The sequence below is a fragment of the Castanea sativa genome, chromosome 4, assembly GCF_040712315.1.
Source record: "Castanea sativa cultivar Marrone di Chiusa Pesio chromosome 4, ASM4071231v1".
NCBI classification, from domain to species: Eukaryota; Viridiplantae; Streptophyta; class Magnoliopsida; order Fagales; family Fagaceae; genus Castanea; species Castanea sativa.
The window spans coordinates 43,401,143-43,470,231 of NC_134016.1; the positions used below are offsets into that span (position 1 = coordinate 43,401,143).

The 69,089-nt window shown below is 33.4% G+C and overlaps 1 protein-coding gene across 1 annotated transcript; it reads left to right on the forward strand.

Annotated features, from left to right (window-relative positions):
• The first annotated feature begins 28,952 nt into the window (after positions 1-28,952).
• Positions 28,953-38,369, forward strand: LOC142632968 (uncharacterized). Its single transcript, XM_075807277.1, has 13 exons — positions 28,953-29,308; positions 29,788-29,935; positions 30,376-30,512; positions 30,832-31,033; positions 31,307-31,569; positions 32,056-32,170; positions 32,390-32,612; positions 32,843-32,985; positions 33,114-33,280; positions 35,467-35,730; positions 35,824-35,858; positions 36,109-36,440; positions 37,738-38,369. The coding sequence occupies exons 1-13, from the start codon at positions 29,069-29,071 to the stop codon at positions 38,367-38,369; spliced, it is 2,901 nt and encodes a 966-aa protein (XP_075663392.1). The 5' UTR covers positions 28,953-29,068.
• Positions 38,370-69,089: the final 30,720 nt, after the last annotated feature.

Here is a 69,089-nt window from a genome sequence, read left to right on the forward strand (position 1 = left end):
AGATTGGCATGGGTCACAGCAAGGTGGATTCCGATGGGTTTGGCAATGTCACGACGAGGTGGAATGTGACGAATCGTCGATTGGTCTCCTGGGCGAGCTTGGCTTTGCAAACAGGGCACGTGGGCAACAAACGAAGCGTCTTGTGGTCCTCGAACTCACTTAAGCAAATAGCGCACTCAAGGGCACTTGAGGAAGAGGAATGAATTTGGGCAACTGTCACGGCGGCCACGCGCTCTCAAGTGCACCTGTAGAGGTAGATCGAGAAGAAGCCCAAGAAAAAGAAGAAGCAAACGAGTATAACAGTGATAATCGCCGTCGACAGCTTGATCTCCCAATCCAAATCGAACGAGCTATTTGGTGTGTTTGTTGTGTTTGGTGTTTGTAGTGAAAATTTGGTGTTCACTTTAAAATTAAAAAAAGTAAAAATTTTGTTTGATTTTTATTTGGATTTCAAATAAAGGAAAATGTCGTTGCTGGGTTTGCTCTTTGATTTTGGGTTTGAAGTCGTTGTTGGGTTTGATGTCTTTGATATTCAATCTGGGCTTGCTCTTGATTCTGGGTTTGATGTTGTGTCGTTGCTGGGTTTATTTATTTATTTATTTTTGATTGGAAGCGGGTTAATTTCTTGATTTAAGAAGTACATTGAAGAACAAGTTCTATGTTCTTAGATCTGTAATTTTTTGTTTTTAATTTTTTTTATTTAATTAAAATTAATTTAAATGCTGATGTGGCAATTTTTTAATGCCAAAATAGATTTTTTAAATTATTATTTTACTGTGTTGTCAGCCACGTCAGCATTTTCCGTTGGTGGGCTAACGGAAAGGACCAAAATAGAATGCGTTAATTGAATTAGGGACTAAAAGTGCATTTACGCCTATTTTAAATTAGCAACATATGTGCACCTTGACAGCAAGTGTAAACTATAATATGGTGACATTTGCTGGCTGTGTTAATGGTTGAATGATGAAATTTAAGTGGTGAGAAACTAGAAATGATGAACAATGGAGTGGAGGATTTTTAAAAAAAAAATGTATTTGAACAATGGTAATTTGTACCAACTACTTAACGCATATTTTTCACAACTAGGACTTTTTTTTTCCTTTTGTACATGCCTGCTTTTTGTTTCCTTTTAAAGGTTGGATGGAATACCATGTTATCTTTGGCAAGATGCTATATGGGATGGATGTTGTCTACAAGAGTGAAGTAGAAGGATGTCTTCCTTTATTGTTTTGGGATGTTATTGGTCAAATATTTATAAATTTTACCATTTACCTAGAGATGGTGTTGTTAGGACATGTGTGATTGGATGTTAAGAACATATGTCAACATTTTATATATTGGCTAATCTTTTGACAAATCGTACTTTACTTGTATTTGGGTAAGTCTAGGATATGTTTAATGCTTCAAGAAACAATGGTTCAAGCCCAAGTGTTAAAACCATGCAAGTCTATCAAAGAAACAAGTGAAGAAGTGCTATTTATTAAAACTTGACAGCTAGCATTTATCGAGGTTTAAAAGAGCTGTTTCAGTCCGAAGCTAGACAGCTGCTTAACAGCTAGGGTATCTATCAAGGTTTAAGAAATTCAAATTTTCAGTTCTGATTTACATCTAATCCGTGATTATGTATTTGAGCTTTCTTTTCTCACAACCCTAAAAATATATAAGGATTATTTTAAGAGCTGTATTAGGTGGCACAGCCAAGAGCACAATTGCACAATTGCACAAGAGCATAATTCCTCAAGTGTGACCAAAAACCTAGTTTGCCCTAATTCTTGAGAAGCTGCTATGTTTGTACATCGTAGGGTTTTGTGACCAAGCAACTTTGTGATCTTTGAGTGTTGAAGAACAGATAAACTTTGTGATCTTTTGTGATTCGCGTAAACTGGGATTCGCGCATCTTTTGGTTAGTCACGTACTGGGAGCCGTGCAATACAAATGAGAGATTGTTACTATAGAACAAGTCCAATTGAGTATTGGGGTAAAGGTTCAACTGTAGGTTAGTATAAGGTACTGTGATTCTTTTACTTGTAATCGCTTGTTTTGATAACAGTGGATTCTTAAGAGTGGTGACCTTAAAATCACCCAGTGGGGTTTTTGCCGTGTAGGTTTTCCCCACTCGTAAAAAAATCACCGTGTCAAATTTAATTTCCGCTACATTTAGTTATTTGGTGATTTGTTTGTGCTGCCACGCTCATTGCATGTAATTGAACCTAATTAATTCACTTGGCTAATTAATTGGTTAATTCATCACAAGGGATCATTACATTTTTGGCCTATCAAGTTAGATTTATTTTGTAATACAACAAGTAGTTATGAGTTTAGTGATTGAAGACTTCTCTCATGATTATTTGTTTTGTTGTGGTTTTGTCATGGATTGCCAAAATTGGAGATTGTTAAGGACATATTTTATGTAATTGGTTAATCCTTTGACAAAATGCACTTTACTTGTAATTGGGTACATCTAAGATGGGTTTAGTAATTCAAGAAATAAGAGTTCAAGTCAAGTATTAAAGCCATGAAGATTGGATAAAGAAACAAGTGAAGAAAAGCTATTCATTAAAGCTCGACAGATACCTCGACGAAAATAGTATCTATCGAGATTTAAGAACGAAGCTCGACATAAGCTGAATCTATCGAGATCTACGAAATCAAAATTTTCAAATCTGATTTTTGGCTCATGCTAACATGTATGTGTAGGGCTTATTTTCTCACAACCCTAGACATATATAAGGTTTATTTTAAAGGCCGTTATACAAGGAGAACACATGCAGAAAGTGACCTAATTTCTTATTCTCTTTGCAAGAAGTTACTGTGTCTTTTCCATCTTAGGGTTTTGTAACCAAGTACTTCTTGATCTTCATTGTTGATGAAGTGAAAAACTTTGCAGCTAACAACCTTCTTCAAGTTGTTGGAGTTAGTCACGTACTGGGATCCATGCATCATTGGTTAGTCACGTACTGGGATTCGTGTAAAAGGATGGCGTTCATATATTAAAGAGTTCAAAGGTTTTAAAGTGGTAGAAGGTTTCTGCTGTAAGTTCATCTACGAGGATTGTAAAGTCTAGGGACAAAGGTTTTGTACTAGATCTAAAAATTCTCTTTACTATAGTGAATTGCTTTTCGGGAAGGTTTCCCGCCAGGTTTTTTATTGTGAAACTAGTTTGTTTTATTGATTTTCCTGGGTCATCATATCTTGTCTTATTTACTTTTTCATTATGCATGATATTGATGTTTGTTTGTTTTAACAAGATTTATTTATAATAAATCTAATTAATAACTTGGGTTTAAAACTTGTTAATTCTATCAACCAGGATATAAATTTCCCAACAAGTTTAGAGGTAAACAAATCATTAAATTTTTATTTATTTTCTAGAGGTCAAGATGGTCTCGTGACCACCTTACCTTCAACATGGAACCACCCTTGGCTATAATTGTTCCCTATCTTTAAAAAGCGTTGTTCATTTTCTAAAAATTTTGCTTTTTTGTATACAGCCTTGATAGTTGTAATAAAATAAAGTGGGTGTTTTGAAAAGTGAATTTGATGATGGTAAAAAAAAAAAAGTTTAGTTAAAGGAGAAAAAAAAAGCTTTTATTCTAAAATAGAGAAACAAATTTTAGGGAAGTTGCTACCAAATAGTTCTACCTAGTCAATACCAAAATTAGTCTTAGCAAGATAGTACATAAGATTCCTTTTCTTTTCCAAAAAAAAAAAAAAAAAAAAAAAAAACAAACAAACAAAAGGCAAACCACTACAAAAGATTGTTGGCTATACAATTATTGTTCTTTTACTTTTTGAAAATTCTAACCTTACAATGGGGGTCTTATCTCTTTTGAACTATTTTAATGGCCAATGCCAAATGGTGATACGTGGAATACGAGATGTTAGGGCATATGTGATTCATGTTAGGAACATATGTCAATATTTTATGTATTAGCTAATCCTTTGACAAAACGTACTTTGTTTGTAATTGGGTAGATTTAGGATGTGTTTAATACTTCAAGAAACAAGGTTTCAAGTTCAAGTATTAAAGCCATGCAAATCTATCCAAGAATCAAGTGAAGAAGTGTTGTTCATTAAATCTCGATAGCTAACTTGACAACTAGTATCTATCAAGGTTTAAAAGAGCTGTTTCAGCCCGAGGCTCGACAGCTAAGGTATTTGTCGAGATTTATGAAGTTTAGTTTTTCAGAGCTGATTTTCATCCAATTTGTGAATTTATGTTTGAGCTTTTTTTTTTTCTCACAACCCTAAACATATATAAGGATTATTTTAAGGGTTTTCTAGGGTTGCGTGAGTATTGAGCAAAGTCTTGTTCATGCAAATTGTGACTAGAGACAGAATTTTTCGTAGTTCATCTTGAAGAAGCTGCTGTGTTTTTACACCGTAAGATTTTGTGACCAAGCAACTTCATGATCTTTTTCGTGTGATGAATTGAAGAACTTTGCAATCAACATTCTTCTTAAGTTGCTGATTAAGTTGCGTATTGGGATTCGATCATCTATTGATTAGTCACGTACTGGGAGCCGTGCAATACAAGGAGATATTGTCACTACAGAACAAGTCTAATTGGGTATTGGGGTAAGGGTTCAACTGTAGGTTGGTATAAGGAACTGGGATTCCTTAACTTATAACCGTTTGTTTTGATAATAATGAATTCTTGGGAGTGGTGACCTTAAAATCACCTGGTGGAGTTTTTGTCTCAGAAGTTTTCCCCATTCGTAAACAAATCACCGTGTCAATTTATTTTCTGCTGCATATTTATTTAGTTGGTGATTTGTTTGTGCTGCCACGTACATTGCATGTTAAATTAATTAATTAATTAATTAAACTTGACTAATTAATCAACTAATCCATCACCAGGGGTCAATACGTTTTTGGCCTATCACAGGAGGAAGAAGAGACAAAACAAATGGGTACCAAATATAAAGATAACCAGATAAAAGTCACTTTGAACTGTTATTCTGTCATTTATTCTTGTCAAAATTAGATAGTGGACGCTAAATTATTGATTAAATTGACCTTGCCAAATTATTTAAAAATTATCAATGAAGATCACATGCTCCCTCTCTTGATAAACTTATTGATAAGGTGACAGGAGCATGAAAAATTTGGAACCAACTAGAATGCCTAGGATGAAAATGTGGAACCAATTCGTAGATTACAACTCTGTTTCATGCTTTTGAAAACTTTAGAAATCAATTGGAAATGTAAATAACAACAAACAATGGGTTGATATGTGAAATAGAGCTGGATGATTTTTTTTTTCTTTTCTATTTGACCCCTCAAGCGATATGAGTGAACATTTTATGTTTGGGAACAACATACCTAATTTTTTTGTCAAAAGTGCTATAGATAAAAGTTAAAAACTAAATAAAATATGTTGACTATTTATTTTTATTTTTTGGCTAAAAGTACTTAGCAAAAAAAATAATAATAATAGTAAAGCGGGACTTGTAGTAAGAAAACAAATGAGGAAAAACAAAAAGTGAGACCCGCAAACAATAGCTTTTGGACTAAAAATAGTAATTGAACCTAGCTTTTTGACACCCAAAAAAAAAAAAAAAACAGTATTTGGTCATGTGAAGGATAAGGTACAAATAAGATTCTTTGTTGCAAGACCAGTGTGAGACCTGTAAATAGTAAAAAATTTAATGAAAAAGCCATCTAATCATCAAAACTCAAACACACACTAACTCCAATGGTTTAGTTGACTCATAAAGCAAGTCAAATCAGTTGAGCCAGGAAGGTTCTTGAATTCACAGAGTAATTTTCCCATACTTGTAGTAAGAAGAAATGTGAGGAAAAACATAAAGTGAGACTTGCAAACAATAGCTTTTTGACTAAAAATAGTAATTGACCCTAGCTTTTTGACACAAAAAAAAAAAAAAAAAAAAACAGTATTTGGTCGTGTGAAGGATAAGGTACAAATAAGATTCTTTGTTGCAGGACCAATGTGAGACTTGTAAATAGTAAAATATTTAATGAGAAAGCCATCTAATCATCGAAACTCAAACACACACTAACTCCAATGGTTTAGTTGACTCATAAAGCGAGTCAAATCGGTTGAGCCAGGAAAGTTCTTGAATTAACAGAGTAATTTTCCCATACTTGTAGTAAGAAAAAATGTGAGGAAAAACATAATGCAAGACCCGCAAACAATAGCTTTTTGACTAGAAATAGTAATTGACCCTAGCTTTTTGACACACACACGCAAAATATATATATATATACATACTTGGTCATGTGAAGGATAAGGTACAAATAAGCTTCTTTGTTGCAGGACCAATGTGAGACTTGTAAATAGTAAAAATTTTAAGGAAAAAGCCATCTGATCATCGGAACCCAAACACACACTAACTCCAATGGTTTAGTTGACTCACAAAGCAAGTCAAATTGGTTGAACCAGGAAAGTTCTTGAATTCACAGAGTAATTTTCCCATTTACGGATATTTATATAATCTTGATAAGAGTTTGACTATTCAAAATCCAAAATCTTTTGACTCTTTTATTTTGTAGCACTAGTTTGGCTACACATACAAGGCACGTGGTTGGTATTACTAAATTAGCAATTACGATTAGATTTAGAATTGATTTATAACAAACAAAAAATATAATCATTTGATTTTTGAAGTGCTTAAAAATTATACCGTTAAAAGAGTCATAAATTTGACTACATAAGAAAGAAGCACAAAAAAAATATTAAAAGAACCAGAAGAAAAAAAGTAAATTGATCTCAATAGCAGGCACATAGTAGATTAAAAAAAGAGGCCATTTGCTTGCCAATATTGAATAACAAAGAAATACACAATATAGTAACAATGTATCAATTTATCTTGCTGGATAGGCTGATACATTAACTGAGATGTTACTAGACTTTTCGAAGACCTTGGATTGAGATCCTTTCTCTACCCAGATCCCTCTCATAACATTTTTTCACATTTTCACTTTATAATCTTTACTTTTTTTTTTAGTTTCTCTTTAACTTTTTTTTTTCCTTCAAAGATTTAAAGTTACCTTTTATTTTTTTCAACTCTCAATCTCAACCATTGAAAGATATCTTCATCCGAAGACCTTGACACACTCATGTTGTTATATTTTTATCTAACTTCTAGTTGTCTTTCTATTGTTTTTGGATGATCTAATGATGTCTATAATTTAAATGATGTCAGTTTTCTGACATTGTAGCCCGGACCTAATAATTTTCCAATGAAAAAGGAAAACATGGCTCTACTATGATTGGAAACTGTCCATGGCGTGCAAGTGGAAATATTTCTTCTATCAAATATGAGAAAAAGAGGTCTTTTTATAATCAGTACTGAGGATAGTGGAGGCAAAATTAGCTTTCTCTTCCCTGGCCAAATTCTTCACGGCATTGGATAGTGGAGGCAAAATTATTGAGTTTAAAAATTATTAATGACGATCACATGGTCCATCTCTTGATAAACTTATTGACAAGGTGGCTGGAGCATGAAAAATGCGGAACCAATTATAATGCCGCGTGACTATAGGATGAAAATGAGCCCATGTTCTCAATTAGCAAATTTCAATTCTACTCCATGGTTTTGAAAACTTGAGAAATTAATTGGAAATGTAAATAACAACAAACAAAGCAAACAATGGATCGATATGTGAAATAGAGCCTGAAGATTTTTTTTTTTTTTTTTTGACTCCTCAAGTAATATGTGTAAGCATTTTTTGTTTGGGAACATCTTATCTAGTCTTTTTTATTTATTATTATTGAAATATTACAGATAAAAGGTAAAAGATAAATAAAATAATAAACTGTAGACAAGTTGATAAAAGTGACCTGTTGGACTCTATCCTTGAGCATGTCGCAACTTGCATAGGTAAAAAATATCTTCTTCATCTGCCACATGTCTATTTTGTGGCCTAGCATACATCTTGTACGTGCCACTTCATCTTCACAGCACTTTGATTAGGGCTTAAGTACTTCTACCCAATTACAAATATTCCCCAAAGAAATCAAACATAAATTACAAGAAAATTTGGCATGGAATTAAGCCAATAAAAAACAATGACTTAACAATATGTTATTAGCTTATTTTGTTCTTTTTTTCTTCTTTTTTTTTTTTTTTGAAGATTGGAAATGGCGTTAATTGATTTACTCTCTTTACATGAATGAGACAATACTGTGTCTGTCTCTACGTACAAGATCCTCCTTATTATAGGTAAACTTCTAGATGACAAGTCTTCCGATAACATTCTTAAGATTTTCAAAGTATAACGAACCCGAGACACCTAAGGATATGTTTGGAACAAAGGAAATTTTGAGAAGAAGAGAGTAGAAAGAAATGTGACCAAAATGTACTTAATTACAGTTCAAGTGATTTTCTTTTATCCTTTGTTTGTTTTTTTATATTTCTGAGAAGTAAATGTTTTGTGCTCTTTGGAATTATTTTGCATATCAATACGCAAAGCTCAAAGCTTCAATATAATAGTTAGGACTTCAAGATTTAGGTCATATTAAAAACCAAAATTGAAGGAAAGATTGATGCTAGTCATAATATGAAACTAAATCATTATGTAAACAAGATTTTTTTTTTTTTTTTTTTTTGCACTAGAGCTTTTTATTTGATAAATCAGTAAGAATTACACAAGAGCAGCTGCTGTGTTTTTTGGCATTATACAAAAGAAAGTTCTGTGTCCCAAAGTTATTTGATAAATCAAGATTTTGTTCTTTTATTTCTCACTTTATTTTTCTAAACGTATCGGAAAACAACTAGTTAGGCCGCTATGTTGACTAAAACATTACTAGACTTTTCAAAGACGGATGGAGATCAAGTGCAATATTCCTGATGTAATAGTATTGGATAATTGAGATTGAGAATTAAAAAATTTACTTTCAATCTCAACTTTTGAATAAAAAATTTTATGTATAAAAAAAAGTTGAAAAAAAAGTTAAAAAATAGAAGTGGTGAAAAATTAATGTGAGAGAAAGTGGGGTAATTGCATCCTGCACTGGATCCAAATACTTCAAAGACCTTAACATCCTTGAGCATTACCCCAAAGGGAAATGTTTTGCTGCATACTTATATGCAGCAATCATTAAATACAAAGGTATGTGGCAAAAAAAAAAAAAAAAACATTCTAAGGTTCATATGAACATGCGTAATATAGGAATATTTTTAGATGCCCGGATGCCAATGTTTTAGGGGTTACTATTGTTGATCTAGACAATTTTAATGATGTCACCGTTTTATTCCGCTTGTTGTTGTGTTTTTATTGGTCTGAACTACCTAATGATGTCAACAAGCTGACGTTGTAGACCGGGCCTAATAATTTTCCAACGAGAAAGGAAAATGCGTGGGTCTGTTTAATCAGTGAGGGTCCAAACTCCGAACTTGGGGCTTTAGGTTATTTATTGTTTTCAAAGAAAAAAAAACTCGGGGTTTTATCATTAAATTTTTGGAAAATGTTAGGGACACAAAATAAACTTCATAATTTTTGTCACAACTCAATATATGGTGAGTTGTAAGTGTTGAAGGTGTGAACTTAGGGCTATCCACGGGTCGATCTAGGTCAGATTTGGCCTCAACCCGAACTCGACCCGCTAAAATTAAGTGGAACAAAAACACACTTGCAACCGACCACCGACCACCGACCACCACGGGTCGAGTTGGCCAGGCTCAGGGGAGCGAATGATCGGTTCGGTCAAGTCCGATGATGAGCGAAGGTGGGCGGAGGAGAAGTTATATATTCACCGATTTGAGTTGAATGCGTCAGATCTAACTGAATATCGCCGGATTCGATTAGATCGAATCCTAATCTAACTAAGAATAACCAGATTTAACCAAATACCTGAGCCTATCTTCGCTAATCTGAGCCTATCTTTGCCGATCTGAGTAAGATCTAACTATATATCGCTAGATTTAAGCAAATTTGACGAAGGAGGAGAGTAGATCTTGGCCGGATTTGAGTGAATCTGAGCAAATACCACCAGATCTAAAAAAAAGGAAGACCAAGGGTGGCCGGATCGGAGTTAAGGAACACTAGAAAGTCGCCGGATCTAGGAAATTTTGGCATTTTTTTTAGCATTTGTCAGTCAGATCGGGTGGCTTGGGTTTTAGAGACCAAAACCCACCACTCGACCTACCGGAGTCGGGTTTTAGAGGATATGAACCGTCACCGACCGGCGGAGGTATCGGATTTGGCCGTGACGGGTGAGATTCAGTCGGTTTGGTTGTTTTGGTTGGGTCTCCGGGTTGCTTGGACAACCCTACATGAACCTACCATTTTACCTCCACTACTCACAATTTGCCAAGTAGTGAGTTATGGCAAAAATTATGAAATTTTTAGCGTCCCTAGCGTTGTTCTTAGTGACACAAACAAAAGGAAAACTAAAAAAACAAAAAACAAAGAAAGTTTCTTACATGCCCTTTTATCTATTATCACTTTTTAATGCTTACTTAATGATATTATTTAATACTTCTAGCTAGAGAATAATATATTGCTAAAAAGGAAAAGTTAACAAATACCTTAAGGGCATTTGTTTATAAAATATTTTTATAAATTTTATATAGGAAAAAAAAGTAAGCAAATCTTTTCACAACTTTATATATTCTCATGCATGCATCTTCCTAGTTTAGCGTCCCTAGTGACACAAACAAAAGGAAAACTAAAAAAGCAAAAAACAAAGAAAGTTTCTTACATGCCCTTTTATCTATTATCACTTTTTAATTCTTACTTAATGATATTATTTATTACGTCTAGCTAGAGAATAATATATTGCTAAAAAGGAAAAGTTAACAGATGCCTTGAAGGCATTTGTTTATAAAATATTTTATATAGGAAAAAAAAGTAAGCAAATCTTTTCACAACTTTATATATTCTCATGCATGCATCTTCCTAGTTTAGCATTTGGATAAAAACTACTGCACATACTCTATCATAAACACATTTTTTAAATTGAAATCATGTTTTCAACTCACGATTTCAATTTAAAAAATGGGTGTGTATCTGTGTGTGTAACATGGTGTATAATAAATATTACCCTTTATCTTTTGAGCGATGTTTATTACACACATTTTAATCCACACAGTTTTGCATGCATGCCCCAAATAACAGAACTCGTATTGCAGTGGAGGAGATCATTTTTTCACAGCTTTGCAGCAGAGGAGGTCCCTTTATCACAGTGGCTTGTAGTGATGGCCATGCTAGTTGTAGACGGCAGAGGAAACGACACTCACGGGCTATGGCTTGCTAGTGATTTCCATAGATTTAAAGAGAGAGAAATTGGTTGATCAACAACAAAATAGAAAGAAGGGAGTATTGAGATAGGTAGGGTAGGTCGGAAAATTAATTGGGATGACACGTTCTACTTTGCTACTAGCTAAGATTTAAAAAAAAAAAATCAATAGATTGATAAATTGCCACGTTGTGGCCAAGCAACCATTTTTTTTTACAATCAAATATAAGCACGAAACAGTGAAACACTATCTAATAGATGACCAACCAAATTAATATTTGCATTTTTTTTTAGAAGGAAATATATATAGTTAAATATATAATTATAAACTATTAAATTAGTAAATAACTATTTTAATGTTATCTGTTCGATCATCAGTTCGATTCGATTAAACTAAGAAACTAGGAATCACTCATTTTTTTTGCATTTTTTGATCGACCAATCTGATTGATAGAAGTACAGAAAGACTTAAGAGAAAATAATGAGGTATCTTTTAAAACTTTTGATTAGATAATAAGTTTAATATATATTAAAACGGTGTACCAGTATAAACGATTACCCAAATATTCCATTCCATTAGTCAACTTCACTGGAACACAATTCCAAACCTTTTGGTTAATATTGTTTGTTCAGCTTTTGTATATGTGTGTGACTTTGTATATAAACTATCAAAATTATCTTAATTTTGTACTAAGTTTATTAGTGCTTCTCTTGTTTGTTTTTGTTTGGGGGATGATTTTGAGAGAGAGTGAGTGAGCAGGGAAATGATAGTGTTTTCGAGGTTGTCGAAATGAGGGTTTGTTTTTATTTTTACCTACAACCTAAGCTACTACTATATGTGAGATTCATATCATACATGTGAACAAGTCTACTTCCAATTTAAGCATGCAAAGTATTGTCCCATGATCTTATCAAAATATATATTTTTGGTATATTAAAGGCCAAGGTCAAGTTTAATTACGCATGGCCTCATCTATTATGGGTTAGAGCATGATTAACTAAAATAAAGTAATGGGCGAATAAAGGTAACCAAAACAAAAACAAAAAGAAATAAAAACAAAAATTCAAAAACCTATTGCATGCTTACCCATTTCCCTCCTAAGATGAGTTTTAGCTATAGTTATTCTCTATCTTTAGGGAGCATAGTGTAGGGAATTACCACGAATTCCTAAACATGGTTCGGCAATTTGCCTACGTCTACGGAGTTGTAGGGATTTTACTATTATCAGGAAAAAATACAAAGTGCGGCTACAATCTTTTTTCTCTCTCACAAAATCGACAACAAAAAACCCTAATCACAAAAACTGCATTTTTTACATCCTGCGCACAAGATTCACAATGAGCTACAAAACTGCATTGTCCATGAGCACTTCGGCTTGGGCCTGTCGGCCCAAGCCTCCGCTCCATGGACGAAACCTCAGAAAATATCTCATTAAAAACCACGTAACATTATTCGGGTCGGGTCGAGTTGTCAACTGGATTAAACACAACTAGGCTCCACAAAGCCCAACACACAGTTCATTTTCTAAACATTTTGTTTATTGTATACATTCTTGGTAACTGTAATAGAGTAAAATGAGAAAACTAATAAAAATAAAGGGTAAACTATGTATTTGTCCTTATATTTTATACTACATATCAATTTGTCTCTAACTTTTCAATTGCAATTTGGTTCTTAACCATTCAGTGTCATGTCAAGTTAGTCCATGCTATTATCTCTTTGATGGAAATTCCTGACGTGACTAATGGCTGAAATAAAAATTAGTTTTTGGTGAAGTGACAATAAACTAATTTTATATTTTGGTTATTTGCCACGTCAGCAATTTTCATCCAAGAGATAACAGTAGTGACTAAATTAACAAGATACTAAAAAGTTAGGGATCAAATTGATACAAATGAAAAGTTAGGAACCAAATTAAAATATGTTGTAAAAAATAGGGGCTAAATATGTAGTTTGCTCAAAAATAAACAAAAAAAAAAAAAATTCAAAACCCTAATGTATCAGCTTACCCATTTCCCTCCTAGGATGAGTTTTAGCTATAGTTATTCTCAATCTTTAGGGAGCATAGTTCATTCCCTAAACATTTTGTTTATTGTATACAATCTTGGTAACTGTAATAGAGTAAAATGAGAAAAATAATAGAAATCAAAGGGTAAACTACGTATCTGATCCTTATTCTTTACACTATATTTCAATTTGGTCTTTAATTTTTTAATTGTATCAATTTGGTCTCTAACCATTCAGTGTCATATCAATTTAGTCCATGCTATTATCTCTTAAATGGAAATTCTTGATGTGACTAATGGCCGAAATAAAAATTAGTTTTTGTTGATGTGACAATAAACTAATTTTATATTTTGGTTATTTGTCATGTCAGTAATTTCATCCAAAAGATAATGGCAGTGACTAAATTGACAAGATACTAAAAAGTTAGGGACCAAATTGATATACATAAAAAGTTAGGAACCAAATTAAAATATAGTGTAAAAGATAGGGACTAAATACATATTTTGCCTGAAAATAAATAAAAATAATAATATTTAAATTAAATATGGTTTAAAATAAGAAATTTGATCTTAGTGAAAAAATAAAAATAATAGAGAAACAAATTTTAGGGAAGTTGGTACCAATAGTCTTATCAAGTTTTTTTTTTTTGGCGAAACTACGCTATTAGTCTCTAAAGTTTACACATTTTTCACTATTAGTCCTTGAAATTTGAAATGAGCACTATTAATCTCTTAAGTTTTAGAAATGTGTGATATTGATTCATTTATTAACTTTTGTTAGTTTTATTACCTAATTGTCTAATAGAATATGAGGTGATATTTTTTAAATGATGTGGCATCTTATTTTATATTAAAAAAAATGACACATAACTAAAAGTTGACCCAAACCCATTTTAAATGGTGGGTTAAACTAGAACACCCAAATCAAAACACACCAGACCCGATAGATGGAGAGGAAGAATAGATCTGAGTTGTAATCTCCAGGCTCCTCCTCCCTCCGGAATTTAGACAGAGCTCCGACTATGTAATTGATCGACTTGAGCACTTGCCAAGAGACCCTTTGGTAGGTTCGTTCCTTGAGAACTTGGATAATACCTTGAGAAAGCAATGTGTTCTGAGCGTTTTAAGTTTTCCCAAATAACTAGGCTAAGTGCTGGTTTGGATCCAGCTTATAAGTGCGCGTCTGCGTTTTGTTTTGTTTTTTTTTTTTTTTCTTCTGCTGCGGGGGGACAAGCGCGCAGTGCGCGTACTGTGCGCGCACTGTTCATGTACGTTTTTAGCAATTTTTTATTAAAAATGGGCCCGCAGCACTATTTACACATTTAAAAATTATTTTGCTACAGTGTTTTCAGTTTTCAGTTTTCAGCAATAAGTTCTATCCAAACGGACCCTTAAGAATCATGGCATATTTGGGAATGGATTTTTTGTGCCAGACGCAAGTTTCTGCCGATCTTTTGGGTTAGGCCCCTGTGACAAATACATTCCCAAGCATCCTCGGTGGAGAAATTGCCATTGACGGAGACATTTAGAAGGAACTCTGTCACGAACTAGAGGCCTATGTCCTAAGTTTCCCAAGCTTTCTCTAGGCCCAGGAACATTCACCCGAAATTATCACTTCCATACATTTCTACCTTTTATGAGATAAATTTGATCCAACCAGACCATACCAAGCTACCATCGTCGATGCAAAGGTGTCAAAGATGCTTCAAGGATTTTTACATGCTCTTTAATCAATTGTGACATGGTGTTTAGTTTGTCGGAACTCAAAACTCTTTAGGCCGGAGGTGTGTTTTAATTTGATTATGCTAGTACCACATAATTGGGCGTAACTTTGTGATTGTGCCCCAACTTGCCATATAGTGTGTTGTGATTAATAAAAGTATCCCTACATAACCTACTAATTTACCGATTATAACTCACTGTGTGACGAATTGTGACATAAAATTGTGCCCAATTATGTGATACTAGCATAATTTTTTCAATTGAGGTGGGTTTGGGTTAAAATTTTTACTTAATTTTTATTTTTTAATATAAAATAAGATTAAGTCATTTAAAAAGTGACACCTCATTATTCTGTTAAATGCATAATTAAAAAACTAGTAGAAGTTAACAGGGAGATTAATAACATTTATTTTTTAAACTTTAGTGACTAATATTCCTCATTTCAAATTTAAGGAATCAATAGAACTTAACTTGTAAACTTTAAAAATTAATATTGTAGTTTCACTTTTTTTTTTTTTTTTTGGTTAGGGGGGGGGGTGAAAAATAGACTTATCAAGTCAATACCAATAGTCGTAAGATAAGGATAACGTGGGCTCCTGTGTACTGTGTGGTGGATCTTAAGATTAGATTCAATTTGAAAATGTGCGGATGAGAATTAAAGAGAAATGAGGCAGTAATAAAAAGTAAGTAAAAAACAAAAAGATAAAGTTTTTTTTGATAATCAACAAAAAGATAAAGTTGACCAGACAAGACGTTGGAGGAAAATAAAATAGAAAAAAATGAATTGGAAAAAGGGACTGGGCTTTTATTTTATTATTATTTTTTATACAAGATAAAATTTTACTTTGGCCTAATCTAAGTATATATGTGTATAAAACTCTTTTCTGGAGATTTAAACCTCGGCTCTTGCCTCTCACACCTCACAAACACTTATAGTTATGGAGTGATCATCGCATTAAGAGTGTGCGGTGGCTTAATTTTTTGAAGACAAAGGGATTGGGCATTTATTTTTTAATAATAAAAAGGGATTGAGATTGAGTTAATGAAGACGATTATGGTATTGAAAACATTGCAACATAATTGTACACATTGACCCAATAATTATTTAAAGACTATTAAATTTATTTGTTTTAAATGTTAATAAAAATTATTATTATTACTATTATTATTATTATTATTATTATTATTATTAGCAGTAATTTCAAAATGGTACACCAGTATTAATTGGTATCGAAATATATTATTTTTATAAATAAACCGAAACAGTCTCAAGTATGGTATTGACTCTCTTGGTATTTTTGCAACTCAATACATAAGATTCCTTTTGTTTTTGGTAAACCAGTATACTTTACAATTATTGTTCTTTTGCTTTTTGAAAATTCTAAAGTTTCTAACCTTATAATGTGGGTCTTTTCTCTTTTCAATTATTAGTGACAAATGCCAAATGGTGATATGGGGACTACATGAAGAGGACTAGACAAAACGATGGCTACCAAATATAATTTAATATAAAAAAAAGGGTACCAAATATAAAGATAACTAGATAAAAGCCACTTTTAACTGTTTTTCTATCATTTTTTCCTGCAAAATTGGATAGTGGAGGCAAAGTTATTAATTGAAGTGACCTTACAGGTCATCTGCCCATTGCCAAATTATTAAAAATTATCAATGAATAAGATCACATGGTCCCTCTCCTGATAAACTTATCGACAAGATGGCTGGAGCCTAAAGGAACCAATTAGAATGCCCACTAGGATGAAAAGGAGCCTATTTTCTTTGCAGATTACAACTCTGCTACATGGTTTTCAAAACTTGAAAAATTAATTGGAAATGTAAACACCAACAACAAAACAAACATTGGATTGATATGTGAAATAGGGCTGGAAGATTTTTCTGTTTAATTTTTTCCTTTTGACCACTCCAGCAATATGTGTAAATATTTTTTGTTTGGGAACAACTTATCTAACATTTTGATAAAAAATACTATAGATAAAAGATAAAATATTAAGAAAAAAAGAAAAGTAAAGTGGGACTCGCAACGAGAAAGAATATGAAAAAAAAAACATAGAATGAAACAATCAAAAAATAGTTTTTTGACCAAAAACAGTACTTGGCCCTAGTTTTTATTTTATTTTATTTTATAATTTTATACCAAAAACACTACCCAGTCTCGTGAAATGCATCTTGCAGGCGTGACTTCGTCTTCACAGCACTTTGATTATGGCTTAAGCACTTCTACCCAATTACAAATAATCCACAAAATTATATAAAAATTGAATAGAAATTACAAGCAAATTTGCATGGAACTAAGCCAACAAAAAAACAACAATCTAACAACATGTTATTTTGTTCTCATATTTGTTGAGATTGGAAAGGACATTGGTCTACTCTCTTTACATGTTCCCACGTATAAGACCCTCCTTATAGGCCAACTTCTAGATAAAAAGTCTTCCAATAACACTTTAAAATTTTCGAAGTATAAAGAACCCAAGAAACCTAAGGATATATTTGGATTGGAGGTAAATGTGAGGAGAGGAGAGTAGAAGGAATAAATGTAACCAAAATTTACTTGATTAGAGTTCAAATGATTTTCTTTTATCTTTTGTTTGTTATTTATATATATTTTTGAGAATGAAGTAAATTTGTTCTCTTTGGAATTATTGACTTGTTGCCAAGTAGTTATGTACTAACTTTCTATACTTAAATTTCCAAACAATGGTTTTAGAGCAGTGGCGGATCATCAATAGGACCAAGGGGGGCCTTGGTCCCCCCATTATTTTTCAAAAAAAATTAAGGATTTTTTTTTTTTTTGGAATTATCCTAAATGATTTGAAATTTTTTAAAAGAACCTTATTATTTTGGCCCCCAATACCCAATAATATGCATATATATTTAAGAAAGTTTTAAAATAAACATAACTTTCATTTAAATAGAAGAATAATACTAGAGATACAAACTATTTTACAAAAATATTACAAACTGTCGATTTGGTGAGTGATTATTGATAAATGAAAAAGTAATATTAATAGTGGGCTTAGATGAAAACCAATAAAAGGTTGGCCACATCAACATTTTGTAAAAATATTGTAAAATAAAATACAATCCATAAATATATAGGTCAAAAAATTACAATAATTAAACATTCAGCATCTTTAAAATGAACACATAGGTATTTTAACAATTACCTCAACAAATAAAAGGGGAAAAAAAATTCTAAACACCTATAGAAAAATTGAAAGGTCAACAGATTTGTTGATTCGTCGCACCACCAACTCTCCACACAGTTATAGAAAATTTTGCTTACAATGCTCTCATAGGTGACTCTCTCTCTCTTGCTCTCTCTGTCTTTATTGGCATTTGCCTTCTTCTTCTATTTCATCAGTTTTGTGTCTACAATATAAAAGTAAAAGTTTTGTGACTAGATTAGACAAGAAAGAATGAAAGACAAAATTGAAGCTTCTGTAGGCCCTTCAACCTTGTACAGTGCACCTATGTTACTTTACTTTTCATTTGCTTTCTTTTAATATTATTACTTTACTTTTCATTTTCTTTCTTTTTTATTTTCCTTATAATATATTATTTGTTATTATAATAATCAATATATTATATACCATATGGCATTATAATTTATAAATATACTTGATTAGTTTGATTAAAATATATAGTATATACTACTATATTAATATGTATTTAGCACTTCAAAAAAAGATTTAACATGTATTTAGTTGTTGTTTATAGCACATGTTAAGTTATGAAATAATGTACATTACTATTTTAGATTTTATATACAAAAAAAAAAGTTTATATATTGCACTCTAAAGATAAATTCTTGGCTCCGCCACTAATTGAGAATAACGATTGGGCTTGGGGGACGAGACAAAACAATGACTAACAAATATATGATAAAAGTAGCTTTCACTTCTCTGGCCAAATATTTCACCTCATTGGATAGTGGAGGCAAAATTATTGAGTTGATTTAAGTTTAAAAATTATCAATGACGATCACATGGTCCATCTCCTGATAAACTTATTGACAAGGTGGCTGGAGCATGAAAAATGTGGAACCAATTAGAATGCCGATTAGGATGAAAATGAGCCAATAAGAAACAATGACTTAACAAAAAAATTATTTTGTTCTGTCCTTTTTTTTTTTTTTTGGGAGATTGGAAAGGGCATTAATTGGTTTACTCTCTTTACATGAATGAGACAATGCCTTGTGTCTGTCTCTAAGCTAGTACAATTAAAATCCTCCTTATAGGTCAACTTCTAGATGAAAAGTCTTCCAATAAAATTCTTAAGATTTTCAAAGTATAATGAGCCCGAGACACCTAAGGATATGTTTGGAACAAAGGAAATTTTGAGAAGAAGTGACTAGAAAGTAGAAGGAAATGTGACCAAAATGTGCTTAATTACAGTTCAAATGATTTTCTTTTATCTTTTGTTTGTTTTTTATATTTCTGAGAAGTAAATTTTTTATGCTCTTTGGAAGTATTTTGCATACCAATATACAATCATTTACGCAAATCTCAAAGCTCCAATATATATAATACTTAGGACTTCAAGATTTAGGTCCTATTACAAACCAAAATTGAAGGAAAGATTGATGCTAGTCATAATATGAAACTAAATCATTATATGAACAAGATTTTATTATTATTTTTTTTTTTGCACTATAGCTTTTTATTTGATAAATCAATAAGAATTACACTAGAGCAGCTGTTGTGTTTTTTGGCATTATACAAAAGAAAAGTTCTTTGTTCCAAAGTTATTTTATAAATCAAGATTTTTTTTTCTTTTATTTCTCACTTGATTTTTCTAAAATTATCGGAAAACAATTGGCTAGGCCGATATGTTAACTAAGACATTACTAGTCTTTTCCAAGACAGATTGAGATCAAGTACAATATCCTTGATGTAATAGCATTGGATGGTTAAGATTGCGAATTAAAAAAAAAAAAAAAATACTTTCAATCTCAACTATCAAATATAAAATTTTTCTTTTCAAAAAAGTTGAAAAAAAGTTAAAAAATAGAAGTGGTGAAAAATTAATGTGTGAAGAAGTGGGGTAATTCCACCTACACCGAATCCAAATCCTTCGAACTTCGAAGACCTTAACATGCTTGAGCATTACCTCAAAGAGAAAGGTTTTGCTGCATACTTATATGTAACAATTGCTAAATACAAAAGTATATGACAACAAAAAGAATTGAACAAATGTTTAAGGTTCACCTGAGCATGCGTAATATAGAAATATTTTTAGATGCCTGGATGCCATTGTTTTAGGTGTTAAGAATTTTCAAAAAGCAAAAGAACAATAATTGTAAAGCAAAAGAACAATATTTTTAGATGCCTGGATGCCAATGTTTTAGGTGTTATATTTTTAGATGCCTGGATGCCATTGTTTGGATGCCATTGTTTTAGGTGTTAAGAATTTTCAAAAAGCAAAAGAAAAATAACTGTAAAGCAAAAGAACAATATTGGCATCCAGGCATCCAAGCATCTAAAACATTGGCATCCAGGCATCTAAAAATGTTGTTCTTTTGCTTTACAATTATTGTTCTTCTGCTTTTTGAAAATTCTAACCTTATAATGTGGGTCTGTTCCCTTTTCAATTATTAGTGGCAAATGCCAAATGGGGATATGGGGACTACAATAGGAGGACTAGATAAAAAAATGGCTACTAAATATAATTTAATTTTTAAAAATGGGTACCATATATAAAGATAACTGGATAAAAGCCACTTTTAGCTGTTTTTTTGCCATTTGTTCCTCGCAAAATTGGATTGTGGAGGCATAATTATTAATTTAAGTGACCTTACAGGCCTAAGACCCGCGTGTTTTGTAGTTAACGTGGAACCAATTGGAAATTTAGAATGCCTATTAGGATGAAAAGGAGCCTATGTTCTTTGCATATTACAACTCTGCTACATGGTTTTCAAAACTTTAGAAACTAATTGGAAACAAACAAGACTTTAGAAATCAAAAAGCAAAACAAACAATGGATCGATATGTGAAATAGAGCTGGAATTTTTTTTTTTTACCCCTCAAGTGATGTGTGTAAGCATTATTTTTTTATGGGAATATTTATTTAGTTTTTTTGTTGAAAGTACTATAAATAAAAAATAAAACTTAAATAAAATAAATTAATTTTTTTAAAAATTATTGCTGAAAATAAATAGCAAAAGATTTTACATAAAAAAAGTAAAGTTGGACTCGCAATTAGAAAAAATGTGAAAAAAAAAAAAACAAAACAGATAAGACATGCAAACAATAGTTTTTTTGACCAAAAACAATACTAGGCCCTAGCCTTTTTTTTTTTTTTTTTTTAAATACCGAAAACAGTATCCAGTCCCGTGAAGAATAAGGTAAAAAATAAGGTTCTTTGACGTGGGTTGACAATGACATGCATCTTGCAGGTGCAACTTTCTCTTCACAACACTTTGAGTAAGGCTCAAGTACTTCTACCCAATTACAAGTAATCTCCAAAATTATATGAAAATTGAATATAAATTACAATCAAATTCACATCAAATTAAGCCAACAAAAAAACAACAATCGAACAACATGTTATTTTGTTCTCATATTTGTTGAGATTGGAAAGTACATTGGTTTACTCCAAGGTTTTTAGACCCGAACCGTTTATTGAACCGTAAAAGAAAGAGGTTTAAGGTTTTTGAGGTTGAACTGAGGTCAAACCGGGGTCGAACCATGATGACGTCATAATTAATTTAATAATTAATTAAAGTCTAAATATAGATATTGAATTTATAAAACTAGCAAAATTGACTAATATATCTATATATGTGAGGAAAATTAAATGATTTTCAAAAATATATTTAATAATTAAATAAGAAAGTTAATAAAATAAAATAATAACCATGAAAACATTAAAATTTATGATTAGTTTTTGAAGTAAAGTTGAATATTTTTTAAGGATTTTAATCATTCTTTTTTTTCTTTTTTTTTTATTCCTTGTAAGAGATAGATAATTTAATTAAGTAAAATCAAATTATGTTAAGTTGTTTTTATTAAAAAAAAATTGCTAAGGGGTTGGACCGCATGGTTCTTGCCATCGGTTCTTGTGGTCCAACCTCGGTTTTAGGGTTCACGGAATTGTCATATATGCCCAGTTCTCTATGCTTAAAAAACCGAATTTTCATCCAGTTCCCGGTTTTCATGATCCAACCTCCCGGTCCGGTCTGGGTCTGAAAACCTTGGTTTACTCTCTTACATGACTGAGACAGTGCCTCATGTTTTGACATATAAGACCCTCTTTATAGGCCGGCTTCAAACAAACCCACGAAGTATAACAAACCCAAGAAACTTAATGGTTTGTTTGGATTGAGGGAGAGGAAAGGAGAGTAGAGTAGAATTTGCGCAAATTTTTTTTTTTTTTAGTCAATTCTACTGTACTTCCCTCCGTTCTCCCCCCTTCTCCTCTTAATCTAAACAGACCCTAAGGATATATTTGGATTGGAAGGAAATGTGAGGAGAGGAGAACAGAAAAGAAGGCCATGAAACCAAAATTTATTTAATTAGAGCTCAAATAATTTTCTTTTATCTTTCGTTTGTTATTTATATTTTTGAGAATGAAGTAAATTTGTTCTCTTTGGAATTATTGACTTGTTGCCAAGTAGTTATGTATTAACTTTCTATACTTAAGTTTCCAAACAATGGTTTTAGAGTCGAACATAATTCAAATTCGTTTTTGCATGAGAAGCCTAAGAAATCCTGCACCATTACAGATTTATCAATATATGGACTCCATTTACGTAAGGCTCCAAGCTCCAATATAAATGGTTGGACTTCAAGATTTAGGTTATATTAAAAATCGAAATTGAATGGAATATTGATTAATCATAATGATACTAAATCATTATGTGAACAAGATTTTTTTTTCTTTTTTTTCACGGGAGCTTTTTATTTGGGAAATTAGTAAGAATCACACCAGAGCAGTAGCTGGTATTTTTTCTAGCAGCTTTTCTTTTTCTTTTTTTTAAGGGAACCTTAAAGACTTACATTTGTCATATTTGAGAACAACTGGCTAGGCTGCTACTTTTTGGATTGAGATCCTCTCTTTTTTCTCACATCGTTTTTCTTTTCACTTTTTCATAATTATTTTATTTTTATACTTTAAAAAAAAAATTATTCTGAGATTGAAATTTGCTTTTTTTTCAACTCTCAAATCTCAAAACCATTGAACGGTATAGGCATCAAATGCAATACCTCTTATCTCAGTTAGGGGTTATTGCTGACCTGGTCAGTCTGTATTTTTATCTAACTTCTTGTTGTCTTTCTATTATTTTGGACTGATATCTAATGACGTCAGCATGATGATGTCAGCAAGCTGCCGTTGTAGTCCGGACCTAATAATTTTTCCAATGAATAAAGAAAACAGGGCTCTACTAGATTGGATGTTGTCAATGGCATGCACGTGGAAATGTTTCTTCTATCAAATGTAAAAAAGAGGTGTAAAAAAAAAAGTTTTTGGGAGAGTAGTTTGAGTTATGTTGTTTAAGTGTTTTTGATATACGTATGGGTAAAAAATTATGTGAAAATATATGTAATATTGTTTAAAATGTGTAGAAATGTGTTATAACTATGCTGCCAAACAGACCCAAAAACACTCAGAGCTTTATTATTAATTTTCAAGGCCAGAAACGTGCAAAATAAAAGGGATAGTGACGCTAATGACATTCATATATTAGTATGTGTATAATAAAAAAAAATATGTAAAATATACTTAGAATAATACATAATTGTCAAAATTTACAAGTTTATTATAATAACCATGTAAATTTATACGGATACTATTTATTTTGCATTTAGTTGTTTATTTTTTTTTCTTTACTTTATCTTGACGATGAAAGAAAAGTGCAAATTCTAGTTGTTATGTGTGAAAAAGAAAAACAATTAAAAACAAAAAAAGAAGAAAAATTGATATTTTAATGAAATGTAGTATAAAATAGATAATCTAATATGAGGTGTTTTAAAAAAGTGAGTGTGTAAAATAGAAAAAGTAGATTCTTATACTAAAATAGATTGAATTTTTCACATGAATTAATGCGAATGCTCTAACAACCAAGGGAAACCTAAAAAACAAAAAACGAAGAAAGTTTCTTATATGCCCTACCTGAGTTGGAATTGTGTCCAGTGCATTAGCTATACTGAACACATTAAGATACAGACACGTGTCCAAAATCTGTATCCCATCATTTTCATTGCACTGCCCTTTATCTATATCACTTTTTAATTCTTATTTAATATTATCATTTAATATGTGTAGCTAGACAATAATATGATGCTAAAAAGTAAAAACACAAGCTTGGAAGAAGTAATGAAACTATGGACCATTAATATGTCCTTGGCAATTAAAAACATAATAAAGATATCATTTTTTTTTTCTTCCTTGATACCAATAATCTAAGTAGATAGTACTTAGATGCTGTTCCTTAGATTCGCCTCTTAAAATTTAGTCATATGACTTTTTTCTCATAGGATGAAAGTGTATTTTTAGTTAAGTACTATCAGGATTGGCCTAAGGCCCTACCACAAAAACAAAAAACAAAAAAATACCCTTAGAGAAATCCTCCTGCACTGTCAAAGGCCCAAAATCATATATATATTAGTGCTTGTGCACTTAAAACAAATAGTGATGCAAAGAATACCACAAATTTTACTATAAGCTTACAAATTGGCATGTTTCAGATCACAAAAAAAAGTAATTTAAACATAGTTATTGTCACATCATATTGTGAACATTTTGTAATACTTTTATTGCATTTTTTCTTTTCATTTCTATCAAGACTCCCAAAATATGAGGCCAATAGAAACCTAACTCAATTGAAAGCCTAAAATGTTCCAAGAAAATGTTGAAAATGTGTTAAATCATCAATTATATATTAATCTCCCATATTAGGTTGAGACTTTAATTTTTGTGAACTTATCCTACAAAGACACACACCAAATAACATCTATCTCTCTCTCTCTTAAAAACAAGATATAAAATTTAGATTACAACTTTACTTAACTATGCATCGTTATATATCCAAAATAAAATATCTTTTTTAATCATAATATTTTTTTATTAAAATTTATGGTTCAACTATGATATTCAATTCTCTATATGAAATTAACATTAGTTTAATTGGTATTATTCATCAATATGTATTGAATTAACCTTGATTTAATTAGTATTAAACATTTTTGTTTAATTAATAATTACATATAATATGCCCCACATAAATTTTTCTCCTTAAGTCCCAAATTATGTGGGGCCGCCTCTGAGTACTGTCACATGGCTGAATTTTGCCTAAGTTTATTTATTTATTTTGAGAAAGAATTGTTAATCCAAATTCCAAATGCACCATTCATATTGGCATATACCTTATGCTTTCGGAAATTGTTGAAAATATTTCTTGCTCTTTACTTTTTGTCTCAAATTTTGTTTGCCAATAATTTTTTTTATCGTTAAATAAACTATTTTTTTCTAACATGTTTAACATATCATGTTATGCTTACTTCTTTTGGCAATATAAAATTAACTCAGTAAGTGAATCAAGCAGGCACACCTTTTTTGGAGCTCAGTAATATGTTTGCAATCCTGCCCACCATTCAAGAGGATGTACCTAGCGGAAATTATATAAGCTTGATCAAATTTTACAATCCCAAGACAAGTTTTTGATAATCACAATCCCAAGAAATTTAATTGAACTTCTAGTGATTGGTTTTATATTTAAATGTTCTAAGAGCAACCACATCAGTAGTTGCAAATTTTCCTTCTATTTTGCACAAAAAAACCTACTTTTTCTATTTTACGCATCCAATTTTACAAAACACCTACATCAGTTTATCTATTCTACACATTTATTTAATAAAATATTTATTTTTTTACAATCTTTTTATTATTCTCTCCTTCACTGCCTTCTCTCTCACAGACCCAACACTCTCTCAAAAACCCAACACACAAAGGAAAGCAGCAGTTGTTTTCGTCGGTGTGCGTGCTCCGTTGTTTTCGTTGGCGTCCGGTTTCGGCAGTTCGATGATCGAAACAGAGAGAAAACTGGATTGGTCTTCTTATGCTCCTCTTAGTACTGAAGATCCAAGTCCTTCAAGCCTTTTTTGTTGTTAATTTTCTTTATTTCTTGTTTGGTTGGTGAGAAAGTGGTGGAAAAGAGTAGAAATAGAAGGAAAGACGATTGGCAACCAAAAATCTGTTGATATTCTCTGTGTTTGGTTAATTTTCTTTATTTCTTGTTTTCTTTGTGTTTTTCTCGGCAGCCAATCAAATCTTGTGTAATACTAATTTCTTGTTTTACTTGATTTTGGAAGAAATTTTTTGATGTGATGTTCATTGTTGATGCATGGTGTGGCATTCTCTGATGATCGGTGGCAATGAGAGTGAGGTGAGAGTGAGAGCAACTAGAAAGACAGAGAGAAGGAGAGAGAAAAAACTAATAAAATAATAAATGCAAGTACTACAGTAACCGTGCATATATGCACTGTTACTGGAGCAATTGTGCATAAATGCACAATTTTACACCTACTGATGTAGGTTTTTTTTTTTGGCTCAAAATGTGTAAAATGAGCACCTTTTTCCATTTTGCACAACTTTGCATCAATTGATGCAATTGCTCTAAGCATGTTATGTCATGTAGAGTTAATCCACTAATCAATCTTATCTCATTATCTTTTTCTTTTTTTTTTTGCCCAAAAAAAAAAAGGGTCTTATCTCATTTTCAAGTTTCAACACTGTGTTGGTGGGAATACGAATTAAGCTGGATACTGCCTTGAGCCCCTTAAGTAATAGGAAGTGTTTGTTGCACACGTGTTTACTAATTGTCTATAGCCAAGAACGCCACTAAATGCTTCTTTCCTATCTTTTACATGTCTGTTTAGAAAAATTTGCTAAATAGCACATGGTCAAACTTATTTAGTTATGTAGCATGTTTTTTGAAACTCGAGTTTGTCAAACTTGAGTTCCAATGAAACTCAAGTTTGCGAAACTCAAGTTCCAAGTATTATAACATAATTAAGCACACACCCATTAAACTTAAGCCTTTTGGGTTAAAGTGTATCTCTATATATTATATTAATTACTCAAGAAAGCTCCCCAAAGGTGTTTATTTCCCCAATAATTGGAACTCGAGTTTGACAAACTTAAGTTCCAAAAAACATGTTAACATAACTAAATAAGTTTGACTTAGTGCCTTTTTCAAATTTTTTCATAAAATTATACTATTTGGCAAAAAATGCTTGTCTGTCTTCCCTCTTCATTTTATATTGAGTCTACTAACAAATCCTCTCTCTCTCTCTCTCTCTCTCTCTCTCTCTCTCTCTCTCTCTCTCTCTCTCTCTCTATATATATATATATATATATATATATATATATATATATATATGAAAGCCTTTAACTTGTAGTTGTATTAGCTCATACAAAAATTGTATTAGCTTGTACAAAAATTAATGCCTAAGTTAGTGAAAGCTTGGATTTGTGTTAAAAACACAAGAGCTGTTTAGACCCTAAAATTAAAAAATACAGCTCGGTTGATTTTACTCTAACTTAAACTAAGTGCGGAATAGAGTAAATGAATGCGGAATAAAGTAAATGCGAGCGAACAAACCATACAACTACTCTAAGCCATATTCAACAAATTACAGTAGTAAAATGAAAGCTAAAAAAGTAAGGAAGAGAGATGCAAACACAAGATAACACGCCAATGTGTTATCGAAGAGGAAATTGAAGAACTCGGCGAAAAACCTCTCCGCCGCCCTCTAAACGGTAAATCGATCCACTAGACAATAAGTTGGGATACACGAATAGTAAAAGACCCTCCAAGCTTAATCTATCCAATGCACCTAAGCCCTCCAAGCTCCTACTCCAACAAGGCTTCACAGAACTGTGTCTTGTCTAGTTTTTTAGATCCCGCAATGCGTTTGATTGCATCCGCCAAAACTTGACTTCTTCCAATACTTCCCAGTAGCACCAAAAACTCATTAGACACTCAGTATGGGTGTGGTAAGTATTTGGACTATCAACCTCTCAAGGATTTAGAATTGAAGAGGTAGGAGTAGAGAAAAACCACAATAGATGGTGTATAGAATTGTGGATATGACAATCTCACACTCTCAAGGGTTTGAGGTTAGGGTTTTCTCTTCTGAAAAGCTCTCTACTCAATATGTGAGTAATGATGGTATATATAGTGTGCATGAGGATGTAGTGGAGCAGATAGGACAAAATAGCAAAACAGACTGTTTTTTGGGTATCTCGCAAGAAGGCCTTACCCGCGAGACACTCGTGAAAACCAGTTGTTACCATCTGTCATGACTCTTCGCATTCCAGTCATGTGCAAGGAACATGCATCACTTTGCAGGATGCTTAGCCGCGAGCTACCCGCGAAAACTCTTCTGTCTTCAAATGCTTGAGTCTTCACACTCTCTCTCTATCACACAACCCTTACAATTTAATCCCACAATAAATACAGGGTATAAAAGATTGAATAAAATTACAATCAAATTTGGCACGGAATTAAAGCCAACACAAAATAGTTGTAAATCACAACTTTACAGTTAGTATAACAACCTATTTTTTCTTATTTTACATATTTACTTTTCAAAATACCTTACATTATATTATATATATATACACTATATTTCATTGCAATATCATTTTTCTTATTTTTTAAAATGATTTCTCTTTTTTCACATGCAATAACAACCATCCACTCTTTTTCTTCATTCTTAGAATATGTAAAGAAAGAATTAAAAACTAAATACAAAATAAGTAGTATCAATGTAAATTTATTAGCAATTATGTATTTTCCTCAACTTTGCGTGGCCAAAAGTGGGTTAATTAGTTGGCTTAAATATGGTCGTTTTTACATTATATAAGCGTTGATGCAAGTGCTGTTAGTCTCATATGCACTATCCTTAAGTCATCTTCTTATGTCACTCTCTTACCTCAGCAACCACTAAGTCAATCCTTAACTCTACTAGTCATTGTATAATCTATTTTCTATCCAACTAATCTCATTTACAACACTCTTTCCATACAATTACCTGCTCTCACTATTCAAATTTGTTTTCACAAGCCCCACAAATGTGTTTCTTTTGGTTATAAATTGTTGGCCTTTGCATGTCTCAGACTTCAATTATGGTTTACTCCCAAATGGGCTTGCTCAAGCTTCCATTGGTGGTTTTACTTTGCTCAGTTTTTTCTCTTTTGAGTTTCATAGCACTCTGTGATACCTCAGAGCTCACTGTGAAGTTCTTGGAGACTCCCCATGCATTCTCAAATCTCAGCTCAACCAAATTCGTCTTTGAAGTTCTTGTGGGTGGGAGTGGCACTTGCATCAATTGTAATATCACTTGCAAGGTACGTTAAACTCTGGTAATAATTTGAGCTAGTTTTACTAGGCTTTTGTTTTGGGTACTCTGCTCTCTCTCTTTCTCCCTCACCAGTTTATATGTTTCATGGATCTTAAGTTAATGTAAGGGAGTTGATTGATCTAAAAAAGTAATTAGCACGTCTTTCCATTCTATAAGGATGTAATGAGCTTGAATTTTCTTTTAGAGTTTAGACTAATCAAGAAAACCATTTGGAATTCAGTTTATTCATTTGTACATATTTTTGTATTTTTCTTTAGTTGATAAGATTATTATTATAATGAATTATTACTCATATTCATCCTGGTGCCAAGCTAAATTATTGGAATTTTTTTTTGCTTTGTGTATGTGTTTTGCTTTCCAACTCAATGGTAAGTGGGAAGTCAAGAAGCTGCATCATGGTTTTATTTATTGGGAAAACTTTGGCTTGTTCCACAAAATAATATGTTAATAAACTTGTTGTTGCAGTTAGATGATGGCTTTGGCCGCATTAATGCTTCTCAATGTGAAAATGGGACGGTTTTGTGTGAAGGATTGCAGGATGGAAATCATAAATTTGAGGTTTGCCCCAACGGGACTCAAGGAGTTGGCTGCAGTAGCTATTACTGGACTGTTGGTTAAGATCCTTCCTTTTACTCTTTTTCTAATTGCTATTATATTTTCTTCAATTACCACTCAACTTCAAATAAGACCTTCTTGCTTGAAAGTCTTCAACAGCTATGTATATGAGGAAATGTTTTGCCTCCCATGAGCTTATATTGTGTTCTTTAGTACCCAATTTCTAATGTGTTCAATTATTCTGAAAATGGGCTCTACAAAACCCATCTACTCAAATTTCAAATTTCTATGAAATGCATAGATTTTACCTTACTATTCTTATTTTTGAAGACTTAAACACACCCCACATTGAAGGTTAGTTTGACACTTTATCAAGCTTGCTGAAACCAAACCGAGTCTATGATGTTAACAATCCAATTTAGATTTTCTGGCAATCAAGTTGACTTATATTTTGTCTATACCCATAGCTGATTCATATTATATACCTTAATTTTGCAGATACTGTCCCGCCAACGGCAAATATCTCAGCCTCTACACCTTTCACAAATGCTCTGAATGTTTCTATAAATATATCTTTCAGTGAACCCTGTACTGGTGGAGGAGGCTTTGCATGTTCGTCTGTGAATGCCTGCAATGTGAGTAGGAGGCTAACAAACACGTAAAAAGCCTCTAAATTGATTTTATGCTCTCTCCTTGGTTCTTGCATTATTATAGTGTTTCAGAATTGTGGTTTTTTGGTAAATTTTTTCTCAACCTTGCTATTATTGAAGAATGGCTTTAGTTGAATGACTGAAAAATGTCTTGGAATTCCTCATATGGAATTGTCCACCATGTTAATTAAGTAGATATGTAAATTGAATTCCATAATCTAGGTTCTCTGACTACTTATGCTGTCTAGACTGAATAATAAACCGAATTCTAACATTTTCATCTCTTTTGGAAAACTCTTTACAGCTTTTGGTCTATGATGCTGGCCAAGTCATACCAACCTCGCTCAAAACTCTACAGCCAAACCTCCAATATTCTGTCCTTGTGGATTTATCATCCCCTGCTCAGTATGGGCGAGTGACTTTGGTAATGGATAAGAATTTTTGTACTGACAGTGCAGGGAACAAATTTGAAAGAAACAAGAATTCTAATTTCACTCTGCATTTCGGTGAGTCTAGTTTTTATTGCCATAGGATTTTTTTTTCCCAATAGGAAATATGTATCATTATTTTCAGGAAGAGTTGTAAGTGCAATGTCCTTTCATTGCTATTCTTGTTTTTATCTAACTAATGCCTTGAGCTTTACTTATTGGCAATTTGTATCATATTTAAATTGAATAATCTGGACTGTTTATGTGACTGTCCTTGTCTGATTTGATTGATTAGTTGATTGTTGTTGTTGTCAATGTGTTATTTACATGCTCTGTTCATTAATTCTACAGATAGACGAAGTCTCAACTTAACTACTCACGTTCCTAAAAGGCAACTTCAACTTAATGGTGAAACTATACTGGTGCGAGCAACCAATAACTATAAGAAACTAAGGGTCTGTTTAACCTTTCCAGAGCCTGTTCTCAACACATCTGAAGAAATTAAAAATTCTCTCAAAGCGGAAATTTTATATTCTCTCCGAATGAGTCAGGGCTCAATTCTTGATCTCGTTGACACTAAAAAATATGAAGGGCCTAGCAGATTTGAATTTAAGGTCAGATGGTTCTCACAATCTAATTTTATTTTTTCAGCCATGAGAGTAGAAGTTGGTTCATAGGTTAGGAGCCTGTTTAGTTGTCCTCTGAATTTGGAATGGCTCATTTATATTTTGTCCTATGTAATGCACAACATCTTGAATTGGGTCACTTAGAAACATTGGAACCATTAATTGTACTGAGAAAATAAATCATCTTCAAAAAAATTTCATGGTTGCACATCTTGAACTTCCCCCTAATATAAAATGCAAAAGTGTATTGATTATCACAGTCATTATTGTACATCAACCATACATACTACTAGTTTCACGTTTTAAATGTGGACATCCTTAACAAATATGCTATCGCATGTGAAATTGTGGATGTAGTGTATACAGAGTGTACATTAATGTGTGTGTGAGAACATTTACTGCTATTTATATCTCTAGGACCTATGTTTCTCATATACCTTTTATTTTTTACTCATTTATACTCTCTCCTTTCAGGTTGCTACATATATAAATGACACGATTGTTGTCTATGTAAGCATTGATACAAACTCTATAATAAACAGACAAGGGACTTCAATTTCCCCAGTTGAACCATTTGCTTTCATATATGGTACGATTGATAATAGTTTACAAGCATTACAAAGAGAAAATAAATAATTTGTTTGTGGAATCAAAATTCCGTTTCAATATATATATATATATATATATATATATATATATATATGCAATTAGGAGTATGAAAAAAAGATTATATGCAATTAGGAAACTTTATATTTAAATATCTATTTGTTGGGTGTTTCCTCCTGATAGTTATAAATGTGACTTTCAGATTTTGTGAAGCCTGCTGTAACGTTGAGTATGCTACCTTCCGAATCTTTGAGGCCTACTGTAACATTGAGTACACTACCTTCTGAATCTTTGAGGCCTGTTGTAAATACATCATCCTGTAATTGGACAAGAGAAGGCGACATTTTTGTGTTGATAAAATTCGTGAAGCCTGTATTTGGCTTTAGCTATTCTAATATATCAATCACAGGAGGGAAATTACAGTGGCAAGTCATTTCTGGTTATCTTCGTGTTTGTATCTATACATATTAACCCTTACATGAACAAGACATCACATAAATAATTCACCCACACACAAATAAGAAACCATGACGATGACCTTTCTACTCACCATTTGGGTTCTTGATGGAAATAATATTTCAATTAGTATGTCATATTTACTCTTTAACAATTTTCATTTTTGTTCCTTTCTAATGATAATCATTAACATTTTCAGCTTTATAGAAGTACGTAATCACAAATATATTGTAGTGATAAAAGCAGACCAAGAAATTGTATCTGTCAATGTTCCCGCAAACATAACTGGGGATGCTGCTGGAAACAAAAATCAGCCTTCCAATGTTCTACAAGTAATGCACCGTAAGGATTCTTACTCGTTTCTCTTGTTGTCAGCTCAATTGTAGTCTAACATCTAAGCTCTAAATGGCATTTCTTATCCCATTGATTTTCTCATTTATTTAATGATGTAAGGTTTAAAAAATATACAGGTTCTGTGCCGAAAATATCTCCTGTGTTTTATGGATCTACAACTGGCTCATTTGTGGTGATGGTTACTGCTGCTGGGCTGCTTACGGTTTCGATAGCAAGCCTTAACTCCATTGGGGCATTTTCAAGTCCTTTTCCTTCTCTATCTCAGTCTCAGAGTAATCTTTTTGTATGATATCTACTTCATTTTCTCATTAATTGATTATTTAGTTATAGCATGATAATGATCTATACGGACAATTTTACACCGTGTTAGAAACACAACAGTAAATAAACTGACTTTTTTATTTTATTTTTTATAATCATAAATTGACATTAATTCTGTGGCTGGATGTTATAAAAAGGGAAGAGAAAAATCTTACAAATCTTTGAAGTTGAAGCATGTAAAGTTGTGATTTTCAATTCATGTCCATTGGCTTTAATTTGGTGTCAAATTTGATTGTAATTTATTCAATCATTTACCTTTATTTTTTGGGATTAAATGGAATGGCTCCATGTGCAAATTGGTGAAGAACTATGAAACAGAGGATTTCGTGATTGACTCATGATTGGTGCAACTTGCAAAAGGTCACGTGAGAAGCATATGTTGGAGGTTCAAATGACTCTAGTGTCAAAGGCATTTTGCGAGTGGCTTTTGACTTGGTTAACTTGTGACTTGACTCACGAGATGCACGAACAACTGTTTATGTTTGTTTCCATCATTTCTTTACCCACACTTATGAAATTGTAAGAAGAGTTTCAGAGAAAAAAAACCCTAAAATCCATTTGAGAGTTAGAGATGGTAACCTAACAATCATTTATACATTTCTCTTAGTTTTCTTCAATCTCTTCTCTCTCTAATTCTATATCCCTTGAGAGGTTCTTAGCCAAAACACAAACTACACCTATTCAAAGTGTTGTGAGTTGATTTGGAGCAATTGGGAAGCATTAGGTTTGTGCCAATCTTTGATGGATGCAATTGGTGACAATTGCAGGATTTGGAAAGTTAGTGAAGATAAGGCTTGGCGAAACCTATTGGTAGCTAGGACTTGGAAGGTCAAAGTACAAAAGGTAGTCTAGGTTTGTGGGGTCTATTTGTTATCCTTGTACTCCAACTAATTTACTAATGGATCAATTTAGCTTGTTGGGCCGTAGAGGTTTTTGCGCCGGGTTCTCTAGCTTTGTTCTTTGATTGTAAATCATGGTATTATCTTGTGTTTGTTTCTCTCTTCTGTTACTACTTAAACTTTTTACTTAATTGGTAATTATGTATGCCCATGCACTATTAGTAGTCCCAGTGATTGCACATTTATTACTCTTATTTTGCATTGTTTAGAGTAGATTAAAAGTAATCTAGCTGTAATTTAAAAATTGGGATCTAAACTACCTCTAGTATTTATATTGGTGAGCTTTCAAAACAAAATTTTTGAATGATGAAAAACAATCGTGACCTCAAAAAAAGTTCTGATAGCATGTCGATGTGCAGCTTTCTTAACTTTCTTGGGACACCTTAGTGTCTCTGCAAAGCATTTCATTTATGGTAAAACAAGATCTTTCTTATGTACAATTTAATTTGCTTATTTTTTCTTTGTGGCTGATCCAGTGTTTTCCAAGGTTTGAACCAGAAGTCAATCAAACTGTACCTAGCAGGTCATTTATATGTAGCCTCTAGACAATTAGTCAAATAATTAAAAATAATTAGAAATACTGTGAAACAAATTAACCCTCTTCCTCTGGATCCGATAGAAATTAATACACCTAGAATAATTTTCCTTGATTTTTATACATATAGAGGACATTTGGATTGCGCATTTGCGCGTCCACGTCTAAGTTTTTTTTTTTTTTTTTTTTTTTCACTCGCGTCTATCACTGTTCATTGGCCGTGAACAATAATTTTAGGCCAATGAACCGTAATTTTTGGCATAAACAGTGTTTTTTACACATTTAAAAATTATTTTACTACAGTATTTTCAGTTTTTAATTTTTAACAATAAGTTCTATCTAAACAGACTCATATTTTAATATATAACTGAACTCTCTAAAATTTTGGATGGTTTTGAGCCTTTTGAGTTTTGACCATGTTGTCTGACTTCTTGAACCAATGGCCTAACTGTGAAGCCTGTGGAGCCTATTGGCACTTCTTCCAAAGATGGAAAACTAGGATTGACCTCTTCAGAGTGGGATTTTGTGGGCTGGGGTTTTATTACATTATTGGCATAAAGTGTAGAACTTATCAAACCTTATATATGGTTCTTGGCAGACAGATTAGAGTAACCTACTATCACTTAAAGTATCTGATACATAACTTATCAAACCTTATGAACTGCATCATTCTAGTAGAACTAACTAGCATTTTTCCTTTTCTCTTTCATACAGAGAATTGCATGCCATCTTCAGGTTATTGCATTATCTGGATGGTTGGCAGTGAGACTGCCAGTGGAGTATTATGAATTGACAAGGGGTTTGCGATGGAGCATTCCCTACTTAAGTCTTCCATGGGAAAGGGAAACTGGGCACACCCGTTTGGTCATGGGGAACTCGAGCCTCCCTGTCAACATACACACGTCTAAAAATTCAAAATCGGATTTCATGAAGATCATGTCTGCGCTGGTTGGAAAGGATTATGAATCACCAGCTGAGGTCTGAAACCTCTACTTTTTCTATGACTTGTTTTTGAATTCTTTAATCTTAAAATGAGTAAATTTGTTGATAGAATGCATTGTACACCTGCAGACAGAACATCTTGAATCTGCTCTTGATCCAAATGGGTAAGTTACGAGGACTCTTACTTCTATTTATTACATGAACTTGCATATGGATTTTAGAGACAAAACAAATGGAGAAAATATTCAATACAGATTTATTTTATTTTATTTTTGGGCTTGAAAATATTCAATATAAAGCGGAAAAACTATGAAAGCCACAATTTTTTTATAAGACTAAAAAAAAACTGTTGAATTTAATTTAAATATTTGCAAGTTATCAGTGTAATATCTTACTAGATTTTGTCTCATGTAGGTGGAGTGCTTTTGGTAGAAACATGTTCTGGTTAGCCATAATTGGTGGCAGTTTCATAAACGTGCATGCTTTACTCCTCCTCATCCTAAATTTGAAGAAGAAAAATCCTAAAGAGCAGAGGGATGATGGAGTACAAAAGAAAAATTCTGAAGGGCAGAGGGATGGTGGAGTACTGAAGAAAAATTCTGAAGAGCAGAGGGATGATGTAGAACTGAAGAAAAATTCTGAAGAGCAGAGTGATGATGGAGTACTCACATCCACAAGATTTGAAATAATCATTGTAAATCTTGGGATAACTAGTATTTGTCAGGCCTCTGCTGCTATAATTAGAGGTAACTTGACAGTTTGTTTCCTTCCCCACAAATGAATCCATATCTATGCATTTATCATGCCAAATCTGCTTTTCAAAAGATAATTATGCTGCTTTCCCTTTCTCTCTCACCTTTTTCTTTTTTAATTGCAAACCCCATATTAGTATCTTTCAGCTCTCTACTTATATTGAATTCTTTAATCAACGAATTTTCTAATTCTCTCTCTTTTTTTTCTTTTTTCTTTTTTACAAAAAAGATAGATAATTCTCATTATGATAGGCCATAGAATGAGCTTTTTTTTTTTTTTTTTTAAATGAAATCTTTTCTACTCTACTTTCCAAATATGCAGTGGAATTGTGACTATGTTCCTGTGGTTTTCATATATGTCTTATGGACTTAATAATTATCATATAGCTGGGCACCAGAGCTAGTCTACACTGTCTTATCTCCTCACATATTTAAGAATTGCAATGAAGTTGATGTTTCACACTGTTTGGACATTAACTCAATTCACTTCTCTATGCATGTCAACCATTATAGCATAGTTATCTAACTGCACCATATCAGAGTTATGAGTGTATCTAGAACCAAGATTCACAATTTTTTGCACGTTTACATGCTCTTCGACTGGCGGCTCCCCTTGTATGTCAGGTGGTCCCAGGACCACCCTCACTTGCCAATTTTTTTTTTTATAAAAATTTATATAAATAATTAGTTTAAACTAATTTGTTCTGTGGCCACCCTAACTTGAAAAAAAATGCATATATATACTTTAAAAAATTATATACTAAATTAACCTATTTTGACCATCTTAATAAAATGTTAAACACCTAATTTGAGAATCACAAAAATTTGAGTTCAACAAAAATAATAGTAATGTTATATCTATAATATTTTCACAATAAATATTATGTGGCAAGTTGTTACTAATTTTAATATGAACTCAACATTGACATGTTTTACCTACCAATAACATCTTGTTGCATAAGATTTGTTATGAAATTATTGTAATCACTTTATTATTCTCATTTAAGTATTTTCAATTTTCAATTTCCACTTTATTTCTTATTAGTTTTTTTTTTTTCTTTCACTTTGTCAATACAAAAAAATTGTAATATTTCTTGTATTCGTGTGTGTGTGTGTTTTTTTTTTTTTTTTGATATTCAAGTTGTCTTGTTATTAGATTTTGTATAATTTAAATTTCTTATTGATCCTCTTAACAAAATTTCTAGAGAATCTTTGTCATTGGTTTTAATGCTAAGAACTTCAAGCACAGAACTATATGTGGCTTAATCATTTCTCACTTTTGTGAATTAAGGAGGAACGGCATTGGGGATTGCTGTTGGCGTTCTGCTTCTGGGTGTTGTGTCTTTTCTACTGCTGGCCTTGCTCTTGTTCCTCTCTATAGGTATTACATTTGCAAGGCTACTTAAATACGAGGAAGTTCATCAAAAGGGTCAGGGTTTTCACTGGTGTCAAAAAATATTCCGAGTATTTTTGGTTTCTGTTGAGGAAGACAAGTGGACACGGAAAAAAAAATATGTAACCATTTTAGGGTCTCTATATGAAGATTATAGAGGCCCTCCAAAGTCCAAGCTCTCACAGAATTCTGGGGGCAGTTCCCATACACAAGCTGAAGCGCCTTTGTCTGTTATCCAAAAGCCAACGTCCAAGCTCTCACAGAATTCTGGGGGCAGTTCCCATACACAAGCTGAAGCGCCTTTGTCTGTTATCCAAAAGCCAACGTCCAAGCTCTGCGTCCACCTGCAGGGGGCAGCCCCCATACACAAGCCGAAGCGCTTTGTCCGTTATCCAAAAGCCAACGTCCATGCTCTCGCTGCACTCAGGGGGCGGGGCTCTCTATACACGAAGTGCGCCTTGTCCGTTATCCAAAAGCCAACGTCCAAGCTCTCAAGCTGTACCCGGGGGCAGCTCCCATACACAAGCTGAAGCGCCTTTGTCTGTTATCCAAAAGCCAACGTCCAAGCTCTCACAATCTCATAAGCCGAAGCGCCTTTGTCTCCAACGTCCATGCTTGCTCAGCCAAGCGCCTTTGTCCGTTATCCAAAAGCCAACGTCCAAGCTCTGCAGACTTTCCGCCGCCCATACACAAGCTGAAGCGCCTTTGTCTGTTATCCAAAAGCTATGTGGAGAACTCAGAATATACTACCCATTGCTTGAGTCCGTGAGACGTGTTTTGCTAGCGACTATGGCTGGTTTCTATAAGGACAACTCGTCTTCTAAGATTCCTCCCACATTCTCTTTATGCATCAATTGTTTTCATCTCTTCTTCCTTGTTCTCGAGAAGCCATTTACTAAGAAAAACATTCAGTTGCTTGAGATCACGGCAGTTTCCAGTGAAGCATGTATATCGGCTATTATATTTGTTCTTGCAAAGAAGGAATTGTCAGACAAGGATGAGAAAAAATTTGGAATTCTCATGCTTATACTTGTCCTAGTGGGAATTTTACCACAGATAATGAATGAATTGTATGATTTGTACAAACAGATAAAGCAGCTGGACTTTGAGAACAATTTCTTACCCGGTTTGAAAAGAGCTTTAACTGGATTAACTTGGTTTTTCAGCAGGCGCAGGCCCCTAGTTCTAGCTCTACCTCTACCTCTACCTCTACCTCTAAAGGATAATACAGCTGCCTCTACCTCTACCTCTAATCAAGTCAAATCTCCAAATCAAGATTGAACAAAAATTCACCAGTCCTTCGGCTGAAAGTAACAGGAACTCTAGGAGTAGGAACAGGAAGAAGAATTCTTGGAGTAGGAACTTGAACAACTGTTCCAGAAAAATCATGGTTGAACCAACACCACTCTTTGATTTATTAGGTGCTATCTTTAGTTGCTTAGTTGTTACATATTAGGATAGACTTTATCCTTTTATCCTTAGCATTGTCTTAGCTTATCATTTGTTTTAGTTCACCTCAGCTTTATCTCATTGTTGAGTTACGTTTTTAAGCATGTAAGGCGTCTGTAAAAGCCTATGAACAATTATAATAGATTATTATCAGAATGTATATGAGAAAAATCAAGCTTATGGAATTTCTTCTTTGACGTTTACTTGCTTTCCATATTTCTCTCTTTTGTCACCACCTCCCCACGTGGGAAAAACAGTGCAGCTTGCGGCAGAGGGGGTTGTAACAAATGCTAGCTTTGTAGCTTTAGCAAGGATGAAAGTGGGAGCCCTATTTTAAATACATCTTCTGATTTCAAGTCAAAACCAAACGGCTTGTCCAAAGATTTAGAAGCCATTTATGCATTCAAGCGAAAGTTAATGATTCACAGAATACGTTATTTAGATTACTGGTTTCATTACAGTTACTTTACTCATCTTCCAACAGCTGATGCAGTGCTAGCTCCACTACTTTTTGAGAAGTAATGAGACATGGGTGATTGCTTAGGACTCTGGAGATGGGGTTGTAATCCTTTTATTTCTAAGCTGTGACCCATTTGTAATTTGTTGGGCCCATAGTAGTAAAATTTTGTCTCTTTTGAATAGCCATGAAAGTTAGAATTATAAAAAAATTATTTGAAGTAAAATTGGAACTTGTTTGTGTTTAGTTGTACGTGCATATGTGCAAGCATCAAATGTTTTTAGCTGTGAGAACTGCAAATTAACATGTATTATCTAGGGAAATCAACTTTGCTTCAAATCAGATCTAAAAGCTTTTTTTTTTTTGGATTGACCAATTGTAGCTTGATTATCATTCTTGTTTTTTCTGGTTAGATCTAGGGTCCGTTTGGATAGAGCTTATTGCTGAAAACTGAAAACTAAAAACTGAAAACACTGTAGCAAAATAATTTTTAAATATGTGAATAGTATCGAGGAACCCATTTTTAATAAAAAAAATTCTGTAAAGTGAAGTTTGTGGGTCCCATGAATAGTACATGGGACCCACAAATGTGCTGAAAGTCAACAAAATGCGGCTACTGTTCATGCACAATAACATGAACAGTAGCCTTGTCCCCCCTGACCCGTGCTGCAGCAGCAGAAGAAGAAAAAAAAAAAAAAAAAAACAGAAAACTCAGACGCAGACGCAGCAAACGCTGTATCCAAACCAAGCCCTAGTTGGAAGTTTTCTTTACTTTTCTTTTTTTTTTTTTTTGGGAAGAATTTGAAGGGGAGGGGAGAAGAGGGTTTCTACTTATAATAATAATAATAATAATAATAATAATAATAATAATAATAAATTTTCAAATTTGTTCTTATGAATTATGATGTCAAATTATATATTTATTTAAATTAAACAAAAACTTATAATTTGTTAATTTATATTATGTCTTATCATTATCCTATTACCATTTTATTTTCTAAAAAAACTAAACTTAATGAAGGGATACCTATTCCCTTTTAAAATGATGTAGAATAGACATGTCACACCCCAAACCTAGAAGGGTTCAAAGTATGAAAAATCAAGCCTTCAAGAGGGACTGTAGGAGATTTTTTTTTCTTTCCACTTGATAAAGTAAATAAATATATTAATCTATCCACAATATCAGTCAGAGCTCTATAACACATTCACAAACAATTCAAACTACAAATCAAGTGTCTCCAAATATACATAAAAATCCAAAGCTCCAAATAAATAAACACAAAGTCATGATCCTCTCTATAAGATACATAACCTCAATAGAAAATCTAAGCCTACCACGCCCAAGGCTAACAAACCCCAAGAGCCCAACCTCTAGGAGAATTAGCTATGGCCTTGATAAATTTTGTAAGTTGAGTCACCAACAATTTATAGCACAAATCTCCCACTTAGCATAGTACTCCAATCACCACCGATAAACTAAGCTCCATGTCCAACTTATAGTTAATTTATCTGTAAAATTGTTAGAGAGTGGGATGACCTGAAACCCAGTAAGTAGCATAATTAAGGAGGATGACAGTAATGCAAGTCTCGTGATAATTAGCACATCTAGCTAATTAAGTGGAAATTCCCAAAGTAATCACCGGCTAATTATCATGAGACTTGCATTTCCCTCACTCTCATTAATTATGCTACTTACTAGGCTTTAGGTCATCCCACATCATGGCACAATGGTAAAACATAAAAAGCTCACAGATTACATGAAATCAAAACATAGTTTATTTCCAAGTAGTTTCACAAAACCTTTTAATATCAAAAGATATTCACAAGCTTCTCAAAGCCTTCAAAATCATTTCTTGTTAAGAACATTTTATATCAATTTTCCCAATTGTCAAAGCATCTTTAAATTTTGCAAATAGTGCAATAAATCCATAAAATCCATTCTCAAGAATTTAATCAAAGATGTTAGTCTTTTCCATGCTAACAAATCATGCATTTCTCCATATGCAATAAGAAATATGATTCACTTTTAAATGCTTCATGCGTTTTCCATAAATGATTAACAATAATAGTACACATAGTACGTTTTAGGAAAACCATAAATAATATTCCAAAATGGGTTTAACCATAAAATACTTTAGTGCAATAATGATTCTTTTTTTAAAATCTCATTAAGAAACCACTTACCTCAGTAGTCCAATCCAAATTTTACCTCAACCGGGCACCGTATTCAACCAATCAAGTTACTAAGTCCATCACCAAGTACCTTGGAACCTAGAAACACAAGTATCAAGCCTATTAATAACAAGGCCTACTTCAAATTACACTATCATATTTGTCTCTGTAATAGGAAATGATTCCCTCAAAAATCAAACTTAAGGCCCTAAAGCCTAACTTGACCATCCTAAGACAAGTACCCCTACCCAAACGGGAACCAAGCAAGCATACAAGAAACTCATAAGGCTATAACACAACCAAAACCTTTTATTTCCCTACCACAACCACAAGTCAAGCAAATGCAACCTCATAACTCATTGAGGTCATTCGTCAAACACTTGACATGCCTACGTCATTTAAACAATTCTATAGTTACATTTTCATCTACTATCCACATAGCGACAATCATTTTTGCATGTCACAAAACCACTCAAAGACGAAAAGAAACCCACTTTTAAAATCAACTAAATTTTTAAATTTAAGTTTATCACAAAAAAAATTTTTAAAAATTTAGAATCACAAGAACAACAAAAACCATATGGTCTTTCAAGAAAACCCAACCCTCAAATTTAGTTTTCAAAACCTCCTTATCATTCATCAAAATAAATGGCTAAGCATCAAACTAATGTTATGAAAATATCACACAAAACCCAAACCCATAGATGCCATGAATTAAAACTCACAACACATAACTTGAGATTTTCGGCCATCCATCCAAGACCACCTTCCATGTTAAATTAAACAAAACTCGAAGTAGTACTATTAACTAAAAATTACTTGGATCCACCATTAATAACAAACATGCATATTTAAACTAAACTATCAAAAGAACATGAAAATTACTGTTGTTTTTATGATGGCCAAGTAAACAGGGAAAAATATAGAGCCTTCATATGAGATTGCAAGGAGGAAACCACCAAGAGAGAAAGGTGGAGATGGCTATGGAGTGTGTCGGCTACTAAAGGAGGAAGGGAAAGAGAAAATTAAGAGCTGGAGAAAGAAGAATAAGATGAGAGAGGTGGAGGGGACTACCGTATGGTGATAAGATTGGGGGGTGGGGTGGGGTGTTGTGGAACAATATGGACCACTTGTCCACTTGAAATATCTTAATGGGAGAAATTTACAAAAATATTCTCCCTTAAAATATATTGCCAAACTTTTTTTTATTATTTGTTTGGGGGGTGTTACAAAACAACACAAGTCTTCTATGAGTAGCAAGAGTGCCAGAAATCACGATGCAAGATCAAAAGGGTGTCAATATAACTCATGGGGGTGACGATCTCAAAATTGCTTGAAATTTGGAGGGCTAAAGGGAAATAGTCTTTTGATTATGACTCGAGACTGTGCCTTAAGGGTCACCCTAATTTTGGCAAATTCCTCTTTTATGGCATCAGAAACAGTTATTTTGCCCTTTTTAGTAGTATTTGTTTAGCTAAAAGTTAAAATAAGGTCTCGTTTTTTTGAGACGTCCATTAAAAGCTGTAGTTTTAATTTCTGTGATTATCTTAATTTAGTTATTTTTGGTAAAATTTACTATTTTGCCACCTAATTACATGATTAGCGCAAGTTTGGATTTTTCTGGGTGTTTTCCTAACCGCCCTAGGTTTTCATTTAATACTTAAACACATTGTAGTCTCGAAGATAATTTAGTTTTCAGATTAATAAAAATTCAAACTTTGTCTATTGTTTCTCTTTGGTGGATTCTAGGACCCTATCACCTCGTGGATTCAAGAAAGCACTCGTGAATTCAAGATTTTCATTCAGAAATTAACGTGTTTAGTTCCTTTTCCATGCAAAAATAAATGTGTTTGTTTTCTTGTAGCTACAACGATACCATAAAACATCCAAAAAAGGGAAAGGGATTACCATTTGCTCCACTCTAATTCCTTTTGTTCTCATTCCCCCTCAAGCACACCATTAAGGATGAGCTATGGGTATACGACTATGGAATATACATGCAATGCTTAAGGAGAAAAAGAAGAAGAAGGGAATAATCCTAATGTAAGACATATGACAATAGAAATCTAACCATATTTAAGATTCCACATTAAATATACAAATTCTCTTCCCATTTAAAGTCTATTGACTCATGTTTAGCATCTCTCAAAATGCATTTCATAGCTTATTAGAAAGTGAAATGCAATTTTGCATTATTCATTTCCTTGAGTCAAAATGGAAATCCCTAAAACCAATTATTCTCATTTTTCATTCACATATTATTCCTATCCTCTATTAACATATGAATTCTCTCTGTCTCTCTTTCGTTTCTTCTCATAGTCTCTATCTCTTTGAGTTCCTACGCAACTTTTGGTTTGTCATTAGGCAACGAATTTGGAAGATGTGGCATTGTCCACAAAGCTCAAACCAATGTCATTAGAGAGCTCAAGCTTAGAGAAGGCAAAGTAGAGTGATAAACATGCTTGACCCAAAGGCGGAGAGTTCATGGCAGAGCAAGTTAGTCCGATGCATAGGAAGGCGCAAAAGGCTAGGATGACAATTAGGACATGGGTTGTGATTACAATGGGTTGGAGGGTTGTGATTGGGGCTTGAAATTGCAATTGGAACTCAAACCATTGCTTTCCTATTGTTATGAGAATTTGTTGTTGTTGTTTAAGAATGAGACTTTTTTTGTGCCATCATTGCAATAGAATGGTCAAATAAGTCACTTTAGAAAGTGAATTCTTTATTCGTGCATAGATTTTCAAATGGTAGAAACTGTGGATAATTGTAGAGAATTACAAGAAACTAGTCAAATTTTTGTATAGAAAATCGGGGAAATTTTTTTTTTAAGGGTAAATTATAACTTATTCTCCTGCGGTTTGACTGAAATTTAAGTTGCTTGCCTGTAGTTTGAAATTTAATACTTTACCAACTTGAGGTTAGCTTAGTTAGTGTTCCGTAACCCACTTCTATTAAAAACAGAGTTAAATATGAAATTTTGCTCCATTTTTATGTCTTTCTCCTACAAAAACACAAAAAATATAAAAATACAAAATCAAATAAGATTATAAAAAATTAAAAAAAATTAAAAAAAAAAAAACTATCCAGCAAAATAATTGCATTATGGGATTTCAAACTATAGATAGACAACTTAAATTTCAGTCAAATCTTAAATGGATAAAGTGTCAAATTTTAAACCACAGGTAGGCAACTTAAATTTTGGCCGAACCACAAATGGGTAAGTTGTAACTTGCCATTTAAAAAAAAAAATTAGATACTTTTGTTAACATAAGAGGAAATTGTTACTAGTATATTCTTTATATATATATATATATATCTATATATATATATATAGAATTATTTGATTAAAAAATAAGATTTTTTGCTCATTTTGAATAGCCATGAAATTCACACTACCTTCAATGTTTTGCATTCATTAGTTTTAAAGACTTCAGTAGTTTCCCAGTTTCCCTTAGTGCAGGAGGGAATTTGCAGAGTAGCAGTGTGAGGGGGTTGTATATAGTAAGGTAGCCAACGTTTAGAAGGATTAATTAAAATAGCATCTCAAGTTTTAGAAACTTGAGATCCATATAAAACTCGAGTTTTAGAAACTCGCTTTGCACTTGTTGTGCACTTGCTGACTTGGATTAAAAAATGCCACATAGATCTCGAGTCTTAAAGACTCGATTTCTACAAAATAAAAACCAAGTCTTTAAGACTCGATTTGCTACGGGAAAATATTTTTATACTCATAGATATCGAGTATTAGAAACTCGATATTTAATTAAAATTTGCATAGAACTCGAGTCTTATAGACTCAAGTTCTACTAGGAAAAAATTTATAAACACAGATACACGCATCATCAAACACATTTCCAATTTTCACTCAGCACCCACTCTCTCACCCATACACGCAGGCTCACTAACTCACTGCCTCACTCACCCATAACTCTCACACCACATTACCTCTCACTCTAACTCACCACATTGCCTCTCTCACTGCTCTTCCCTCTCAACAAATTCATATCTCAAGTAAGGGTTTTTTAATTTGATTGTCATTGTAGTTGGGTATTAGTTGTTGTTGGGTGTGGGTTAAAGAATTTGACTATTTATTTTGTAGATAGTGAACATAACTTAGTTAAAATTGGTAATATTTTGAATTATAGAACTTTTTTTTGTTAGTGTTAATTTTTTGAGTATTTATTTGCATGGTTTTTGTTATCAAAATTTTATTCATCATTTTTAGGCTCTTATTTTTATCATGATCTTACAAGTTTTTTTACTTTATTCATCATTGTTTTGGGTACGAAATGGGTAGTGAATGAATTGTAATGAATGGGTATGTAATCATGCCCTTTGAATGGGTATGAAATGGGTATGTAATGAAATGAGTGACTTACTCATGCCCTTCAAATGAATTGTAATGAAATGGGTATGTAATTTATGCCCTTTGAATGTGTAATGAAATGGCTTTTTTTGTATTGGGTATGAAATGGGTAGTCTTAGCATGATAGAAAAATGATTTGGCTATAAAATGTGTAACGAATGTGTAATGAAATTCATGCCCTTTGAATGAATTGGAATTTGTACTTTGTGTAATTTGACAAGATAAAATTTTTTTTAACCAACATAGTAACTTGACTCTGTTAAGGACATATTTATATAGTTGGCTAATCCTTTGACAAAACGCACTTTACTTGTATTTGGATAGATCTATGATATGTTTACTACTTCAAAGAACATATTGTTCAAGTCTAGTATTAGAGCCATGAAGATTGGACTAAGAAACAAGTAAAGAAATGGTGTTCACTAAAGCTGGACAGATATCTTGACAACTGCTCGACAGATAGCTATTTATCGAGGTTTAATGAGGCTCGACAGATACTATCTATCGAGGTATCTATCGAGGTTACAGAAATTTAGATTTCCAAATCTGATTTTCGGCTCATGCTTTGGTATTTGTGTAAGGTTTCTTTTCTCACAACCCTAGACATATATAAAGCTTATTTTAGAGGCCGTCACATAAGAGAATACAAGGAGAAAATATGCAAAAGGTGACCGACGCCTTATTCTCTCTAAAAGAAGTTATTGCGTCTTTGCGCCTTAAGGTTTTGTAACCAAGTGCTTCTTGATCTTCATTGTTGATGAAATGAAGAACTTTGCAACCAACATTCTTCTTCCTCAAGTTGGTGAGTAAGTCACGTACTGGGATTCGTGCAAAGGAGTTAGTCACGTATTGGGATCCGTGCATCAAAGGGTGGCGTTCGTATATTGAAGAGTTTAGAGGTTCTGAAGCGGTAGAAGGTTTTTGCTGTAAGTTCATCTACGGGGATTGTAGAGTCTAGGGATAAAGGTTTTGTACTAAATCTAAAACTTCTCTTTACTATAGTGGATTGCTTTTCAGGAAGATTTTCCCTCAGGTTTTTTACAGTGAAACTGGTTGGTTTCATTAGTTTTCTTAGGTCATCATATCTTGTCTTATTTACTTTTCCGCTGCATTTATATTTGACATGATATTGATGTTTGTTTGTTTGTTTTAACAAGTTTTATGCATAATAAATCTAATTAACAACTTGGGTTTAAAACTTGTTAATTGTATCAACCAGAGTCTAAATTTCCCAACAGACTCGAACAGGTTCACAATGACTGTAATTGATATAATCCTATACCATGGTGGTCCGCTTAAGAATGCCAATGCAGACAAGAGATTACCATTTGAAGGGCTGGGTATAAACATGTGTGTGAATCCTGCTGTGCACGACATACAAATTACTTATCGTATGCCACATGAAGTCTTCAAGAACAAGATTAATTACAAGTATATGGCGATAAAAGCAGAGAAACATGCAAAGATGATGTTTAACAAGTTGGAGAGAATACCCGAAGTAAATGGTATTCAGTTGTACAAATAGTTGGAGCTGTGTGCAGAAGTTGGTATGAAGGAATTCCAATAAACAACCACAAGTTTACAGGTTATAGTTCCGGATGCTCAATATGAGTATTCTACACATGTAGAGGATAATGTTCGTGATGATGATGACGACGATGATGATGACGACTATGTTGATGAGACTACTGCCATTAACGGTGAAGATTTTGTCAATAGAGATGAGTTTGAAGAGATGATTGAACAAGAGGACTTTGGAGACCTAGAGAGGGACATTGATGACGATGAGACATTGGACGGTAGTGAACCTAATGCAAACAATGTTATTAGTGTTCAAAACATTACGAACACAATCCCTACCTACGCACCTCCTGCCTTGTCATTTTCTGCAAATACTTAAGAAAATATGATTGATCCTTCACATATTGAGATATCATTTGTGTCTACTTGGAGACAGGGGATGAATTTGTGCAAATGGTTGACTTTGCCAATAAAGTAGACGTGCAGCGCGCATTAACAATTTGTGCTCTCAAGAAAAACAAACATTTTATGATTAGTAGGTTGACAAAGAAAAAACTTTGTACGAAATGCGTGGATGAGTCATGCAAGTGGTATGTCTGCGCAGTCATGAAGCCCGATCTCCACCGACTATGGATGGTCACTGTGTATGTTGGTCCTCACACGTGTATAACGATTGGGGTGCGAAATAATGATAGAATGATGGCTTGTAATTTTATTGCATCAAACATCCTTAAGAAGTTATGTGAGGATCACACTACCCCAATTAAGCATCTCATATCTATGATAGAGACGAAATATGAGGGTCATAAGTCTTCTTACTACAAGGTATGGGATGTGAAACAAAAGGCGATTGCAAAGATGTTTTGGAATTGGGAAGAGTCTTACCAAAAGTTGCTAATGGCATATATTGATTAGGATCCAACTACAAAGGTGTTCTTTCGTACCACAGACACTGGTGAAGATGACACCGTATTGTTGCATTATGTGTTTTGGTCTTTCGGTCCGTACACGGATGGATTCAAATATTGCAAACCGGTGATCAGTATTGATGGGACCCATCTATATGGTAAATATCAGGGAAAGTTGTTGGTCGCAATGGCAACCGACGCTAACAACAAGGTACTCCCTCTTGCCTTTGCTATTGTGGATTGTGAGTGAGGGTCCAAATTTGCTCCGCGTGGAAAATTTGTCCACGTAAGGGTATGCACAAAAACACTGAAATCGAGCTTTAGAAGCTTGAGTTCTAATATAATCTCGAGTTTTTAAAACTCGAGATGTTAGTTTCCAACTTTCTTTTTAAATCTGACAACTAACGGAAATTTTATATATTTAATGCTAAATGGAAAAAAAAAAAAAAAAAAAATTCTTAGTGCAGTCACTAGCTTCCCTTTATTGGCACCGTGGACTATATTTGCAAACATGTCAGCACACCAACCAATAGTCAACAAGGGACCATGGAGCTTGATCCCTTATTGCAACTTAAGTTAGGCTGCATTTGGTTGAATGTAAAATATTTTTGGGAAAGGAAAATAATTTCTAGTGTTTGGCGGCATTTAAAAAAATATTTTGAAAAATATTTTTTAGTGTTTGGTTGTGTTGTTGAAAATACTATAGAAAACACATTTTCTATTTATTGCTTACATTTTCTCACATATTCTCAGCTTCCAAACAAATATATAATATCATTTCTCAATGCATAAACACAATTTCTCAATACATAAACACAAAATTAACAAAACCAATAAAAAAAAATTCATCCAATCCGGTCAGAGAAGAACGAAGAGAGAGAGAGAGAGAAAGAGAGAGGCGACTGGGTTCGACGTTGAGGTAAGATCGCACAGTAGAGGTGAAGGCAAGATCGACGATGGTGATGGCGAAGGCAAAGGCAAGATCGGCGATGGCGAAGGCGAGATCGCGATTGGCAATGGCAAAGGCGAAGGCGCGGCGGAGACGAAGGCGCGAATCAGATCGGCGAAGGCGAAGGCGTGATCTCGCCAGTGCTGGGGTGCGACGAGATCGGTGCGATCTGGGGTTAGGGCCAGTGCTGGGGTGCAACTAGCTAGTGCTTGGTGCGATCTCTTCTTGATGTTTCTCTCTCTCTCTCTCTCTCTTCTATTTTCCTTGGGTGGAATCCATGTGAAGGTAAAATAAGACCTGAAATTATTTTATGCCCGAAATGCCTTATTTTATAGTCAACACGGAATACCAATTCCGTTTGACCTAATTTTCAGTACCTACCAAACACACACGCGGGTGTAAAAGCATTTCTGGAAATCCTTTGAAGCCAAAACAAACGCAGCCTTAGTTGAAAGCTTCACCAACCATATTTCATCCCTTTACCACATACTAACATTTAGGCGTCAAGGTTTATTGTTTTTACAAAACAAACTCATTAAAACACAAACTTAATTAGTTGTTTTTTTACGTCTATTCTCAGTTTTAAACTTAGCTTGAGCCTAATGAAACCTCTTAAATGGGTTTTTCATCTCTGAAGCACCAACGCGGATGGGAGGGTGCCGCACCGGAGTCCAACACGGCCCGACGCGGGGTGCGGTGTCCAATGCGACTGCTCGCTCGTTTGTGCCGTGTCTGAGCTTTTTTTTTTCTCAAATTTGCGGCCACTCGACTCGATTTGCACCGACTTGGCTTCGATTCGCGCCGAACAGGGCTGATTTGGCCAGAATCGGGCCATATCGACCGAATTAGGTCGTATCGGCCGGCGACTGAAACAGTCGAAATTGGTCTTGAATCATGCTAGAATAGCCAAAATCGGCTTTCTATGAGGCCCAAACATCCTAAATCTATCCTTCCTCAATCTTATTCTAAATATTTGTTGCTTCTTTTGTGTTTTCTTTTTTGTTTTGTGTTTTGTTTTGTGTTTCTTGCCTCCTTCTTTCTTTGTTTGTGAATCAAGGCCATAGTAATGTGTTTTTTAAGAATATTTTAATAGTAAAAATATATAGAAAATATAAATAAATAATTTTTTAATCGCCGCACCTCACCGCACCCTACTTTTTCAAAAATTGCCAAGTCCCGCACTCGCACCCAAATCCGGAAACACACATGTGCTTCATAGTTGTTCATAGCTGGCTTGTCATTTGCATGGGTATCTTTTGCCATAAAACATTGTTCATAGCTCGCGTAGTCTGCTTGCTCAAGTCTTGCAATTATACTTGATCTTTGTTATAGTTCAACCCAATTGTACAAAAGAAAAAGAAAACGAAAAAGAAGATCTCTGTTAAAGTTCAACCCAATTGTACAAAAAGAAAAAGAAAAAGAAGATCTTTGTTATAGTGTAACCCAATGAGAAATGCTTTAGAATTTTTTCCACAACTATTGATGCGGCAATGTGTGAATGCAGCAACCATTCTTTCATATGGACCCACGACAAAACATAAGGAATATAAATATGCGAGTGATTTCGGCAACAATTCATTCATTTGGCCCACAACAAAAACCGATGGAATGTAAATTTGCTGAACAACACCTTTCTTTTTAACACTTTTTTTTTTTCAAATGTACCTAAGGAACATGTCATTCCCATCTTTTTGTTATTCAATAATTGGCAAAAAAGAATTTGAGTACTGAATGTTTTTATTAAACCTTTTATAAATGTCAGTTAAGCTATAAGGATCTTTGAATTAAATAGGCTAGATTAATATTATTAGGGTTCGGCTTACCTTTAGTAATATTTTAACTGGACATGTCTTTTTGTTTTATATATACAATGATAAATGGTAGTGAATTTTAATCTCCACATTTTATTTAGTTAATAGGTGATGTGGCAGTCTCTCACTAAAACAAAAAGAAATTCTAGTTAAAAAAGTACTGAAAAAAAGCCAAACTCATATTATTAATTCCACAATACTAACTTTTTCTCATTGTGTGCATTGAACACATCATTCCAAGACCATTTTCACCTACTACTATCTGTGAGATTCATATCATGTGTGTGAACAAGCGTTCTTCTAATTTAAGCATGGAAATCATCATTTTTTTTTTTTTTAAGTTTTGTGAAACTGGTGTATTTATGGAATAAAGGAAAATAGTACAATTTAAGCCATAACAGTCTCAATCAGGGGCGCAGCTACACGTTAGGGTGGGGGCGCCAAATTTTTGAAAAAAATTTATACTATATAGAAATATTTAATATTATAAAAATTAGCCTCCAAAAATAGGACTTGGTCCCCCCCCCCATATATGAGTTAGTTCAAATAATTTTCTTAAGAAAAATTATCGAATTGGTCAAAGTGGTTATAGAGAATGTATTGTTTCTCAAATTCTTTTTTTTTTGTAAAATGTGTTCTCGTATCTCTTAAAATTTTGGGTCATTCATGTCTGAACACTTCATTAGTTCAATTGAAAATTTTTTTACTCGCAATGGTAGACAATTTGGTAACTTATATTGAAAATGAAAATTTTAAGGATTTCACTATAGAAGATGATGAAAGATGAATTTAACTTTATAAAACATTTAATTTTAAGGATTTCACTATGAAAGATACTAAATTCTACGTGTATGTGTGTGTAAATGTATGTGTTTATGTGTATGGAAGTTTGTATAGACAAAAAATTAGTAACACAAATCGACCTCCAAACAAAAATTTTTAACTCCACCCCTGGTGTCAATCATGCAAGGGAGTTCTTCTAAACCAAACTACATAATCAGATAAGCCGAAGGCATAAACATGGAAGTCTTGTCCCATCACCCATGAGTCCATGACCTTATCTGTTGATTATTAATTATATGGATCAATACAAAAGGTTGTTTTCTCTTTTGGAAAATGAGATAATCAATACAAAATTTTCATTTTCTTTACAATTATTATTCTTTTGCTTTTCGAAAATTCTAGCTTTACAATGGGGGTCTTTTGAATTATTAGTGGAATGCCAAATGATGGAGACGAGACCATGGGTACCATATATAGATATATTGAATCTAAAATAAATAAAAAATTATTATTGAAAGAAAAAAAAAGATTCTATATTTCTCCTACTGCTGTCCTCCTTGCTTAGCCCTTCCTCTATAAATATTATGAATCTAAAATAAAATTTATTTCTGTTGGAGATTTATAATTCTTCTATTTTATTGGATGGAGTTTCAATGAATTCATTTATTTGAATCACCATTTTATAAAATATTTTAAATATTATTCAAATTCTATTTCTAATTAATTATGTATAATAATAATTAAATTCTAACCCATATATAAAATAAAAATTTTCAAATATATATCTTTATTTTATTTTTTTTTAGAATTATAATTTAAATATCTACCAAAAACTCGTCGTACAATAGATTAGCAATCCGACGCATGGAAAAAAATGAAATTAAAGTTGGGTTAAGTGAATGAGCAATGCTATGTCCACAACATAACATAAATGGATTATATATATATATATGTGTGTGTGTGTGTGGGTTTGGTTCAAGTTACACCTGGTGTAACTTTAAGTAATATTACATCACTCAATATTTTTTAATTAGATGCGAATTTTGACAAATTTACCGTTAGATTATATTATCTTCATATATTCTTCATGCTTGCAAAATTTAAAGATGATCAAAGATCAATGGCCGTGTCATCAATTAATTATTTAAATTCAAATTTTTGTAGTTTAAAATAATGCATAAAAAATGAATTTATGGATTGAATGGTAAATTACATCCAATTGGTATAAAAATTGGCATGCAAGTTAAGAACATATAGAACATATAATTCAACGGTGGAATTTTCAAAATATGAATTATATAACAAGTTATTAATTGGTGTAACATTGCTTAAAGTTACACCAGGTGTAACTTGAACCCAACTTTATATATATATATATATATATATATATATATATATATATATATTTATTTATTTATTTATTTACATTTATTTATTTATTTATATTTATATTGATAATTTTGGCTAGTTGACTATCAAATATAAGCCAACCAGAAAAGTCACTTTTAACTTTTTCTTCAAGGTAAAATATTAATTTTGTTCCTAAACTTTCACAAAAGTTTGATTTTCATCCTTAAACTATCAAAAGTTTGTTTTTCATCCCTAAACTTTGCAAACCGTTTTTCTTTTCGTCCTTCAATCTATATCTATTAATTTATATCATACTTGGCCTAATGGAATGCTGACGTGGTATCTGACTTGGACTAAATTATTTTATATATATATATAAAAGACACGTGGCAAAGAAGTATTGACACTCTAATAACAATTATTTAAAAGGAAAGAATTACCCCTACATGTTTAATGATCCTTTAGGCCTCCACTAATCCACTTCACCCCTCCTAGCCACACTTTCTCTACTCCACCACCCAATTTCTCTCTCTAAAACCCCATCACATTCCTCATTCAATGTCTTCTTTAGTTCTTTACCTTTACTCTTTGAGTCCAAAACACTATCCGACTCGACAGCAAGTTCTACTCAAACCCATTAGACAACAACCCACTTGAAGCCCTAAAGGTTCAGTTTACGGAGTCTCCGAATTACAGCAAATAATCTACCGCCAAGCCTCTAGAACCTGCAAGCTTCAAGAGCAAGACTTCCTTAACAACTGATGGGTTTGAGAGGTTTGATAAATATGAAATTAGTATATTTGCGAACAACAATAGTGGGTCCTTGTTAAATTATAATTTTGATTTGGGTTTTGATAGTTATGGAAAAGTTAAGAGTGGGGGATAGTGGAACCCAAGTTTAGGATGAGCTTAGCTGAGCTTTTGGAGGAATGTGATGGGGTTTAGAAAGAGAAAGCGGCATGGTAGAGGAGAGAGAAAGCGTGGCTGGAGGGAGTGAAGTGAGGTTTGAAGGATCATTAAAGGTGTGGGGGCAATTTTGTCCTTTTAAATAATTTTTATTAGGGGGGCCAATAACTCTTTGCCATGTGTTTTTTTTAATATAATTAATTTAATCCAAGTCAGATACCACATCAGCACTTCGTTAGACCATGTATGACATAAACTAATAGACAGATGGAAGGACAAAAAGTAGAACGTTTTGCAAAGTTAAAGGAAGAAAAACAAACTTTTAATAATTTAGTGACGCAAAACAAATTTTTGTGAAAGTTTAGGGACGAAAATAATATTTTACCCTTTTCTTTATCTGTCATTTTTACTCAAAATTATTGGGTTGATTTATATATATATATATATATATATATATATATATATATATATATATATAGAACAATTGGATTGATTTTAGTTCTACTTTCATGAAAGTGCACCTATAGTGACCTCGTCATTTAACAATTATCAATGACGATCACATGATCCCTCTCTTGATAAACTTATTGAAAAGGTGGTAGGAGCATGAAAAATGTTCCTGTGGAACCAATTAGAATGCCGACTAGGATGAAAAGGAGCCTTTGTTCTTGGCAGATTTCAACTCTGCTACAAGGTTTAATTTGTGAATTGTGAGTTTTAAAAATTTGAGAAATTAATTGTGTTGGGGACATATTTTTATCTAATTGGCATATCCTTTGACAAAACGCACTTTACTTGTATTTGGGTAAATCTAAGTAAGTTCAAGATGATCATTACAAGTGGTTAAATTGAAGACATGAAGATTACTCAAGAACTGCTCAAGAAAAGTGCAAACTGCAGGTCTCAATACCTCCTCAACAGAAGCTCGATCTGTCGAGATTCATTAAAGCTCGACAGATATCTCGATCGATCGAGCTTACAAGTTTCAGATTATAGCCAGCAACGTTTTTACTCTAAAATGCTATTTGTTTATGAGTTTGTATAATTCTTATTGAACTAGAAAAACCCCAAGGTTTGTGTAAATCTATTTGGAATAGGAGAACCCATTAAAGCTCCTACTTAAAGGAGGTGGAAAAAGAAAAACCTAAACTTAAAGAGCTTCATAAGGTTTTTTTTTGAAACCCTAGCTTCTTCCTACAAAAGAAAGAGTTCTTACTGCGTTTCTTGTACGCCTTTGGGTTTTGTAACCAAGCAAAGTCTCTTGCACCAACATTGAAGATCTTATTGGTATTTCTATGTGAAGCTGCTGCAAATCAACTAGAACAATCAAAGGGTTGCTGTGGAGTTAGTCACGTACTGGGATTCGTGCGAAAGAGTAAACCGCATACTGGGATCCGCACAGCAAATTGGTTAGTCACGTATTGGGAGCCATGCATTGAAAATAAGAGATTGTCACTACAAAACAAGTCCAATTGGGTATTGGGATAAGAGTTCAACTGTAGGTTGGTAAGGTACTTAGGATTACTTTACTTGTAACCGCTTGTTATGATAATAGTGAAATTTCGAGAGTGATGACCTTAAATTCACCCGATGGGGTTTTTGCCGTGTAGGTTTTCCCCATTCGTAAACAAATCACCGTGTCATTTATTTTCCGCTGCATACTTTAGTTTATTGGTGATTTATTTGGCTACCACGCGTTTACATGTTAATTTGATTAATTAATAACTTGGCTAATTAATCAACTTAATTCATCACAAGGGGTCAATACGTTTTTGGCCTATCAAATTTGAAATGTAAATAACAACAAATAATAGATCGATCTATGAAATAGAGATAGATTTTTTTTTTGGCTTTTTGGTTAAGCTGGAAAGTTCTTGAAATCATATTCGTAAAACCTTAATAAGAATTGACTATTCATAATATCCTAAATCTTTTGACTCTTGCGGCACTAGTTTGGATTGCATATATAAGGCACGTGCTTGCCATTACAAAGATTAGCAATTAAGATTAGATTTAGAATGGATTTATAACACAAAACCAAAAATATAATCATTTCATTTTTGAAGTGCTTAGAATTATATCATTAAAATAGACATTAATTTGACTATATGATGCAAGAGAAAATCTACAATTTAATTTTTGTTATTTATTAATTTGATTTTTTTATGTTTTCAAATTTTTAGGTTTAGGGATTTTATTCATTGATTTAGGTACATTTAATATTTTTTAAGTCAAATTAGAGTTGGTAAGTATCAATCAATATATGTTTTAGAATATATTTTTTTTGTTAGTTAAGTTTTATGGAGCCTTTAAATTGGCCTCCAATTATGAAAACGTTTTTTCAATTTGGATTCAGTTATATAAAAATATAGACTTTTGTCTCTTCATTTTGGCTTGAGCCAATTGAAAGTTATCATGGCACATAACTTCTTTTGTTTGTTATTTTTATTTTTGAGAAGTACATTTGTTCGCTTTGGAATCATTTTGACTTGTTGGCAAGTAAAAGTTATGTACTAACATGTTATGCTTAAATTTTCAAACAATTGTTTTAGAGTTGAACATAATTTAAGTTAGATTTTGCATAACAATTCTAGAAGACTCAACACCATTACAGATTTATCAATATAATAGTTGAACATATGGTAGATTCTCAAATCCATTTATCAATATACAATCATTTACATAAAATTCTGATATAAACAGCAGTACTTCTTCAAGATTTGGGTTATGTTAAAAACCAAAACTGAAGGAAGATCGATACCAATCATAATGAACAAGATTGTTTTTGTACTTGAGCTTTTTATTTGAGAAATTAGTAAGAATCACGCTAGGGCAGTAGTAGTTTTTTCGGCACTATACAAAAGAAAAGTTCTTTGTTCCAACTTAAAGGGCCCAGCCCTAGCCGCTTTTGTTTTTGTTTAAGAGAACCCTAAAACTTTTATTCCTCCCTTGATTTTCCTAATTAAAATTTATGTGAGCTCCAAAGGTTTTATTTTTTTTTTTTTTTGCTTAATGAAAAATGGGGTCTTGTATGGACTCATTGACCTCAAGTCTCATGATGAAAATAAGTAATATCACAAGTACCATTCAAGTAACAATGGGACGTGCTACTAACCAAACCCCATAATTCATGCAAGCACATGTGATAGAGCAAATATGACTTCTTAACATTTAACCACACACCCCTTGGCTGGTGGCCCCAAAGATATTCCAAAACAGCTTGTTAGAGTATCTCCAATGGCTTAGCTAAAAGCAAAATAATCTCTATAATAGACAATGAGACCAAAAAAAGGGGTCTCTAATGGATTCTCTAAAGACTGATTTTTTTTTTTTTTTTTTTTTTTGCTCACAAATAGTAGCTCTTCAAGTCTGATGGGTTACTGTATATTAGCAAAAGAATAAAACTAAATAAAAAATTAGCAAAGAAAAGAGTGGGGATGGGGTATGGAAATATATGTGTTCAAAAATGAATATATAATTAATAAATAAATAATATTTAAATGAGATAGAGAAAATGATAGAAAATCTGTTAAAAAATATATTTTATAAAGTGGGTAAATAAAAGGTAAAAGTCACTGTTCACTCACCAAATAGTACAAAAATTACCGATTGTCCCAAAAGTTTAAGTTGTTAGGAAATAGTGAGTTTAATCACTTAACCATAACTCTAACACTCCCCCTCACTTGTGAGCCTAAACTTCCCCTTAATAAGTGGGGGTCCAACAAGTGAGAATTTAGCATTATAAATGGGAAGTAAAGTGAAGACAATGATCGAATTCAAGATCTCCTGCTCTGATACCATGTTAAATTACTGATTGTCCCAAAAATTTAAGCTATTAGGAAATAGTGAGTTTAATCACTTAACCATAATTCTAACAAAGATGCTCTTAGGCTGCTAACGTTAACTGAATGATGTCAGCATTTTATCTAATTTGTTGTGTTTCGTTCACACTCCTTGGCTGGTGGCCCCAAAGATATTCGAAAACAGCTTGTTAGGCTGCTAACGTTAACTGAATGTGTCAGCATTTTATCTGATTTGTTGAGTTTTGTTTGTGAGTTTGGGATGGACTACCTAATAATTTCCCTATAAAGAAGGGAATACATGGTTCTTCATTGTACAAACTAACAAATCCATCACTATGCTTCTTTCCTGTCTTAAATGTCTGTCTTCAACCTTCATTTTATGGTATTAACAAATCCTTGTCCTTGCTCTCTCTCTCTCTCTGTCTCTCTTGCTCTCTGAAAGCCTGTAACTTGCTCTGTTGGTCTCGTGTGCACTATCTTTAATTGAACTTTCATCAACCACTAAACAGTCCAAACTCATCTTCTTAAGTCACTCTCTTACCTCCACTATTCATTGTATAATCTCTTTTCTTTTCCACTAACGTCATCTTCAACACCGTTTCCATTCAATGTCAAGCTCTCACTGTTCAAAATTGTTTTCACAAACCCCACAAATGCGTTTCTTTTGGTTATAAATTGTTGTCCTTTACATGTCTCGGACTTCAATTAAGGTTTACTCTGAAATGGGCTTGCTCAATCTTCCATTGGTGGTTTTACTTTGCTGTGTTTTTTGTCTTTTGAGTTTCATAGCACTCTGTGAAGACTCAGTGGTAACCGTGAAATTCTTGAAGGCTCCTCATGCATTCTCTCATCTTAACTCAGCCACATTCTTCTTTGAAGCTCTTGTGGGTGGGAATGGCGCTTGCACCAATAGTAATATCACTTGCAAGGTACGTTAAGCTCTAGTATTACTTTGAGTTAGTTTTACTTAGCTTTTGTTTTGCTTGCTCTGCTCTCTCTCTTTCCTTGTCATGAGTTTATATGTTTCATGGTTTTTAAGTTAATTAATGTAAGCGATTTGGTTGATTTCAGAGAGTAATTACAAATTAGCACTTCTTTTCACTCTGTAAGGATGTAATGAGCTTAAATTTTCGCTTAGAGTTTTTAGACTAATCAAGAAAACTATTTGGAATTCAGTTTATTCATATGTACATATTTTTGTATTTTTCTATGGTTGATAAGATTATTATAATGAACGATCACTCATATACTTGCTATTTAGTCATATTCTTCCTGGTTCCAAGCTAAATTATTGGATTTTTTTTGTTATTGTTGCTTTCTGTGTGTGTTTTGCTTTCCAACTCAATGGTAAGAGGGAGGTGAAGAAGCTGCATCATGGTTTGATTTATTAGGAAAACTTTGGATTTTATCTTGATACCCATTTGGCTTGTTCCACAAAATAATAGGTTAATAAAGTAATAAACTTCTTGTTGCAGCTGGATGATGGCATTGCTTCAAATTGTGAAGGTAGGACGGTTTTGTATGCAGGCTTGCAGGATGGAAATCATACATTTGAGGTTTGCACCAACGGGTCTCAAGGAGTTGGCTGCGGTAGCTATAAGTGGACTGTTGGTTAAGAACCTTCCTTTTATTCTTTTTCTTATTGCTATTATATTTTCTTCAATTACCACTCTAACTTAAAATAAGACCTTCTTGCTTGAAAGTCTTCAATAGTTATGTCCATGAGGAAATTTCTAGGAAATGTTTCCCCTCTCATGAGCTTATATTGTGTTCTTTAGTACCCAATTTCTAATGTATACATTTTTCGGAAGATGGGCTCTACAAAATCCATCTACTAAATTTTCAATTTTGTATGAAACGCATAAAATTTACCTTACTATTCTTATTCTTGAAGACTCAAAACACATCCTACATGGAGGTTAGTTTGACACTTTATCAAGCCTGCTGAAACTAAACTGAGTCTATGATGTAACAATCCAACTTAGCTTTTCTGGCAATCATGCTCACTTATATTTTGTCTGTACACTTAGCTGATTCATATTATACCTTAACTTTGCAGATACAGTCTCACCTACAGCATATATCACAACCTCAACACCTTTCACCAATGCTCTGAATGTTTCTATAAATATATCTTTCAGCGAACCCTGTACTGGACCTACTGGTGGAGGAAGTTTTGTATGCTCGTCTGTGAATGACTGCAATGTGAGTAGGTGGCTAAAAAACACGTTAAATTGATTTTATGTTCTCTATTCGATTCTTGCATTATTATAGTGTTTCAGAATTGTGGTTTTTGGGTTGATTTGTTCTCAACATTTCTATTGATTGAAAAATCACTTTGGTTGATTTGAGAAAGATAAAATGGAGTTCCCTCTAGTGTAATGGAGTCCATACACAAAAGCCAATAATGGTGGATTATCTCCCTGGTCAAGGATTTATTGTCAGATATTTTATAATAACCCTGCTTGAAACACTTATCAATATAGATATAATCATCTTTTTAAAATTTTATCATCACTGACAAATGTCTTGAAACTCCTCATATGGAACTGTACACCATGTTAATTGAGTGGATGTGTAAATTGAATCCCATAATCTAGGTTCTCTGATTAGTTATGCTGTCTAGACTAAGAAATAAACCAAAATCTAACATTTTCATCGTTTTTGGAAAACTCTTTACAGCTTTTGGTCTATGGTTCTGGCCAAGTTATACCATCCTCACTCAACATTCTACAGCCAAACCTTCAATATTCTGTCCTTGTGGGTTTATCATCCACTGCTCAGTATGGGCGAGTGATTTTGGTAATGGATAAGAATTTTTGTACTGACAGTGCTGGGAACAAATTTACAAGAAATCAGAATTCTACTTTTAATGTGCATTTTGGTGAGTCTAGTCTTTAACTCTTTATTTCCATAGGATATTTTCTTTTTCCCAATAGGCAATATTTTTCATTATTTTCAGGAGTTATAAGTGACATTTCCTTTGATAGCTATTCTTGTTTTTTTCTAATTGATGCCTTGAACTTACTTATTGGGAGTCTCTATCATATTAAAATGAATAATCTGGACTGTTTATGTAACTGACCTTATCCAATTTGATTGATTGATTGTTGTTGCTGTTGTCAATGTGTTCTTTACATGCTCTGTTCATTAATTCTACAGATAGACGAAGTATGTTTGTCAACTTTACTACTCACGTCCCTGAAAGGCTACTTCAACTTAATGGTGAAACTAGACTGGTGCGAGCAACTAATAACTGTATTAAACTAAGGATGTGTTTAACTTTTCCAGAGCCTGTTCTCAATTCATCTGCAGAAATTTTAAATTCTATCAAAGTGCAAATTCTATATGCTCTCCAATTGAATCAGGGCACACTTCTTCCTCTGGCTGTCAGTAAACAACACCCAGGGCATCGCAGATTTGAATATAAGGTCAGATGGTTCTCAAAATCTTATATTATTTTTTCAGCCATGAGAATAGAAGTTGGTTAGGAGGCTGTTTAGTTTTCCTATGAATTTGGAATGACTCATTTATATTTTGTATAATATGTAATACACATCATCATCTTGAATGGGGTCACTAAGAAACATTAGAGCCATTAATTGTATTGAGAAAGTTAATCATTTTCAAAAAATTTACATGGTTTCACATCTTGAACTTCCCCCTAATATAAAATGCAAAAGGGTATCGAATCTATTGATTATCACACAATCATTGTTGTACATCACCTGTACACACTACCAACTTCACCTTTAAATGTGGGCATTCTTAAAAAATATGGATATCGTATGTAAAATTGTGGATTTAGTGTGTACAAAGTGTACATTATGTGTGTGTGTGTGTGAGAACATTTATTGCTTTTATATCTATAGAACCTATTTTTCTCATACCTTCTTACTCTTTTTCACTCTCTCCTTTCAGGCTGCTACATGCATATCTGGCATGGCTATTGACACAGTAAACATTAATTCAACCATAATATGCATTTCAGGGAATCCAATTTCCCAAGTTGAACCAATTACTTTCATATATGGTATGATTGACAATAGTTTACAAGCATTACAAAGAGAAAATAAATCATCTGTTTGTGGAATCAAAATTATGTTTAAATATTTTGTTAGCTCTTTGAATATTTCTATGGTTATATGCAATTAGGAAAGATTATATGCAATTAGGAAAGCTTTATATTTAAATGTCTATTTGTAGGGTGTTTCCTCCTAATACATATAAATGTGACCTTCAGATTCTCTGAGGCCTACTGTAACGTTGAGTACACCACGTTCAGAATCTCTGAGGCCTACTGTAATGTTGAGTACATCATCTCATATTAGGACGAGAGAACACAACATCCCTATGTTGATAAAATTCGTGAAGCCTGTATTTGGCGTCAACTCTTCTATAATATCAATCACTGGAGGGCATATACAGAGGCAAGTAATTCTGGTTACTTTTGTGTTTGTATCTATGTATATTAACCAGTACATGAACACATGCATGACATACATAATGCACCCACACACAAATGAGAAATCATGATGATGACCTTTTTACGCACCATTTGGGTTCTTGATGGAAATAATATTTCAATTGGTATGGCACATTTACTTTTAACATATTTTCATTTTTGTTCCTTTCCAATGATAATCATTACCATTTTCAGCTTTAAAGAAATAAGTTCAAGAATATATGCTGTAGAGATAAAAGCAGAAAATGATAGTATATACTGTGTATCTGTCTTTGTTCCTGAAAACGTGATTGGGGATGTTGCTGGAAACAAAAATCTACGTTCCAATGATCTACAACTATGTCCCTGTAAGTATTCTAACTCTTGTCTCTTGTTCTCAGCTCAATTGTAGTCCAACATATATGCCCTAGATGACACTTTTAGCCCTTTGACTTCCTTATTTATTTACTAATGTATGGTTAAAAAAAAATACAGATCATGTGCCCAAAATATCTTCTGTGGTTTCTGTGCTTGCAACTGCTTCATTTGTGGTGACATCTATTGCTGCCGGGCTGCTTACGGTTTCAATTGCAAGCCTTTCCTCCATTGGGACATTTTCAACACCATTTTCTTATTTTTCTAATCCTGCAAGTAATCTTTTTGTATGATATCTAACTCATTTGAGCAGTTATCTCATTAATTGATTATCTAGTAATACCATGATAATCTTCTACACTCTTAGAAACACAACAGTAAATAAATTGACATTAATGCTGAGGTTGGATTTTATAAAAGGGGCAGAGAATAATCTTACAACTGTTTGGGGTTGGAAAAAATTTCTTTAAATGAAATTCTTGAAAAACAACCACTACCCCAAAAAAGGTTCTATTAGCATGTCAATGTGCTCCTTCAACTTTCTTGGGACACCTTGAATAAGAACACTAAGCACATGGTTGGTGATCTCTTCATTCTGAAGTATGTTTATGGTCTTACTTTTTTCAAAGCATTTCATTTATGGTAAAACAAGATCTTTCTGATGCACAAATCATATTTCCTTATTTTTTTTCTTTGTGGCTGATCCAGTATTTTCCAAGGTTTGAACAAAAAGTTAATCAAACTGTACTAGCAGGTTATTGCACTATTATTATATATAGCCTCTTGACAATCAAGTGAAATAACTAGACATACTGTAGAACAAATTAACTCATTTCCTCCTCCTGTAGAAATAATACACTCCCAGGATAATTTTCCTTGATTTTTATACATAAAATTTAATATATAATTGAACTCTCTAAATATTTTGGTTGGTTTTGAGTCTTTTGTCTGACTTTTTGAACCAAAAGCCCAACTGAAGCCTGTGGAGTCTATTAGTACTTCTGCCAAAGATGGAAACTAGGATTGACCTCTTCAGGGTGGGATTTTGTGAGCTGGGGTGTTATTTAAGAACTGCACCACTCTTCCTGAACTTATCAAACCTAATTTACGGTTTATGGCGGGTAGATTAGCATAACATACTGTCATTTAAAACATCTGAAAAAAATAACTTATCAAACCTTATGAACTGCATCATTCTTGTAGAACCAATGATCATTTTTCCTTTTCTATTTCATACACAGAGAAGTGCATGCCATATTCAGGTTTTTGCATTATCTAGATGGTTGGCAGTGAGACTGCCAGTGAATTATTATGAATTTGCAAGGGGTTTGCAATGGAGCATTCCCTACTTCAGTCTTCCATGGGAAACTGGGCACATCCAGCCAGTCGTGTTGGGCTCAAGTCCTCCGACCAACCCAGATTCCTACAGGTCTAAAATTCATGATTCAGGAATTTTCCTGGGTGTGCAGCCAAAACAAGAGAATTTGAGTAGGGTTGCTTCCGTATACAAGGCACGGTTGCGGCCGAATCCCAAAGAATATATATCATACTTTCAGGTCTGAAACCACTATTTTTTCTGTGACTTGCTTTTGACTTCTTTAACCATATAATGAATAAATTTTGTGATACAATGCATTGTACACCTGCAGAACCATAGCAAACCAGATGCTGAATATATTCTGGATGGGTAAGTTATGAGGCCTCTTATTTCTATCTATCATGTAGTTGCATATAGATTTTAGAGACATAAAAAAACGGAGAGAATATTCAATACAGATTTTTTTTTTTCTCAAAAAATATTCAATATAAAGCAGAATAATTATGAAAGCAATAATGAAATATTTCGTCTTCTTCTTCTTCTTTAAAATGAACCGTTGAATGCAATTTAAAGAATTTTGGGAATGGACTATTTGGTATGCTAGTTATTTAGATGTAGAATTTTGTGTAGGTTCTATAAAAAATTAAAACTATTCATGCTTTGAATTATTTCAAACTACTAATCAAACCAAAAGGACAAACTTGATACTTAATTCCCCATTATCCATTTCTATTTAATTCGTGAATTCATCATTTGGATTTTGAAGTGCCACAGACAGACTCATTTATTTATCAGTGTAATATCTTACTAGAATTTGTCTCGTGTAGGTGGGAGGATTTTAGTAGAACCATGTTCTGGTTAGCCATAATTGGTGGCAGTTTAATACTACTGCATGCTTTACTCCTTGCCATCCTAAAATTCAGGAAGCAACAGCAGAGGGGTTATGGACTACTCACATTCCCAAGATTTGAAATATTCCTTGTAAATCTTGCACTACCTAGTATTTGTGAGGCCTCTGCTGCTCTAATTAGAGGTAACTTGACAGTTTGTTTACTTCCCTACAAATGAATCCTTATCTATGCATTTATCATGCAAAATTTAAGTTTCGAAAGATAATTATGTTGCTTGATTTTTTTTTATATGCTAATATAGTATCATTCAACTCTCTACTTATATTGAATTCTTTAATCAGAGAATTGTCTAATTCTCATTCTGATATATCATAAAATGAGCTAGTTTTTTTTTTTTCCCAAGTAATCTTTTCTACTCTACATTCCAAATATGTGATGGAATTGTGACTATGTTCCCATCTTGTTCATATGTCTTATGGACTTGATCATTATCACCTTGATTGGCAATAGAATTGGTATACGGTCCCATCTCCTCAAATATTTAAGAATTTCAATGCAATTGATGTTTCAAACTGTTTGGACATTAACTCAAATCCCTTCTCTCTGCATGACAACCATCATAGCATCATATCAGATTTATGCAAATATGTATCTAGATCCAAGATTCATGTATTTTGCACATTTAATGGTAGAAATTGAAGTACATAACTATGTGGCTTAATATTTTCTCACTTTTGTGAATTAAGGAGGAACGCCATTAGAGTTTGTAGTTGGCACTCTGCTTCTGGGTACTGTGTCTTTTCTACTGCTGGCCTTGCTCTGGTTCCTCTCTACAAGTATTACATTTGCAAAGCTACTTCAATACAATGAAGATCTTCAAGTAGGTCGGATATTTAACAGTCTTAGAAATAGAGGCCAGTGGACATGGAAAATCGAACAGAACTCTGATTACCTAACCATTGTAGGGCCTCTATTTGAAGATATAAGAGGCCCCATGCTCTCACAAAAAATTTATGCAGAAAGTATTGATACACATGGTGATGGGATCATTGCCTCTAATGAGGAAATTGAAGAGATTTGTCCAAAAGATGAAGAGGTTTCTGGGGACAATGTTGAGAGAACACCAGGGACAAGGCTTAACTCAGCTCCACGAAGTTCAGTGCAAAACACGTCCTATTCAACTATACCAAGTCATATTCCCTCAAAGAGATCAGATACCGCAGCAACTCTAATAGATTCATTGACGTTTAGCACAAGTTTACATACACATGGTGATGATGGGATGATTGCCTCTAATGATGAAACTGAAGATCTATGTCCAAAAGATGAAGAGGTTTCTGGGGACAATGTTGCAAGAACACTTGACTCAGCTCCACAAAGTTCAACAAAAAGTACGTCCAGTTCAACTAAACCAAGTCATATTCCCTCAAAGAGATCAAATACTGCAGCAACTCTAGTGGATTCCTTAACGTCAAGCATAAGTTTTCATACACATGGTGATGATGGGATCATTGCCTCTGATGATGAAACTGAAGATCTCTGTCAAAAAGCTGAAGAGGTTTCTAGGGACAATGTTGTGAGAACATCAAGGACAAGACTCGACTCAACTCCAGGAAGTTCAATGCGAAGTACGTCCCATTCAACTAGACCAAGTGATATTCCCTCAAAGAGATCAGATACCACAACAATTCTAGTGGGTTCCTTGACGTCCAGCATAGGTTTTCACTCACATGGTGATAATGGGATCATTGCCTCTAATGACAAAACTGAAGATCTTTGCCCAAAAGCTGAAGAGGTTTTTCAGGAAAATGTTGTGAGAACACCAGGGACGAGGCTTAACTCAACTCCACAAAGTTCAATACGAAATACGTCCCGTTCAACTACACCAAGTCATATTCCCTCAAAGAGGTCAGATACCGCAACAACTCTAATAGATTCATTGACATCGAACACAAGTTTCCATACACATGGTGATGATGGGATCATTGCCTCTAATAACAAAACTGAAGATCTTTGTCCAAAAGCTGAAGAGGTTTCTAGGGAAAATGTTGTGAGAACATTAGGGACAAGGCTCGACTTAGCTCCACAAAATTTAATGCGAAGTACGTCCGGTTCAACTAGACCAAGTCATATTCCCTCCAAGAGATCAGATACAGCAGCAACTTTGATAGATTCATTGATGTCCAGCACAAGTTTCCATATACATGGTGATGATGGGATCATTGCCTCTGATGACAAAATTGAAGATCTTTATCCAAAAGCTGAAGAGGTTTTTGGGGACATTGTTGTGACAACATTAGGGACGAGGCTCGACTCAACTCCACAAAGTTCAGTGCGGAGTACGTCCCATTCAACTAGACCAAGTCATATTCCCTCTAAGAGATCAGATACCACAGCAACTTTAGTGGATTCCTTAATGTCTAGCACAAGTTTCCACTCACATGGTGATGAAGGGATCGTTACCTTTGATGAAAAAATGGAAGAACTTTGTCCAAAAGCTGAAGAGGTTTTTGGGGACAATATTGTGAGAACGCTTGACTCAGCTCCACGAAGTTCAGTGCGAAGTACGTCCAGTTCAACTAGACCAAGTCATATTCCCTCAAAGAGATCAGATACCGCAGCAACTCTACTGTATTCCTTGGCATCCAGCACAAGTTTTCATACACATGGTGATGATGGGATCATTGCTTTTGATAATGAAACTAAAGATCTTTCTCTAAAAGCAGTAGAGGTTTCTGGGGACAATGTTGTGAGAACATTAGAGACGAGGCTCGACTCAACTCCACCAAGTTTAGTGCGAAGTACATCCCATTCAACTAGGCCAAGTCATATTTCAAAGAGATCAGATACCACAGCAACTCTAGTGGATTCCTTGACATCCAACATAAGTTTACATGCACATGGTGATGATGGGATCATTGCCTCTAATAATGAAACTAAAGATCTTTGTCCACAAGTTGAAGAGGTTTCTAGGGACAATGTTGTGAGAACATCAAGGATGAGGCTCGACTCAACTCCACAAAGTTCAGTGCAAAGTACGTCCCATTCAACTAGACCAAGTCATATTCCCTCAAATAGATCAAATACCACAGCAACTCTAGTAGATTCCATGACATCCAGCACAAGTTTTCACACACATGGTGATGATGGGATCATTACCTTAGATGATGAAACTGAAGATCTTTGTCCAAAAGCTGAAAAGTTTTTTGGGGACAATGTTGTGAGAACATCAGGGACAAGGCTCGACTCAGCTCCACGAAGTTCAATGCAAAGTACGTCCCGTTCAACTAGACCAAGTCATATTCCCTCAAAGAGATCAAATACCATAGCAACTCTAGTGGATTCCTTGACGTCTAGCACAAGTTTTCATACACATGGTGATGATGGGATCATTGCCTCCAATGTAGAAACTGGAGATCTTTGTCCAAAAGCTAAAGAGGTTTCTGGGGACAATGTTGTGAGAATATCAGGGACGAGGCTCGACTCAGCTCCACGAAGTTCAATGCGAAGTACGTCCCATTCAACTCGTCCAAGTCATATTCCCTCAAAAAGATCAAATACCATAGCAACTATGGTGGATTCCTTGACGTCCAACACAAGTTTTGATACACATGATGATGATGGGATCATTGCCTCTGATGACAAAACTGAAGATCTTTGTCCGAAAGCTAGAGAGGTTTCTAGAGAAGATGTTGTGAGAACATCAAAGACGAGGCTCAACTCAACTCCACGAAGTTCGATGCAAAGTACGTCTCGATCTACTAGACCAAGTCATATTCTCTCA

Coding starts and splice junctions, on each gene's coding strand:
- LOC142632968 (XM_075807277.1), top strand. CDS start 29,069: ATGTCTCAGACTTCAATTATGGTTTACTCCCAAATGGGCTTGCTCAAG. Junction 32,613..32,842: donor ACAGGAGGGAAATTACAGTG/GCAAGTCATTTC, acceptor TAACATTTTCAG/CTTTATAGAAGTACGTAATC. Junction 35,731..35,823: donor ATTATGAATCACCAGCTGAG/GTCTGAAACCTC, acceptor GTACACCTGCAG/ACAGAACATCTTGAATCTGC.